At 47.5% G+C, this 72,089-nt stretch overlaps 2 protein-coding genes and 1 long non-coding RNA gene across 4 annotated transcripts in view; 1 reads left to right on the top strand and 2 right to left on the bottom strand.

Annotated features, from left to right (window-relative positions):
• The window catches only part of LOC125945193 (uncharacterized), a 16,442-nt gene extending 8,473 nt beyond the window's left edge, over positions 1–7,969 (bottom strand). The window contains exon 1 of the mRNA XM_049666807.1: positions 7,219–7,969. Within this exon, the coding sequence (XP_049522764.1) occupies positions 7,219–7,677 (459 nt within the window). The 5' untranslated portion in view covers positions 7,678–7,969. The remainder of the gene's footprint in view (positions 1–7,218) is intronic.
• Positions 7,970–12,471: 4,502 nt separating this feature from the next.
• Positions 12,472–44,349, bottom strand: LOC119450450 (zinc transporter 2). 2 transcript variants are annotated; one of them, XM_037713891.2, is made up of 8 exons: positions 44,290–44,349; positions 33,115–33,280; positions 25,387–25,504; positions 24,549–24,695; positions 21,714–21,867; positions 17,849–18,113; positions 15,813–16,053; positions 12,472–14,565 (listed from the first exon to the last, which is right to left on the bottom strand). In XM_037713891.2, the coding sequence occupies exons 1-8, from the start codon at positions 44,316–44,318 to the stop codon at positions 14,420–14,422; spliced, it is 1,266 nt and encodes a 421-aa protein (XP_037569819.1). In that variant the 5' UTR covers positions 44,319–44,349; the 3' UTR covers positions 12,472–14,419. The 2 variants fall into 2 exon arrangements, with proteins under 2 accessions (XP_037569819.1, XP_037569820.1); XM_037713892.2 differs by lacking the exons at positions 33,115–33,280; positions 44,290–44,349 and adding an exon at positions 31,632–31,953.
• Positions 44,350–63,206: 18,857 nt separating this feature from the next.
• The window catches only part of LOC119448213 (uncharacterized), an 11,123-nt gene continuing 2,240 nt past the window's right edge, over positions 63,207–72,089 (top strand). The window contains exons 1-2 of the long non-coding RNA XR_005190991.2: positions 63,207–63,305; positions 71,664–71,733. This is a non-coding gene — a long non-coding RNA (uncharacterized LOC119448213). The remainder of the gene's footprint in view (positions 63,306–71,663; positions 71,734–72,089) is intronic.

Here is a 72,089-nt window from a genome sequence, read left to right as displayed (position 1 = left end):
CTGGTTCAAGCGTATATAAAGATCGATGCGAAGACTTCAAGGTAAACCAATTACAGAAGAGTGCTTGTCCTGTTAACTTGTTACTATACCTCGATTCTCGCGTTAGAATTAGCGTTGTCACAATGCTATGCGTTTCGTGTTTACAGTTTTGATGCCCAATTAGTCATCGGGAATGAGGATGCCGTTTTTACGTACGCACGACAAACAAAAACATGTTCGCTCAAGGGCACAACCAAATACAAGGCACATAAAACAAACTAGCCTATGCTTTAACAGGATGGTTCAAAGACCACATACAACTCGTGACAGGACTGTCATCGTATAAGGGAACAAAGTGTGAGAAACAGTGCAGCACTTGCGGAGGTACCGAAGGCGGTGCTCGTCGCCCGTGTAGTTTCAAGTGGCATTGACGGTCGACACCGGTGTAGCGCCCCGGGCTGGATGCAGACAAGCAACGGCCGGACGCCCTTTCGGCGTTCGCCAGGCGGAGCTCGGGAAAGGCTCTGAACACTCTGGGACGACGAGGGTTGGAGGCCATTGCGACGTTCGCCAACCGCGGGCTCCGGGAAGGGGCTTGAGTTGACGTATGTGGCCAGGTGGGAGCCTGTAGCAACATTGAGCCAGGAACTGGGCAGGCCGCTACTCTCGCGTCCAGGACGACTCCATCTTCGCCCTGGCACGTCTGCCACGATCGCCGTCTCCTTTCGAATCCTTCCTCACGCACTTGCGAGAGAAATGCGTTATAAAGCAATACGTCGCACCTTTTTGAGGTCCCCGATCCATGACTTAAGCCGCATTCACCACAAAGCAAAGTATTGTTCGGGAGCTCACTCGACACACGCCCTGCCTCTTCGAGGTGCGAATTGAATCTGACGGTGGCCCGTAGCAGATCACCGGCAGTTGTACTATATATATATATATATATATATATATATATATATATAGAGAGAGAGAGAGAGAGAGAGAAAGGGTATGGTACACTTTGGCTTTTGCACGAGTCGTGCAAAATACAGCGCTTGTCGTACCCTTCTCTGAATTTGTACCTCCGGGGCCAGCATGAATCCTACACTGCACGACTATATATATATATATATATATATATATATATATATATATATATATATATATATATATATATATATATATATATATATATATATATATCCCATATCCCATAGAGTGTAAGAATAGGGTTCAAGATTATTATTCAGACGAGAAAGGTAATGCTCCGTAGCCTGGTAGGGGAACAAGAATTTATGGTCTCGAGTCAGCCTCTAGAGTCTGTGCAAGAGTCCGTTTATCCAGGTCAATTACTCACAGGGGACCTTGATCATGCGAAGAAAATTTACAGAAGAATAAAAATGAGTGCCAGTGCATACGGCAAGCATTACCAAATCCTGACTGCGAGCTTACCACTGTCGTTGAACAGAAAAGTGTACAATCATTGCATTATACCGGTGCTAACATATGGGGAAGGAACTTGGAGGTTAACAAAGAAACTCGAGAACAAATTAGGAACCACGAAAAGAGCGATGAAACAATTTGGTGTAACGTGAAGAGACAGGAAAAGAGCGGTGTGGATAAGAGACCGGATGAGGATAGCCGATATTCTAGTTGACATTAAGAGAAAAAAATGGAGCTGGGCAGGCCATGTAATGCGTAGGACGGATAACCGGTGGACCATTAGAGTTAAAGAATGGGTACCAAGAGAAGGGGAGCACAGTCGAGGACGGCAGAAAACTAGGTGGGACGATAAAGTTAGGAAATGTGCAGGCGCAAGTTGGAATCGGCTAGAGCAAGACGTGGGTAGCTGGAGATCGAAGGGAGAGGCCTTCGTCCTGCAGTGTACATAAATATAGGCTGACGATGACATATACGAATATCCACATACCCAAATACACGGTATTCTAAGCTATTTGTTGCCCCCTCTGCCTGTATACCACGTGACCGGCTTCCCACATTTCACACACATATATATATATATATTTAATGCAAAGTATTCTTAGGCGACTCACTCAGGAAATCTGTACGTTGGTATGTCGGTCCGTCCGTAACGCTTAGCATGATGCACTCCATTAAATAAAACAGAAGGAATTCGGAATGAATAAATTCACGCAGAAGCGCCTCTGGGAGTTGTCAGGCATGCGTAAGCATTGTGCCACTGCTCATCTCTACGTAGCCCGGAGTCATTATAAGCCCTTATCTGTCCTTATCAACCTTATCAGACATGAATCGACCCTTACGAACTCTGATCGGTCCTAAAGGACCGATAAGGGTTGATAAGGGTCTGATAGAGCACCAAAATGTTGATAGCGAGCGATAACGGTTGATAAGAGATTGTGCTGGTGGGTCAAGAGCCAAAAAAGATTACAAGGTCAATAAAGCATGCATTTAATGAACAGTCGCCTGCTTCGTCAATTGCGGTAAACAACATACTTCGCGTCGTATGCGTGGAGTTGAGCAAGTAGCATAATGCCTATACGTATATTCAGACAATTTCAGTGGCGTGCTTTTCCCAACTTACCACCCCCTCATGCTAACGCAATAATAGTATATATATATATATATATATATATATATATATATATATATATATATGTGTATGTATGTGTATGTATGTGTATGTATGTATGTATGTATGTATGTATGTATGTATGTGTGTGTGTGTGTGTGTGTGTGTGCGTGTGTGTGTGTGTGTGTGTGTGTGTGTGTGTGTGTGTGTGTGTGTGTGTGTGTGTGTGTGTGTGTGTGTGTGTGTGTGTGTGTGTGTGTGTGTGTGTGTGTGTGTGTGTGTGTGTGTGTGTGTGTGTGTGTGTGTGTGTGTGCGTGTGTGTGTGTGTGTGTGCGCGTGTGTGTGTGTGTGTGTGAGAGAGAGAGACTGGATTTTTCAATGGGCCAAACGTATTTAGCAGAATGAGAAAGCAGAACTCTGCGGTTATATTGAAAAAGGTTGGTCCATCGGACCTAAAGTGTTGGGCAAATAGACCGAAGATAACAGTGAAGCTGTGCTTCTCATCCTTGTATATATATATATATATATATATATATATATATATATATATATATATATATAGCAACGTTTTTCGAGCCATGCAATTAACACGCAACCAAACACTACTGTAGAGCGGAACAGGCGCGTGCCGTGATGCATGGAGCAAAGACGAAACTATCACGACCGCATGTAGCGCCACGCCATTTTTTCTTATCACTTATTTAATTTTGCTAAACTTGTACGTCCTCGCTTGAAACAGCTTAAAAAGGTGGCAAATGCTGTTTATGTACGTTTACGGTGTATTTCATTTTGCGTTTTATTAACAGCGATAAATCGCTCTGTGTTTGTGATCTCCGACGTCACGAACGAGTAGTGCGCTAAATTCGAAGGGGCGTCAGCACCCATCCTTCAGTTTTTCCCTATTTTCTCGCTTATTAAACATCTGTTCGCAGTAAGAATGGTATGTCTGTGATCGTGAAAAGATAATCTACCATTTAAGCTCAACTTCCGATTTCTCTTTAGTGTCCCTTTGAATGGTAGATTATCATCTACCATTTACAGGGACACTAAGGAGAAAAGGTAGATTATCATCTACGCCCCTTCGAATTTCCCGCACTACACGTTCGTGACGTTGGATATATATATATATATATATATATATATATATATATATATATATATATAATGCAACTCACAATGATTACTTTGCCAATGTGGTGACTCCAGTTTAAATCATAATCCGGGAACTCAAAAAGGTGCGACGTATTGCAATTTAACGCACTTCTCTCACATTCACCGCAAGATCTCCACAGAATTTTTTCCTCACTTCGACACTCCTAATGCTAACGAATTAAAAAAAGCACGCGGAAGTGCGCGAAGGGAGGATTCGGAACGAGACGGTGAGCGTGACAGACGTGGCGGGATCGAGAACATGGCGCCGTGGACGCCAGAGTAGCGGCCTGCCAACATTAAGGAAAGAAACAGTTAGGAGGAAGCATCGCGCAACGCTATTGAAGCCAAGCGTGTCAGCCCAACACGTGATAGTCATGTCTGAACGCGCGGTAAATTTTAGGGCTCCCGCTCTGCATGCAGCGCTGCTGCAGGACCCCCGAACAAGTGCGCATTGAGTAAAAAAAGTTGTCGCAGTTTCACCCGAAAGGCGAAGCATCAATTGCGATAGCAAATTTGTAGAGAGCTAGACGGAGTAATGATAGTAGCTTAATCAGCTGTATAAACTTGGGCATGCAGAAGCACCGGCAACACGCAGAACTGTTGTCGACGCCGTCGGCGTTTTGCCCGCGTTCGCACAAAACGCGCGCGGCGTTGGCGACTGTTGCCGGAGCCTCTGGGGGCGGCTCGGAGGTTTTCGACGAGATTAGAACGGGACACTCGTCGAGCAGCGTCGGAAGTCTTTACCACATTCTCGCCTCCCAACGTTTTTTATATAAATAAGCATTTTGTGCCGCAGTTAAACGTCGCTTCCCCCCCCCCCCCCCCCACGGCCTTTCGCGTGTCTGAAGAAGTCCTGTTTGCTCTACATATACGGTGATTGTAAAGGAGGAAAGCGACGCTTAATTCTGCAGCCCTTAAGGGAGCACGGTGCAGAACGCGCGTTTGTTGTTCGCCGTCGTTCACTCCCCGTGAAAGCGTGCGTCCCTCGCGCCCTCTCACTCGCACATACCGCGTTCGGCGCGCGGCGACAATTTCATCGCCTTTGACGTCATACGGAACCTCACGGCGACGGCGACGGCAGAAATCTGCTTTGGAGTGTCCATATAATTGCTATCGCAATAAAATCCACCAGGCACCAAACGTCTCGGCAAATCTCGATTCTTGCTCTGTGATCTCGACCCAGGAGATCACGTGTTGGGCCGGCACTGAACAAAGAGCTGGCGTCACAGGGCGTTCGCTTGGCAAGGCTGGCTGTGTGACGTCATGCTCTTTCCCAACTTTTATTGCGATAGCAATTATATGGACACTTGCACCGGATTTCTGCCGTCGGCGTCGTCGTCGCCGTCGGCGTCGCCGTGAGGTTCCCTATAGATAAAATCTTCGCCGCGCGCCGTATGCCCGAGAGGAAGCGTGCGGAGACGCGCGCTATCACGGAGAGCGAACGCACTCAATCTCCCACGCGCAAGCAAGGAAGCAGGAAGCCAGCGCCGGAGGGAGCAAGGGGGGGGGGGGGGGGGCGCACTTCTCTGCCAACAACCGCGCTCGTCGCTCGCTCGCACCGTCTCTTATCTCCACACGGCTCTGACCTTTAAGTGCATTCGCCGCTCAGTTTCCGTTGAAGCGATAGACCGCACGTACCTTCGCCCGCTGCGGCGTATGCTTGCTGCCAGCGTTTTGACAGTCGTTGTCTGCTGTCATTCAGTGTGATCTCTTCGTGTTTGTGCGCGCTCGCACCACGCTTGTTCATTCAGTTCGTAATAGTCGGGCCACATTTCCAACGCACGCTACACACGCAATGCTGCCCGGATCGGCAGTGCAGCGCTACAGGTGTGTCCCTTCGCACGCGCTGCCCACGGGAAGCGCTTCTCATCAACACCACCGTTTCACACGCGCCTTCTCGTGGTCATCGAGTCTCTCTTCATGTCGGTCTACTTATGCCGCAGCACACCTGCTTACTTAATCAGCTCATGTTTACTACAATTCATATTGCTACCAAAGCCGCTCACCTTACTTCGTATGACATTGCTGTGTTGCTATCGCATTCATTGCTTCGCCCTTAGGGCGAAACTGTGACATTTTTTCCTTCCTCCATGCCTGCCGAGTTCCTGGCTCAATGTTGCTACAGGCTCCCACCTGGCCACAGACGTCACGTGAAGCCCCTTCACGCAGCCCGCGGTTGGCGAACGTCGCAATTTCTTCCAACCCTGGTCGTCCCAGAGTCTCCACAGCCTTTCCGGAGCTCCGCCTGGCGTACGCCATAAGGGCAACCGGCCGTTGCTTGTCTGCATCCAGTCCGGGGCGCTACACCGGTGTCGACCGTCGATGTCGCTTGAAACTACACCAGCGTCGAGCAGCGCCCTTGGTACCTCCGCAAGCGCTGCATTGTTTCTGACAATTTGTTCCCTGATACGATGACTGTTCTGTCACCACTTGTATGTGGTCTTTGAACCGTCTTGTTAAAGCGTAGGCTAGATTGTTTGATGTGCCTCGTATTTGGTTGTGTCCTTGAGAGAACACATGTTGTTTGTCGTGCGTACGTACAAACGGCCTCCTCATTCCCGATGACTATCTGGTCATCAAAACTAAACAGGAAACGGATACCATCGGGACAACGCTAATTCGAATACGAGAATTGAGGTATAGTAACAAGTTAACAGAACAAGCACTCTTCTGTAATTGGATTACCTTGAAGTCCTCGCATCGACTTTTATAGACGCTTTAACTAGGGAGAAACTGTGTTCAGATTATGTGATCAGCAGTACTCGAGAAGCGAAATCAGATTTGTTCCGCTCTGTTGATAACTTCGTCTCCAGTTTCTACTAAACTATCTATCCTTTTTCTTCCTTTTTCTTCTTTTTTTTCGTTCAGATACAGCGATTAATATTTACGTTTCGTTTATACGGGAACATACTGTCGTGCGACTCCTGCAGTACTGTCCTCTCTTACCGAGACAATAAACTGCAATTTCACGGGCTGTTTTTCTCTTCTCCCTATAGAACCACAGGTCGCTGAAGTAAAAGCAGGCATTCGCAGTCATTGCAATGAGGTATGTACCATATTGGCCTTATCGTTTAGAGACGTTCCATATAACGGTGTTAATAGTTATACCTCAAGTTGCCGCAAATCGTCCGACTTCAGGAATCAAAACCTGTCACTTGCGTAACACACAAACATTAACTTCGGCATCTACGAATAATCACTAGTACATTCTGCACTGACCAATTGTGTCCTATTCTTTGCTATTGCACTCACACTCGTCTCATTCTTGGCTTTTCTGAGTTGCGAACCCGGCTCCAAGTACAGCTGTCTCCTTGGAATTTCTCGCGCACCTAGCGTAGCCGTAGCTTCGCTTCCAATGCTTTGGTGAACTCCCACGTTCTCCGCTCGATACAGCCACGCGTGAAGGCTAGACGAATGCAACAGAGCTGGGAACTCCTACCACTTCCCCCTCTCCCCCCATCGTGTGTACAGCTCCACTGTAAGACTGGCTAACGTCTTCTGGACATTACTTGGCGATTCTCTCTAAAAGTGCGCAAGAAAGGAAGACTGCTAACCTTTTGCTGCCTCCGTAGGCGGCTCCTGAGCAGCTCGCGCTCGCGGTACTCTGCGTCGGCTCTGAGTCGCCGCTGGCGTTGCGCGTTGCGCGCCCTCTCGGCGGCACGGTAGGACTCGTCCAGGCGTCGGATCCGCTGCCGTTGGGCTTTCAGCGACCTCCTCAACGCGGCCGCCGCCGCAGCCTCGCCCGCGCAGCACTGCTGCCGACACAGTCGTCTACGACGAGGCTGCTGCTGCAGCATCAGGAACGACGCCGGGACGTCGGGCAACGTTTCCACTTTTACCGAGGAATCAACGCGAGAAGCAGCAACGAAGCTATTGGTGAAATGAATGGTACAAGGGTTCCAGGGTAGCGGGTAGTAGTTACAGGCGGTGACCGCAGTCTCGAGACAGGCGTTGGTGTAGGCGCTGTCTCGGTGATCGCATCTAACGCCGCCACAAGAGCAGTTGGGCCACATCAGGAACGCAGCTACTTAGCAGGAAGTGTCCACGAACTTCACAATGATGGCGTAAGCAGACAATGCACCGAGGGTGGCCTGCTTGCTTTGCCGCTGCAGATGCCCCAGGAGTTCTTTTATGGAAGCCGGACGATCGGGGGTAACCGGGCTATTGGGACAAGTAGCGCAGATAGTAGGCGTACCGCTTCTTGGATCTAGAGCCGACCGTCGTGGATGCGATCTTGCGGACCAACTCAGGCAGCTCGCGGTGATTTGACGATGGCCTTTGAGCACAGGACGCTGCCAGCCGCAGAGAGCTGGGAGGCTGGGCAGATTCAAGAGCCTGTAGACCTGGCTGCTGCCGTTCGAACTGCGTGCGCGCGCGTGCGCACGCAGTGACTGACAGCATTCACCTTTCGCGCCTTGCAGTGGGTAAGACGGGCGCAAACCTGTCGGTTCCTTCCTGACGCGCAGACATCATATAGTAACAGCACGCACATTGGAAGGTGTCTATAACATAGAATAAACTTTAATAAGAAAAGCTGGCGAGCGAAGCGAACATGAGCCGCTCCTGCGCTCTGCAGTGGGGGGTCCCCTCACTCCAGGAGTCATGTTTCTGGACACAGACCCGTTTTTTGACTACAGGTTAGTTTTAAAGTTTCTTGAAGATGCCGGTACATTGCGAGTCGTCATCCCCCTACATTCGTAGCACATCCTCTCTTCAGAGGCTGCTGCTGCGACAGCAATATTGTAGAGCACGTGCCTCTCAGGCCTCGCGTTCAAGGGTCCTGTTGAGGCACCGGTGCTACTTTCACGTACACGTTTTATGACATCACTTCAGAGCAAACCATCCATGGTCATTTCCCACATCTCTAGTCACTGTCATCATTTTAATAGTTATATATTTTACGCAAGTTACAGCGACTGATTTTAGGCCTATTTACAGCCACTCAACATCTACCATTCACAGTACATTCCTCTATTTCATAAACAATTGCTTGGAAACTCATTACCTTGTGTATGGCGCTCTTTGGCCGCGCCATTAAACCCCACTAAACATCACTAATCATCAAGCGGCCTTAGCTGCCTTTCTCGCTCGGTCGACCAGTTCGAGCCATGGTCCGCCGTGTCAAAGCTGGACAGGGCTGCCTCCCGTTGCCGTATGGTGAAATGTGTTATGATTGTGAGATCGGGTATGCTTGCGCATGTCCAACAATGTGGTAGAGTGTCGCGCATTCGTCGCAGTATGGGCATTTATTTATTTCGACTATAGCGCAAGGTTTATAACGTGGTAGAGATTCAAATGTGGATACGTGTTTGTTATTTCCGTCATACTACGGCTTCGACTTGCGCGAGATCGTGATACATCGGCGGTAGTATTCATCGGGAGAGGCCGCATACCGGGTGTTGGAGCGAACACTTAAAAAAAAATTAAGGTTTCCTGTAGCCGATAGCAGAATTGTAGTTCATGAGCTGGTCTACTCGAAGAGGTGGACATTACTTGCACAAAAAATTGAAATTCATAATAAACTAATTAACAAAATTCACTAATGAAGTTTCTTACTAATCTCCCTATGGCCAATATTGCAATTTACAAATTCTAGCCGTGGAATTCCCAAGGCGGATTCACTTGGAACGAATTCTCAGGATGACACCAGTTTCTATATATTAATTCCCGAACTTCGCGGAGAAATGCATTGGCGTTCCAGTAACTTTTTTAACAAAACGTCGTTTTGTGCATTGAAGCACAAAACGACGTTTCGTGCTTCAATGCACAAAATTGCACAAATGCACATTCCAGTTAGTTTTGTGCATTGAAGCAGAATACTAACTGGAATGCCTCTGTTGGTAAAGGTAATCGTACTGAACACGGAGACAAGAAGAATGACAAGTCCAACATAAACGTGGTGTACATAAACATGTTTACACTGATGCCTTCATTCTGAATGCTGAAGGCAATGTGCTTTAATGATCAGCCTCTTTGGTAGCCGCTGCACATCGCAGCAGCCCTGTGTAGCAGCGTGTGTTTTCGCGCTGCATTCTAGAAACGCAGCGAATTAACCCAGCTGATTCAATGAGCGATATATGTAAAAACAAAGTGACAAGACACGCTTTCACTTCGCATCTGGCGACCTTGTGAGGCGCGCCTGGATTGCGGCGGTGCCGTTGGTAAAAAGGGAGCCGTGAAAGCCAATGACATAGCGAGAGGCATAGACAGCGACGACCAGCCCCTCTGGCAATAAAAGCTACGACTAATTTTGTCTCGAACCAGTGGCCTGAGCTTGAGTGACTTGGTGGCGCAAACGCACTTCTGAGCGAACCACGTCCCCATTGTAGCCTCTCGAAAACCGAAGATAGCTCAGGGACATGATCGCTTGCTGTCTATCGACCAAAAAAGTTTACGGACCACGGGATCTCGGAAAACGCCAAATATCCGAGCAGCCTTTAAAAGTAGCCAGCAACACCGTACATCGCAATGTTCGCATATACCAGTAAAGGCTTGAAATGGTAATACCAGGCTGCGTTTTGAGGCTGCGGAGATATTCAGCTTTCTGTAAGATCCCTTGAACCGTAAACTTTTATTGCGAGAGCAATTATATGGACACTTCAACCGGATTTCTGCCGTAGCCGTCGCCGTGAGGTTCCGTATAGATTGCAAGGGCGATAAAATCGTCGCCGCGCGCCGTACGCGCGAGTGAAAGCGCGCGGGGGACGCGCGCTATTCGTCCTTATAAGTGCGTTCTACGCCCCCGATTCTTGGCCTATCCCCTCTGTAGTTATGTGCAACATATTGAAGTCTCATGACGATCATCATTATCATCACTCCCCCTATTGCTGCGCCGAGAGCTTGCGGTATTGTTAGCGTTGAGAGCACACGTGCCACAGGCGCCGCGCAGCGCGGTTACTGCTAGGGTTAGTAATAATTCAGTTTCAACATCAGCCCCATGTGCTGCTCGACGAAGCTTGACTCGGCAGGACATTAGTGGGACTGCCTTATCAGGAGAGGAGCGTTCGCACCTGAGCCAGCACAATGAACGGAGGCAGAGCAGGCTGGCACCGCGGCATCTGACGGAGAGCTTCATACAAACTTCGGCACACTTCAGAGACCACTGTGAAGACTTGAGCATTAGATAAACAATTCCCGCTGAACCCATCTCATGATGAATTTTGACGTAAATGTGATTAGCATTTAAGCAATGCCGCGAAACACCGTATTGCCATCGCAGCGACACGAAGTGGCAATCTCGCAGCCAGTCGCAATGCCGATTGAAAGCACGACACAGTATACCGTGTTGTTATCGCTACCACCCCAGTTAAAACTCCGCAGCAACAGCTACTATCCCCAATAACCTGGCTGCAGCTTCGTTGCAATGGCTCTCCAGCAAGCGGCCGCGCTCGACGTGGAGGTGCCTGCTGAAGATTGGGCGCTAACGCTTTAATATATTGAAGGCTACATGTACCCCTTGCGTCGCATTAGCACACCCATTCCGAGGGAGTGACCAAGAATGGGTGCGTGCCAATATCATATACGCTGTGCCGAAGTTTTCTATTAGGGCACATACCCATGTCGTCTGAACAGCACGAAATCAGCCAACACACACCCAGTGGCCCAAGCAAGTAGACAACTTGGGTCTCTGCAGGGGTTTGTGAAAGAGGTTATAGACACAAACACACCGCGAAGTGGCTAAAGTCGCTGAATAATGCTAATCAAATTAGAAGAACGTCTGGAAATTCTTGCAAGCCTTGCTTTTTTCTAGTGTACACGCTGTTGTGTTTAATTACCAGAATTGTGGCGCATCAATGGACGAGGGAATACAGGAGCAACAAAGACAGGCGCACTGTAGTGCATCGTTTTCTACCGTACCTCGTCATTTGCTGCGCCTGTATTGTAATAATTAGTCCTGTACCAACAAGCCCACCAACGTGTTTTATTGAACTGCAGATGTGTTTCTTTCAGCTAGCAAAAAAAAAATAAAGGCAACTGCTCGCTAGCTGGTAGTAAAGTGTTATGTTACGAGGGGAGAAGTTTAGCATTACGATACCTCAGGTACTCGCACGTTAGAATTTTGAACACGTGCTACGTGTCCACCTTCCGCATCGTGCCCCTATTGCGCTGTAAGCAAAAATATATATATGGCTGAGGTTTAACTGTTGTAAACCTAGTTATCACGAGCGAAGGATATGTTTGACTTCGTTTTGCAAAGACTATGCACACAGTGTTCCATTAAAGTTAAGCGTTATTGCAAATCTGATAGAGCGTCTGTTTCTTGAATGGTGACGAAGACGGTCTTATGGTCCGTGTAGTTAGCAATGGTGGCAACTTTGGCTACACACATTGTGGAATCAAGTGGTGCTCGCTGGAAGACCAAGTCTAAGGCTGCCGTCTAGCTATATCTACTGGATGATTGGATTCATCCTGTCGCTTGTGCCGAAGCGCACGCACAGACAGCCCTGCCGGCGCGCCATCCATGGCGAAATTGAGCGACCAAGCACCGACGAAGCAGCCGTTAAACCCTCGCCTAGTCACGTGGTCAGGCAGCGGCGAGGCTCCGAGTGAGCGCAGCTGCGACGCCTTTCCGCAGCGGATCACGTGGTGTGACGTCACACCTGCCATGCACACTTGCGCTTCCGCGGCTCAAGGTCATTGCGACGCGATGAATGACCTCGCGAAACATGGTGTAGTAGAGCTTTCGCTCTGAAACAAATGTCAACCAGCTTGCTCAACTTTCCAACTTATATGGAAGGACCATTTCAGTGCTGCAGTTATGTTTGAACAGGACTGAATGATGCCAGTTCATAACAATGATGCAGACAATGATAAAAAAGAACCTTTATATCAAGTTATGTACAAAGATACATAATGTAAACACGGCGAATATGTACAGGAGGATGCATGCCCTTGCAACACAGGGACGCAATGCATTCTTACATTGATGCAACATAGTTTGCAGTGCAGTAACAAGTGAACAATAAACTTTGGGGCATAATCACAGTTCACAGCCTAAGCGATCACAACCGTTCGTCGTACGCGAACCGGCGCTGTTAAACCGATAGGAACGCGCAACACATTCGTGGGCACATTGAAGCGTTCGTTTTTGTTGCTTTCCTGTGGCTTTTACGGCGAGAAATAGAATTTTAGGTTGAAGCAACATCGCTCTAAGTAGTCACGGCAAATATGAAGCTAAGAAATAATAAAACTCACAGCTACATTTCAAAGCCAGCACGAAAACACTAAATGAGTTGTGATAAGGATCGTCTCGATTCTTCACGAGAGCTACAAGGCTGCAGTCGGACGGAGTACAATGCAAGCTAGGCCGCGGGAGGTGTGGATTGGAATTTTAAGCACGGGAAATGACAAGCAAGCTATATTACCTTGACCGTAGCAACTATGCTGGAAAGACTTAACGCACTGCGTCAGTCTTAAATCAGATCCTCAGTGTACCACGACTGGAACAGTGACTTTCTGACACTGGTGACGGCGTTATGGCTTAAGCTAGGCATGTATTGTCAATCAGCGAAATAATCAAAACTTGTTGTATTTCCAAAATAGAAAGCGAATTACAGCAGTGTTCAAGTTTTACTAGGTTAAGCATCGCGTGCGGGTGACAAAAAAATAATGATTGCTGATCTGGTTATGTTACCCGAACTGCCGTCTCATCTTCAGCAGTATGGCACAGCAGCCCATAGCTTATGACTGAGAAATACAGGGAAAACTTCTACTTGTAGAATATATCACAAACAGCGCATAGCTATACAAGAAACAAAAGAGAAGCCAGACGAAATTTCCGGATTTTTTTTCACTACGCTTTTTATTCTGTTCCCTAAACATAGGAGCAGACTTGCCATTAGTAGGTAGATTATGTTTCGTCAAGCTAAGCGAAGTGTCTGCAGCAAATCGCGTTGGTCTATAACTCTTCTAGATACACCGTGATTTTATTTTTGTAACGAGTAAGTTCAAGCCGCAGCATCTATCACATTGAGACGCAGCTTAGTTTTATCATACGCTAACGTGATCAAGATGACCTGCGCACACAGTGACCAGGCTACACAAATTCCTCGCACGACGTGAATAACTTTTGATAGCGTTGAAGTACTAGTAACTGGTGCAAAGCAGTGTTCGAAACGAATTAGTAAAGCACAGTCATCTCCGACCCCCCCCCCCCTCCCCCAATCCCGCCCACGTCTCCCCCCTTAGCATTCTGACGTCACTGGCCTGAAGAGCCCAGGAAAACACATTTCAACTAAGCTAAATTTAGAGGGAGCACATGAGACAAATCTATATGCTGTGTCCTGTGAAACTAGCTTCGCAGAACAACGCTAGATACACAAGATGCGCACGAAACACTACGTCCAGCATTGCGTCCCGTTTCCTTTTCGTTCCGGTTCCGCGCTTTCACCCTTAGTTATATACTCTGTCCCAATCCTGAAACCAACCGGTCCAACTTATTCGCTAGCTATGCCACCCGCGGCAGTATCGAGACCAGGTTTCGCGAAACTCGAACAGAACATCAGCGATGAATCATCCAACAACGTTGCGACAAAGAAGAAAGAAAAAAAAGGTAGATAAAACTCCTAAACACTGCGCAATCCACACTGAACGTTCCTCTGGTCCACACTTTTTTTTTTCCATCCGAGCTCGAAGATGGCACTTAAAAGCGGCGCACTACGTCCCGTCCAGCGTCGCCGGCGCGTCTCTTTGATCGCTGCCCGCAAAAGATGCATTGGCCAAGAACAGCCCAGATTTCGGGCGAGAGTATACGCTTCAGTTTCTGAGGTCGTTGCACTTGGCGCAATCGTCCATGACCTCGTGGTACTCCTCGATCTGCAGTGTCAGCTCGAAGATGTCGTAATTGGAGCGGATCATGCGAGAGCACGACTTGAGTACCTGCATGGCGTCTTCGTTCGGCCCTGCACAGGTGGGAACGAAAAGAGGTGCAACAGAGCCAACGCAGCGTGCTTTCTGAGGAAACAACTACACTAATCTGAAGAATAATGCAGAATTGACAGGCTTGTTTTACTTATTTATGAAATGGTGGATGTGTTGCAGGTAAAGCGGGGAGGAACAGCAAAATGAAAGTAAATACAAATACAGACGCAGTCAGCCAGGACGAATATACCACAATGAAATCTTATTTCGTGACAGACTGCAGTGGATGCCGAAAAGAGCTAATTCATGGGTGACGTCGGTGCATATGTGCGCAATGCGGTGTCTCTGCCTTATGACAACTGGGTTTTACGTTAGAATGTAGTGATAAGTTTATAGTTTTGTAACATTTAATAACAAAACAAGCTCTGATAACTACATATAATTGAACACAATTGTTCAACTATATGTGGCTTACAGAGCTTTTATTTTAATCATGACTGATTGATCGATGACATTTAACATCCAAAAGCAGCATAACCGTGAGAGACGCCGAAGAGGAGGGCTCTAAATTAGCTTCCATCAGCTGTGGTTTTCTTAAAGTACACAGAAAACTTTGGCACGTGGGTGTTGTGAATTCCGCCTCCATCGGAATGCAGCCTCCATGGCCGGCAGTCGATCCGGCGATCACGTATCCACACTAGACGAATGTCGTATAGACGCTGAGCCCCCGCGACAGGTTATATATCTTGATTAAAAGGCGTATCCCTTGTTTAACCCCCCGTCTTTTATGTATAACCTGCAGGCGGAAGGAGTACTAAACTACTAAACACGACACGCATCATTTTTAGGGAAGTGCTTTTGCTGCCCTCCGCTCGACTACTCGTATGCACAGTTGCAGGCAACGTTAATAAGGTATGCATCCGTTATATCTACAGTACATAGCGAGCGCTATCGGCATCGTGACTTCGCGACGCGCGAATCGAGGATAGGATGGTGATTGCAGCGATGTCCTTACGACATCGCGGCCATCATTCAGTTCATCTATATTCACGGAAGTGTCAGCGGTTCTCTCACCTTAACTAATAATGCTTTAACTATTGTTGTAATACCATCGCTTATGTAATACCCCTGTGCGGGGACGTTAAATAAGTAAATAAATAAATAAACAATCACGCAAACAAGCAAAGAAAGAAAGAAAGAAAGAAAGAAAGAAAGAAAGAAAGAAAGAAAGAAAGAAAGAAAGAAAGAAAGAAAGAAAGAAAGAAAGAAAGAAAGAAAGGATACTCACGGATGACGATGTGAGCGGAGAGCGCGATTTTGTCCATGGACAGGGCCCATATGCGCAGGTTGTGCACCATGTGCACGCCGGGCTGCTGCGCGAGCAGCGTGAGCACCTGGCGGAAGTCGATGCCGCTCGGCTTGCCCTCCATGAGCACGGTCAAGGCCTCGCGTAGGATCGCCATCGTCGACAACAACACCAGCACCGAGAACAGGAACGTGCACAGCGGGTCCGCGATGCGGTAGTCGGGCTGCGCAAACACGTTTACCATAGTTGGTATAATGTGATAGCCAAGGTAAAATGGTAAACACAACTGCACCAAAACCATTCCGAATTGGAAATTTGCTTGGCAGCTTAGTGGTTATCTTTGCTGGTATACGACCAGATGCACGACGAATCGAGTCATTTCGACGTACCACGCGGTCCACTGTTAAAGGGAACACACATGCCGAGTTCTGCCTCTGGCAAATGGCCGATGGCCATGGCTTTGCAGCAGGTGACTTATGGTTGGAGGAACTGGCACCTTTCTCCGCCTCTGTGCAGTGCACTGACATAAACTTCAGCCAGTGCTTGCAGATATATGTAGAGCACAAACGAAATGAGGGCCGCATAAGAGTGTTCCCTTTAACAGTGGATGGCACTGTACGTGTGCTTTTCCGAGGCACAGCAACGATGCATAGACCGAGTACAGGAGATAGAGGACCACACACTACGCCTAGCGCGTGTTTTGTTTGCGTCTCTGTTCTGGATGCTTTGGTTTTCCAGTGTTCACCGCTACGAGCTCATTCGCCGTATTATAACTTTCACGTTGATTCATACTGCAAATAACACAGGTACCGAACTGAGACCCAAATGCTCAACGAAATGAAATAGTGCGACTTCTCTATGCAAACAAACATGGATTAAAAAACAGCATTTCATGTTTGTTGTCAGAACATGAAAACGACAGGTAGACTAATAGCAAAGCGCACCGGGACCGGTATTTTGTAGCGATGCCTTTCCGGTGCTAACGCCTTTTCGCGCTTATCGCGCTTTGTCAGTGGTCAGAGCTACGGTCCGCTCGCGTTATCAATGGGATCAGTCGGCCGTGAGCGGTGGATGATAAGACTAGTATAGAATAAGTCATAAGGCATCGCTACAAAATACCCGCCCAGAAACGGATAGCTTGGCGGCCGATAAAAACCTCGCGTATAGGGATGGTCTCAAGGTCTCAGTAAATTTTAGTGTTGAGAGCATTTCTTTGGTTCCATGCCTCATCATGCGTCAATTTCCGAGTTGTATATCACATGCATTTATTAATCTGTCATTCTCCAAGCCGACACGTTTATCATACCATCCCTGACTATGTACAGTGTCTAGCGTCATCAATCGTGCAGCATGCAGGAATTAAAGATAAGAAAGGTTGCTACCTGCGGAGTACTTATTCTTGGCAAATATTTTGAGCATCTTGCAATAGATGGTGGAGCGAAAAGATAAAAATGCCCTGCTCTGATTTGATAACTGCAGTTCATCATCAGGGATAAGTGCTGGAAAACATCGTTCATCCAACAATATTGCGATGAGTTATAGAACATCAAGGCAAAACTCGGCGCGAGATAAGCTCAGAAACAGGTAAGATAGAATATAATGCACAACGCGCGCAACATTCTTTCGCTTTATTTCACCTCGCTTCGATCACGCGTTTTCAGTGAAAGAAGCGCCTCTGTCCTCGGCATTACACTGCCATTCATAGAACACTCAGGGTGGGCATATTCGGTCTGTTCGTTTGGTATACTAATAGACGTAACATTTGATGATCTCGAATTTCCCTGCAACCTATACATACGCTGACAAAATACCATCTTGACCCAAATCAACCGAACAACCACACGTTCTGTTCCGTGAAACCGAAACACATCTTTCTGACGTTATAACGGAACATGCATAGGTGCATAAGTCAACACTGTGTGTGCGTGCACTTTCCCGCATGCACCGGCGTGCCTTTCCACTTGCTCAAGCATGCCTATAACTGGCCCACACGTAACTGGCCCACGTGGTGCACTCACCCTGAAGAAGATGATGAGCGCGGCCACGAAGACGCCCAGGCTCTGCAGGAAGTCGCCGATGACGTGGATGAGCGCCGCGCGCACGTTGATGTTGCCCGAGCCGCGCGCCGTGTTGCCGACCGAGCTGGGCCCCGAGCCGCCGTTCTCGATGACGGCGACGCCGTTGGCACGGTCCTTCAGGTGAACGTCGTCGTCGTCGCCCGAGTGGTGCGAGCCGTGCGAGTGGCCGTGCGGCACGCCGCCAACTTGAAGCGCCACGCCCATGCTGCGTGGAGAAGGCGCCGAAAGATTAGCCCATATATACAAGGGGAGGCTGTAACCACACGGAGCGTATTTACAGCGTACTTTCGGCGTTCCTATAGCGTGTAGGCGCGTCCAGTTCAGGCCGTGCGACGTCCGCGGTGTTATGGCCAAAATGCATAGCTGTACAGTGTGCACGCATTAAACGGTAACCAAACGGGTTAACGCATTTCGGCCTGGATACACAACGCGGTTGCTTAAAGTACAGATAATCCACGCACCGACACAAGGTGATGCCACCGCGCCGAAAGTGTGTCGCGAATACGTTCCATCGTGGTTTGCCGCTTAATGAGGTCACTGGCGCGCTTTAAAACGTATAGGTAAGGCATCGTGCGATCACAAAGCGTCTGGGTCATGTAGTTAACGATGTATTACGGTGACGGGGGAAGCGAAAAAAATTGGCCCCCATCCCACCCTGCGAACGTGAATGTCCAGCGAAGCTGTATTAAACACCATACATGGTCGAGCATTGTATTCACGCTGTTCTTCTGGTGTCCTTATTTCTGTGGTCTACCCATGGTAGCAGTGGCGCACCGACAGGGGGGGGGGGGGGGGGGGTGCGGGTGTTGTAACTCCCCCCCCCTGCAAACCAAGTTACCTCTAACCTCCCCCCCCCCCCCCCTCGCCTCCGGCCCCACCCGTCCAACGTGTACCTTCAGTGCTCTGTTCACATTGTTATTACATTTCAGGAGGTGGCGTGAAGGTCGAATTTTCCTAATTAACAAAAACACTCAATCACTGACTTGTTCATTCATTCACTCCAAAATCATTTTGAGTAAAACGCTGAAGAAATAAACATCGTCATCATCCTGGGTGTCATTATTATTATAATATTAGGCATTTTATTTGCTTTTGGATTCCTCCAGCTAAAGAAAAGAAATTGCATACACTGCAAAGTGCTTGCTCCCCCCCCCCCCCCCCCTACAACAAAATTGAACCCCCCCCCCCCTCCTCCTGGCAGAGAACCTGGGTGCGCTACTGCATGGTAGTCTTAGAATGAACTGAGTGAGTTGCTAGACGGGTCTTCCTTTTATATATGAATGCGTGGTGACGCGTCCCTAAGTGTATATATATATATATATATATATATATATATATATATATATATATATATGCCCGATTGCAAAGAAAGATATGCCATCTGCCTCCAATTGTTAACCTGGCGTATTGTGTTTACGCCACGAAATTTTCTGACCAATGAGAGGTATACAGCTTCGCTGTAAAAATTATGCGTGGCTCTGCTACCGCAAAACACCAGAGAACAGCGGAGCTGGAGAAAGCCTAGTAACGTAGTGGCAAACCACGTGTTTTCATATCGCTCAGGATTTCTTCGCTCTGCATAGTATCGCGATGAATTCAACCGGCCACGTTCACAAAACCTCCGCATCTTCATTTCTTCGCCTAAGCGAACTCTCGGCTTCCATCAATCTAAACTCAGGATGTTCTCTTATGCGACGATTGGTTACAACTTCCCTATATATATATATATATATATATATATATATATATATATATATATATATATATATATAGTCGCTTCCGAAAGACTGAAGCGAGAGCTAGGGAAGTTGTAACCAAAAGATAACTTGTATGCGTGTGTGATTTTCTTTTCTTTCCTTCCTTTTTTTATTCTTTATTTTTACTTACTTTTCTCTCCCTCGCCTTTCGCATCCCTTTACCCCTCCCCCGGTACAGGGTAGCCAACCGGAGATAACTTCTGGTTAACCTCCCTGTCTTTCCTTTACCTTTTCTCTCTCTCTCTCTAGTTATCTCGCTAGAAAAGAGGTCAGCATACTTTTGATTACATGTACTGCAGGTCACATCGGTTACATTGCAGGGTTGAAACACGTTGCAGAAACCTTCTGCAGAAGGCTCCACTGCTATATATCCTGCCTAATGGTTTCAAGCAGGCGCTCAAGACGCCCAGTAAAGCTACAATTGGAAGGGACTGCAGACTAGAATTTCACTCTCGCACCCGCGTTTAGAGCAAACGCACTTAATCTCGACTCCATGCAGTCATCATCTGACCTCGCGACCGGCGCAGGGACTGCAGGTTTGATGATGGCGCAGCCTACGACAAGGAAGTGAACGCTGGCGGCAAAAACGCGAGAGGAACAGGTTGAGCGCTACCTCGGCCGTTCTTTCCACCATTTGCCGCAGTACCCGAAAAAATATGGCTGCCACCTAAAAGTGCCGCGACCTCGTGCTCTGCAGCGCTGCGTCATAACGTCTGAACCAACACGGCGGATATACACACGAGATGCCGCCGCGGTCGCCTCCGATTATGGCGCAACGCGAGCGGCTGCAGAGAATATACGCTCCGGCGGGCGAAAACAAACTGCTGAGCGAAGCAAGGAGCAGAGAACAAATACCGTGCATTCTTACAGCCTCACGTGCGACGAACCGTGACTCGCAGGCGACGCAGGCTGCGCCGTCGTCCACACTCTCGAGACTGTTTGCATTTCATTTGTCCTCTGAGTCTGTCAGGCTGCATGCCTGTGCATTTTTCTGTGTTTTCGCGTTGTTAAGAGGAGCACGGCCTTGGAGTTGCTGAAATGATCAGTGGTAGCCGGCACACTCGGCTACTTCCGGGCAGCCGACTTCGCCAAGCGATCTTGTTCGTTCTTTTTTTGGTTTTAGAGAAAGCCACGAGTCCTCACTCACATTCAATCAATCGTCTTTTGAAGTAACCGACCTTGTGACTATGCTTCGAATGTGATTATATACAGGAAATTGTTGCACAGCTATGCATCACTGAAGCGAAAATAGAGATATTACATTAAAAAATAATTTTCAACAAAACTGTATCTTTTTTAAATCGTCTTCGTAATACGCAAATTCTATTCTGTGGGCTTTTCTCCGACACTTGTCAGTTTTCATCCTGCAAGTAGGTCAAATTCTTAGAGTAAGGCGTGCCTTACATGGCGCCGTTACTCTTATTTTTTTTTTCGCTGAGTGACAAGTGGTATACTTACAACCTCATCAACACCGTTTACAGAGTACTTCCAACTCGTCAGTACATGTGTATTACTACGTACACCTTCGGCATATGGCCAAGACATGCACAAAGGAATCGGGTCACCCGACGCACATCTAACAATTTTTTGTTCAAGACAAGGCCATATACACGGCGAAACGGGCTCGGAAATACAATTAAATTTGATACTACGGAACGAAAAAAGAAAGAAGAAAATTGACTGACTGCGCGGGAAGCCCTAACGTGCTTTAATGTCCACTGAGCGCATTTAGGCGCTGACTAAAGAAACAATGTGCGTGTCAAGGCAACGTTCCTTTTGCACCCTTGGCATCCATTTCACGTGTAGATATATTCATAACGTGCTTATGCATAACGTGCCGATAGTAATCTGCACTTTATGTATCCTGCCTTTATGATGGTTTGGATTGTCGGCGAGAGGCCGTTGTCTTATTTCGTACCTTGACAGACTATTTAGGCATATGCTGCTCACAGAAATAGTTGGAATTGCGGTTCGCGGTCATAACGGGGCATTATAGCTGAGCTTCGTTACGCGCTTTCGACACGAGAACATGCTTCCTCGCGACTCACATGATGTTGACGAGTATTCCGATGCCGGCAGTGATGAGCATGATGGTGGCGTTGATCTCGTACTCCTCCAGGATTATCCGCTGCACGGCCATGTAGACGAGGATGCCGGTCACCACCCAGATAAGGAGCACTGACGTCACCGCACCGATCACCTCTGCGCGCAGCGAAGGCGGCAAGAAATGAAGGTTGTCACGGTCGCCCTCGTGCTCTAGCTCACCTCAGACCTCTGAGCGCTACAAGCAGCTATTGCAAAGGAGAAACTGAAAAAGCTCTCACTAGCCGCTAATACCTCATCAAAAACGTGGACCATGTATGTATGGATTAAAGAAAAAATTAAAGAACGCAAGGACAGTGCCTTGTCCATGGTTTATTTTTTGTCACAATAATTGGAGGACGCTTAAGCTTCGCCTTTAAGAGTGGAACGCGATAGCGTTACCGGGCTGCGTTCTTCCTAATTGATATTCTTCCTCTTAATATCAATTAGAATATCGGCTATCCCCGTTCGCTCTCTGATCCACACCGCTCTCTTCCTGTCCCTTAACGTTAGGCCTAACATCTTTCGTTCCATCGCTCTTTGTGCGGTCCTTAACTTGTTCTCGAGCTTCTTTGTTAACTTCCAAGTTTCTGCCCCATATGTTAGCGCCGGTAGAATGCAATGATTGTACACTTTTCTTTTCAACGACAGTGGTAAGCTCCCAGTCACGGTTTGGTAATGCCAGCCGTATATGCACTCCAGCCCAACTTTATTCTTCTATAAATTTCTGTCTAGTGATCAGGGTCTCTTGTGAGTAATTGACCTAGATAAACGTGCTCCTTTACAGACTCTAGAGGCTGACTGGCTATCCTGAATTCTTGTTCCCTTGCCAGGCTATTGAACATTATTTTTGTCTTCTGCATATTAATCCTCAACCCCACTCTTACACTTTCTCGGTTAAGGTCCTCAATCATTTGTTGTAATTCGTCCCCATTGTTGCTGAATAGGACACTGTCAAGGAGATTGTATCTCCTTGACTGACCCCTTTCTTGATAGGTAACTTTCTACTTTTATTGTGGAGAACCAAGGTAGCTGTGGAATCTTTGCTGAAATTTGCCAAGATATTCACGTATGCCTCCTGTACTCCTTGATTACGCAATGCCTCTATGACTGCTAGTATCTCTACTGAATAAAATGTCAGAAGCCGTATAGAGAGGTTGACTGTACTCCGCAGATTTCTCGATTACCTGATTGATGACATGGATATGATCCATTGTAGAATATCCCTTCCTGAAGCCAGCCTGTTCTCTTGGTTGGCTGAAGTCAAGTGTTGCCCTGATTCTATTTGAAGTTACCTTAGGAAATATTTTATACAATACTGAAAGCAAGCTAATGGGTCTATAATTCTTCAATTCTTTAATGTCTCCCTTCTTATAGATTGCGTATATATTGGCACAACTGTTGCCCCACCTAATGCCACGCAGTCACTGGTCGTCAGTTACCAAGTCGGATCCTGAGATCACTGTTGGCATGAAGCTGTGAACGTGTGTGAATGAATCACTCCAACAGAAATAAATGAGCACGGCTCATACCGGCGTACAGTACTTTGCACTTGCTGAAGGTGAACGTTAACAGACCTTGAGGTCCACTGTACATCTCTGCAGATGATGAATATGGTAAATTTTGGCATCCTTTATCATTGTCTGTAGCCATATTTTCATGGAAGCACGGTCTATGATGCGACGGGTAGCACTGAGAACGAAAAAGAAGACGACTTCTGTATAGGTTGTGCAAAGGCTTTGAATTTATGTATGCGCCGTTAGTTATATAGAGGCTTAATATTGCACTATAGCGTGCTGCGTTAGAACTGTTGAGGAGATCCAAAGTCTTTGTTTGATAATTTATTGCGCTTTAAAGTTCCACAAGTCAAATTATGAGAGACGCCACGTTGCATTGGTCATGATTGCTGCCAAGTGTATGATCATTGCTCGATAGTAGAAGCAATGAGGACACGGCCAACTGCCTTTTTGATTTATAGTTCCACCATGCATGCTTGGCGGAACCCCGAATATTTATTGTTAGGCTCTCCAGTAATAATGTTTTAGGGTGCTGTAAGTTGCTCAGGCGCGTCACGCAAGCGCGCAAACTGCCAAGACGTTGTCTTTTGCATGTCTTTCGTGCATTTCGTGCTGTGCGTTACACGATTCTTGATCCAAAACGATGCCACTGAGAGCTTTGGTGTTGAGCTGCTAGGCACTAGGTCGCGGGATCGAATTCCAGCCACGGCCGCCGCATTTCGATGGGGGCGAAATGCCATAGCGCCCGCGAACTGCGCATTCATTGGGTGCACGTTAAAGAACCCCAGGTGGTCGAAATTATTCCGGAGTCCCCCACTACGGCGTGTCTCATAATCAATGATCGTTTGAACACAATCAATGAACACAATTGTCTTCGAGCCTAAAGTAGCATATTGCTACATCAAGTACTGTAGTATATATAGCGTGAACCTATTTTTATTTTCATAAAGTTTTCATTAATTTCGCGGATCTCCGCAGTGCAGACCTGTTATAGTGCGTTTGCGCTTCCATCTGTCGATTGATCTGATCGCCGGCTGTTATCTTCCAGCCTGCTAGTTAGTTCAGATGGTAGCGGGGGTACGATCACCTGTCCGAGAAACCCGTCCGCCCATGGGATTCATTTGTATAGCTTCCGGCAACTGAATGGTGCTTTACTTTCTTTTTTTTCTTTCGTGAACACTAAATGTTAAAACAGCATGCGGAATGCCACCAGCCTCGTTGAAGGTCACACTATCGCAAACACAAAGATTTACAAACAAACAAAATTTTCGCGAAAATACGCACCCGCTCGGTACCAGCCGAAGCTCATGCGCTTGGTGGGCGGCCGGTGCGCCAGCCAGATGGAGAACAGGCTGATCATGAAGCTGGCGAAGTCTGTGAGCAGATGAGCCGCGTCAGTAGCCACGGCCAAGCTGTTGGCAAGAAGGCCGCCTGCGGCAAGCACACGAGAGATGGCGAAACGGGGACGGTGATTCTCGAGCAGAAGTTGCCGCTTAAGATGTTTGAACAGTTAGCCGGAGCGAGGAGTACGAGTGTTTGCCTACAGGCAAGTATTCGCAAGCAATACAGTTTCCCCTGCATGCTGAAGCAGTGAAATTACGAAAAGTTATTCTCAACTTCATGTAAATTTCGCAGAGGAGCGTGCTTTACTGTGCGTTCAACGCACACGACGTCACTTCTCGTTAAGTTATTATGAATAAACAACGCGGGACATGACTTAAGCGCTGATATCCACAGTTTCTCATGCGTTGTAAAAACGTAATTTATAAAATTATGATCAGCTGCAAAATGTTCTGGATATCTGCAGGTTTATGCGTTGGTGTATTACTGTAATTTGCCACTGTTCATTTTGCATGCACAACTTAGCAGGCTATTTCAGTGGACACTATTTGCAAACGGCGAACGGTTTTACAACTGAGTTTAATTTCCGATGCAGCCTTGCTATAGTGTAAGGCCAACCCCATCAGAGATATAGTTCCACACTTGTGGGCCTTTGACTGAGCGGTGCCGAATCGTGGCGGTGCCATATCGTTACTGTAAAACCTCGTTTACTGACTCACTCTCTCGTCTCACTTCCCTCACAGTCCAGCATTCCCTCCTTCAACCGACCGCGTCTGCTCACCGACGATTTCGAGGATCATGAAGACTAGGCAGAGGATGCTGGCGAAGATGAGCTTCTTTCGCGCCAGGTGGTCGACCTCGACGCCATCTGGGCTGTGACAGTGTTCCTCCTGGTTCGCCTGCGAAGCAAACGGAAATCTAAATGCCTGACAAGGAAACTATCGCGGACAGAGTGCGAATTGGCACATCGCAGGCGTGAGGCACTGTCACAGCAGACGCCACACCTGCCCAGTAAAGCTTCAATATTATACTTGAAGAAAGAACAGCGCAGAAGAGACGAGTACGAAAGGAAGACAGGTACAACGGTCGGGCGCTGACTCCCAACTAAGTTTTCGTGCATATAAACCTTGTTTCTTCAAGTAAAATTTAGTTGGAAGTGAGCGTCCGTCCGTTGTATCTGTCTTTTCGGCCTCGTCTCTTTTGCGCTGTTTTTCCTTCAATATGTTACACCAACTCACCCACATCAAACTCCTGCTGCTTCAGCTTTAATATTATAATATGCTATACGATGGGCGTATCAAGACAACGTCTGACCAAATGAAGCAAAAATAGCACGATGAAGCACTCCGGAGCAATATCGGTCATTTTGGTTCTATTGCGATAACAATTATATGGACAACCTAAGCGCATTTCCGCCGCCGTAGTCGCCGTCGCCGTGATGTTCCGCATAGAGTCCAAGTGATGTGGCCGCGCGCCCTATGCTGTAGGTGCGAGTAAAAGCGTGCGAGGGTGAGCCGATTATGGTGGCTTGATCTCGCGAGCCCAGGGGAGGTAGACGGGAAGGAAGCACGCCGTCTTCCACCGCGCGCAAGACGCCGAAAGGGGGGGGGGGGGGGCAGCTTGCGTTCTACTCCGGCGGCGGCTACGTATGACGTGGCTGAGCGCGGCCGCGCGGACCCTATCTTGAAAGCGATATGCGATGAGTACAGAGTCTATAGGTGCGCGGAGGGCTTATAGCTTCGCTGGCCCCGTGTTCTCGCCGCTTAGTTCACGTTGAGGCGATAAGCAGCACGAAGGTCAATTCGCTCGCTGCTGCTGCCACTCTTCCTCACGCCAGCGTTTTGACAGCGAGTGTCCGCGCTCACGTATTTATGTGTTTCAGATGTGTTTCTGTCTGCCTGTGCGCGCGTCACACCATGCTTGTTAATTTAGTTAGTAAGCGAATGTTTACGAGTTGGTACGGCCCACAAAATTGCTATCCCTACTTCGTACAGCTGTCTACTAATTTGCTATCGCAAGTGATACTTCGCCTTTAATAAGGCGGAACTGTGACATTTCTGCTTAAAGGTGCGCCGAAAACTCGGCCGCCATGACGATGCAACTGCCGCATTCGGGAGTACAACCTGCGGTCGAGTCCTCTGTAGCCGAACTGTTGAGCCACTTTAGCGAACAGAATGCCGGGCCTAATTATGCGGGCAGACTTCCTTAAAATCATAGACGTGCGGGCTCTCAGAAATGGTCTCTCCTTTAGGTCGGTGGATGCACATTGAAAAGAAAGGTTTCCAATGAAAACACTTACATGGGACAGCAAGCAAGAACAGATACGACACACCGCTGGTGTTAGTCTAATATTCGTTTCGACGCACAATGTAGCCAAAAACGGCCAATGCTGTGGCATTTTTGCTTGTAACGCTGATAGTCTGTTTCTTAACCTGACTGGCTGGTTTGAACAGGTGTACCTTTTTTTTCTGTCAGTATAGAATTGATAGTGCACCGATGCATGATCGCCCGGTCCCGTCAATGTCCACAGGTTCTCTAATTTCACGCGTCAGCTTGTCTATGCTCTAAAACGTTGATGTCTTGAAATCGCGCAGTGCAACGGAAATGGCGTTGATGAAAAGCGAGATGCCCGGCAGGAGGGCCATGTAAAGAAGCTGCGAGTTCGCTGGTCCTATTGTTTAGACACCTGCCTGTTTATCCTGTGTATCGCCGGCAACATGATGAAGGTGCTACATCGTAAATTACCCCTTCCTTGTAGGTATTTCTTGTAATTTTCTCTACATTGGTCGCTTTTATTGGCATTACTGAGCCGTGCACGCTTTGAATAATCTTTGTTTGGTGCCGATGCGGTTGCTGCTGGCGTAGCGTGCTTGAACATAAAAAAAAAAAGTATCACTGCCTCGCATGTAGCGTTTAATCCGTATTCGAGCTCTAGCTAGTGTGAACGCAAACAGCCTGCGACTAATTCAGGAGGCGCTATAATTAGAGCGACAGAAAAGCGCAGCGAGTTCGTAAAGTTTGAAAGAGGCAGGCGTAGAAAGTGAAAACACGCGGAACCATATGGAAACTGTCATGAGGCGAGCTGTTAACTGTCGACAGTACACGTGTTTCCGTAGCTGATGAGTTGGCAGCCTTGTCTTCCGCCAGAGCATGCAGGCAGTCTTCCTTTTGTGGTTTCGTTCCTCCGAAGCCTTTCTGTGCGCGTGGTTCGCACTTGTGTCTGTTCACGGACGGAACCGAGATGTCGCAGAAAACGAGGCGTAAACACAGCACCTGTTTTGTCCCATATTGTACAACTGGATAGCGCTCAAACAACGAGCAAGTCTCATTATTCAGCGCCTGTTGACTGGCCAGAACGTTTTGGCGAGTGGGAGAAGAATATAAGAGGGCTGATCGAAGGCTAACTCTGGCGGCTGTCGTTGTGAGAAACACTTTAATAATTGCTACATTGAGCGCTCCTTCAAGATTAGTCGACGGCGTGTCGCCCATGAAAATGTGCCCTGTTTAATTACCGTCATTTATGGTAATTAATTTAATTTATGGTAATTAGATACAACTTGGTGCGAATTTAGCATTTGTGGACATGTCTCGCATATAATAGTTTACTGTGGAAAAAATTTACGCTTCGGAAACCACGTATTTATTTATTGGTATTTTTCGCAGAAACACCCCGTATCGTGTAGCGTTATAATGATAACTGTGCCTACGATCGTTTGTAAGTGCAACGAAATCATATTCTTTCGATTACGCTTTGCACCTCAACCAACGCTCCGCAGAACGAAACGGGCTGGGACAGCCCATTGGCGTCTGTCGCACACGCGCGCGTTGGCTAGAGACGCCGCTCGGCATAGCACGGTCCGTACGGCTATCGCCGTCTGGTGGCCGCCGGCGGAAGGCATCATTCTCCGTGCCACCGGAAAGCCCGCGGTCGGCACACTAGTATGTATATTCTAGGCACTATAGTCGTAGTGCTGAGACCAACGAAGCGTTCACTGTCGGTGCGCGTTAGTGTCATAATGCAGTACTTCTCTTTTCTGCTCGTAGGCGGCGGCACCTCCCCGAGCAAGAGCGCGGGTACACTGGCCTTCAGCGTGTTAGATATATAAGGCGCGTCTGTGTAGCTCTCTGCAAATGCGTTTGTGGCGCAATGGGTTAAACGCTCGGCGATCTATCGTCGCGGACCGAGAGGTCGTGGGTTCGATTTCCAAATTTCGCATGTTTGTGGAACTTTTTCTTCTGTGTAGCGTTTAATCCGTATTCGAGCTCTAGCTATAGTTGAACGCAAACAGCCGGCGACTAATAAGATGCCGCTTATTAGAGCGACAGAAAGCTCAGCGAGTTCGTAAAGTTTGAAAGAGCAGGCGTAGAAAATATGAAAACACGCGGAACCATATGGAAACTGTCATGAGCGAGCTGTTAACTGTCGACAGTACACGTGTTTCCGTGACTGATGAGTTGGCAGCCTTGCCTTCGCCAGAGCATGCATGCAGTCTTCCTTCTTTTGTGGTTTCGTTCGCTCCCGAAGCCTTTCTGCGACCTTCCACGTTGATAGACGGTGTTTACGTTATTCTTTTGTCGCCTGTTTTCTACACGTGGCTTTTTAAAAGCGATCCAGCTATGCCCCTTCCAGTCGCGGTGCGCACATTTGCGTAAGCTATTTGTTGTTGTGCAGTTCCGTTCAGTCTTAGCAGCGGAAAAAAAAAAAAAAGAAAAGAACAGCGGACATTACGCTGTGGGTAAGCTGAAACATCTTCCCAAATTCCACTTTTAATTAAACTTTGTGCGTAAACTCCTTTACCAATATTACTATACCGACTGGCGCGAAGTTAATCATTAGCTGGCGCAGTGGCTGCGAACATATAGTTCTATTCTTTTTTATGAAAAAAAAAAGATTGCGCACTAGATCAAGATTTAATTGTGTAATTACGAAGACTAACTATAAACAACACAAAAAAATAATCCTACCACCTTGACTATCTTTCAGCGTATTCTGCAGCACCTTGGGATAAAATAACGTAACTTTGAGACATTTCCTTGACAGTCCTTCAGAATTCGTGACTAAAAAGATGCATGAAAATCCGACGCCAATCGCCTCAAGTTTCGCCTAACGCAATTTGTTTAAGTGCAAAAGGTAATACGTGCAAAACCCGATGTACCCGCTTTGCGCGTGTACTGCGTATATATGCGCACAGCAACGCGACTCCACCTTCGTTTGAAACACGATCAAGGTATACACAAGGGCCTCGTGCGTGAGTGACGGGTGTTTTATATACAGTTTCTCAACACATCCCGAGCCCCAGCGTTTAAGATTTCACGCGTGTATAGAAAGGGGCTGCTGACATGCAGATATTACTGCGCTAAAGCGCGTCGACTGTTAGCAGGTACACGCGAAAACAGGCCCTGAGCGATCCTGCGCCATTTTGCGCAGGAAATTTGAACGATCCCCCCCCGCCCCACGGTGGCGAGACACGGCATAAGCAAATGCGCAGGTTTCGCTGCACGAAGTGCGACGCGCAGACTGCGCAGACGCGCGGAATGAACAGTTTTTATAGTGTCACCTTGTACAGTACATTGTCCCTGCACGCGTGATCCTGCGAATCAACTAGCTAAATGCGATCCGCGGACCGTGCTACACGTGACTGCGCGTCATCATTACGGGGTTTCCAGAGCTCATCCCCGGACAGCGCGGACGGATGAGGTATTGGTGCATTCTTGCAGTGAAGCACTATGATATCGGTAAAAAAAAAAGAAAGAAAGAAAGAAAAGAAAACGAGGCATCGTGTTTCTTTTTCGCGGAAGGCGCGTGCATACTGTTATCTATTTACAAGCGCGTGAGTTGGCGCACGAAGGGGATAAGCCTTGCAATCTCCCCGGCTACATTTTGTAAGTTGCAGTATGTGTTGTACATTAATTAATTAGCAGGTTAATTAGTATTCTTTAAATCCTTTATTCATGCATTTCGATTTCTCGTGTAAGTAATGTCGGCCTCGTTGAGTAATCCAGCTGAATAACTAGAATTGGGCTATCTGCCGCAGGAATCTCTAAAATTGTGTATCGTTTAAAACAGAAACCCACCACTTTTTTTAATAAACTTAGTTGTTGCAAATCAACGCTTTTGTCGTCTTTTTCTGTCCGGTATTTAACTATGTCACTGAGTATTAATTTCGCAATAAATTATAGGCCTCGTTCAGCAAAATATTCTGTAGACCGAGTGACTCCGGTCTTTGCATATGTAGATAGTGCTATTGGCGACGACGAGAGACCGCGATTTGGCCAACCTCAGCTCTACGTCAGAAAGCATGCCGGAGTGGTGCAGCCAATCAGGAGCTGTCTCGTTTGAGGAGAAGTAACCTTTCGAGAAAAATGAAGGAGAACACGCAAACAGCTTCCAAGATGCCGTGATGACTAAACGCACACGCCTCGGATAAAAAGTGTTTATCGAGACTTAAAAAAATGTTCAGTGGGAAAGGCCACTTGCTACGTATTTGTAAGTCACATTAGAATCCACACATCACGGGTAATCGTTCGTTAACCCCGCAGCGCCCAACGTATAATTTTTATACGCGGAGCTTGCTGCCTTTAAAATGCTGCTTTAAGCGCAGGAAGCTTTACGTAATACCCATATATAGTTCGCCAACGAAGCAATTTGGGCGTGTTGGTATACCATGGTAAAGCATTTTGAATAGAGATCCGTCTTTCCTTGTATTCTTCTCGAGTACTTGCGCTATTCGATGTCCTTTACCAAATAGTAGCATTTCCGACACACTGAAACAAAGTTTCACTTGGGGATAGTGCAGGAATCCAATCATTGCCGAACTAATTACTATATTAATTAAGTTTTGACTTAAACAAAACTTCATGATTTTGGTACCAAAACAAGGCGAAGAAGTTGAGTTTTCTTTCGTGTGGAATGGTGTGTTGGGTTTCGGGGGCTCAAATAAATTCGGTGTTCCCGTCTTACACTGCCAACGACTTTACACAGCTTGGTAGCAGAAAAAGAAAAAGAAATAAGTAGAGGGGACTCACGGCAGTCATGGTCGTGGGGGCAGCACCCGGCTATACCGACGGACCGGCTTGCGGATCGAAGACAAATCGCAGTTGTTTCCGCGAGACAAAGGTAAAAAAAAATTGCTCGCGCAGCAGTCAGGTATGTAGTAGAGAAAAGCACAGTCTCACAAAACTACGGACTTTCTGTCTAAGTCGGCGGAAGCAGCTACACAAAACTACGGCGCGGCAGCGGCCTCCAGACCACTTCCTCACACCTTCGGTCTGGAAGCGTCTATAACGCCGGAGTCGCGCACATACGACGCCGTTCTCCGGTCCACGTCCGTCGCCCGAGTGACGCACGGCAACACGATCTCTCTTGTGTGCGGACGCTATGCGCAGCCGAGCATGTGAAGAGACCCGCTCCGGCGTAACGGGATACGCCGTCATTGTGTGTGCGCGGGCACGCGTACACTGTTACGCGACACCGCCCTCTCTCTCTGTCACCTTGCAGGTGGAGTTTCCTATTAAGCTCACTGGAGGAAACTAGAGGGCGCTGCGATTGGTCATGCTAATAATCTCTTTGAAGCTAGAAGAGCGAAATTCAGCCTAATATATATATACTAATCAATCCCTTGCTAGCTCAACAGCCATACTTGCAGCTCATATAGAAACAAGTGTCAGAGTCCCTTCTAGTAATTCTTGGTGGACAATGTATGCATATAAGGGGGCCTTCTCAGCCGTCTTACCTGGTCGGGCACATAATCGCGGTCCAGACACGCACTAAGGAGCACCGGACCGTAATGAAACGCACCTTGTATTTCACCTCTGACCTCTGTTCTCGTTCAGGTTTTCTTTGAGTTTGCATGTACGTATAAGATTGGGGAAGACATGAAATTTCACTATGACACGATGGGTGGGGGGGGGGGGGGGGGGGCACTTCCGCCGAGATCTATAGCTGTCGCAAGTTGGGTGGATCGGTACAACTGTATGCTTACCTACATAGCGGGAACAGATCATACGGAACACGAGGGAGAGACGACGAGCGCGCCTTCACGTTCCGATTTGCTCGCGCTGTATAGGTAAACGTGGTATATACATAAACATAGAGTCTGCATTGCGGCTTACGACTGGGGTGATTGACGCGCACAAAGACCCACGAGAAGTGCTTTTGGGTGCGTGCGTGCGTGCGTGCGTGCGTGCGTGCGTGCGTGCGTGCAGGTGTCTGCTTTTGTCTTGAGTGGAGCGCTATGCGTCGCCAAGATGCTCCACGGTTTCTCGCCCAAGCGTCAACATTACGAAGTTGGGAATCAAAGGAAAACCGCAGCCCGTGTACGCGCGTCATGCCAACCCTGCGCATGCATTCACGCACGCACCACACTCTTAGTACCGTTCCACGTAGGTTCAACCAATTAAGCGAGACATTGCGCTGATGTGTTCCATTCGCTTAGTGGAACATATATATGTGGATCGAGACCAAAGCTGCCACAGAGAAAGAGAGGCACATGTTGCGCGAGCATCTGACCTGCGAGCCGGAGTTGACGGGCAAGTGTATGGACGGCTGTCCCGCGCCAGGCTCATCGGGGTCGCCACGGGCCGAGCAGTAGATGATGGACGAACCGGCGTTGACGATGGACTCGTAGTGTCGCTGCGCTCCAGCGGTACCCAGGGCGGCGGTCTGCTGGTGCTTCCTGCGCGACGGCAAAGGCGCGTAACCGGCTGAGGACGAGGACACGGAGCTACGCCCGCGGCTCGAAGTGCAAGGAGACCCTGCGCCCCCGGCGACTGCGGCCGCCAAGTCGCGCCCCAGCCATCGCACGCACAACTCGACCCACGACCCGGACGACATTGCCAAACCGCCGTCGACGAGCCGTGGGACGACTTCGTGCGGCGCGGGCGGCTGCGCTGTGGCGGCGGCCGCGGTGACCGTAAAGCGCGCCGCACCGTCAACGACCCCGCGGCCCTCGTAGGGGCCCGGGCCCCCTTTTGTGTGATGACGCTGATTTTGATTATGATGATAATGACCCCGAATACAATGGCGCATACCCACTAAGGGGGGCGTTGATGTGTCCCAACGCGTTCGGCGCTGTCTCCTCTATTGTATAGATATCAGAACAACAATAAAAAAAATTCTAGGCCAGTGCTCCCAAACAAACTTCGCGCAGAAGGTTTAAATCACGCTACATCTGAGTCTCGAGGTCTACGGGCCTTCATGATAGACTCCGCCCGCTGCCGCTCTATAGTTAACACGGTCTCATCTCTCTCTCTCTCTCCTTCCGCTCTGTCTTTTTATCTCCCCTACCCCTTTTCCTGGGGCAGGGTAGCCGACCGGAGCTACCTCCGCTGGTTAACCTCCCTGCCGGCGATGTCCACAGCGGACTTTCTCGTGTTCTCCTAATCTATCCCTCCCCTTTTCCCTTGCCCCAGTGTAGAGTAGCCGACCGGACACAGTCCTGGTTAACCTCCCTGCCTTTCATTTATAATTTTCTCTCTCTTTCTCCTTTATTTCTCTCCTCTCTCTCTGTTCTTTATTGTCCTTTCATTTTTTTCTATTTTTAGAATTCTGTTTCTCTACTATATATAATGTTTAGTCATTCACTTCATATCTGTATTACTAAAGTTTTATTTCACAATTTTTCTATTCGACTTTTTGTTTAAATTTGGCTTTCTCAACATCTTCATTTCCTTGGACCATCGTACTACCAGATTCATGACCGACTTTCCAGGGTGGGTTGCGCCAATTCATTGCGGAATAGCCAACCAACCAACCACCAGAAGGACGAGCAATGCTGCCCATGTGACCATATATATAGGGTTTCAAAATTAAGGTGATGTAATGAAAATCTGACGCTGCGGCCGCTAAATCTCCAAGGACATCATTAACAGCATATAGGTTTCTGCATTATCTGGCTCGGTTATGTACTGAGAAAACATCGCGGCTTCCTTCGTTCTTCCTTTTCGTTCAGTTCTGTTGAATGTCAATCTTGCAGCATTTTCCTAGAACGAGCAAGTGTGACATTCCAGCTGGCTAATTCATTTCTTTGTGTAGTTTAAGAAAAAGTACATGAAGAGAACCACATCATCATCATCATCATCATCATCATCATCATCATCATCATCGGGAACCAGCCATGGCACCCCATAAAAGATATTCTATACTTACGCAGGGTAAGCGAGCAAAAGGCGATGAAAGAAATACGCAAGACTATAGCATGACGGACCTACGTGTCGTTCGTTATTACAGACCTCAAGCTCTTCGTACTCGGTCTACTCAGTTTGCGAGTTTTATTCCCTAATTTCCCCTAATGATGCTGCAAACATTGCTCACATTTCTTCCGTATTACAAAAAAAAGGAGATATTAGTTGTCTCAGGGTGAGCAACACCAGTCTTCCAGAACGTGACTAAACTAGACGCGCTTATCGACCCCGCCGGTTAGAAAACCTTCATAAACACCGTCCACGTGCAAAGGGTTTCTACATCCTGGGGTGTAGAGAAGCGTTGTACCTAAAGTGATGTAATGGCGATTGAATAAACTTCCTCGAAGATTTATGAGGCAAAACGTTGTAACCGAATACTTTCAACGGTGTACTCGAAGGCGCTGCATTCCAGAGATGTTTATCATGCATTCTCTCCTCGCTGAAATCGCCGGCCGACGAGCGTTATTGAAGCGCAGTGACTGTAGGCTTCTTGCAGCGAATAGAGGGCGCTACAACCTTTTCAGTTATCACCCCAGCGTCGCGGACACCGGCCGCCAAGGACGCGAAAACTGAGACGCCATTCCTATAGCGACAACGACCCACGCTTCGTAGCTCATCTGATTATCACGCACCGAGTTTCGCCGAAGTCAGGCTCCTGATCTGAATCGATTATACCGAATCATAGATTATACAGGGACACATACTGTCACATAATGAGCATGCACATTTCGACATTCACATTTAGGGCCCACTATAGCCTCGGGATAAATTATCGGAGGTGTCACGGCGAACGTTAACTGCGTGCCACCAATTCTGCTTCCAAGTTCCAGCGCTCTCTATAAGCGACGTGTTCTGCCGCTGTGTTGAACGTTGGAAAGATTAATCGCAAGGTGCTCATACTCGAGCCGTGAGGTGGAATCTAACAATATCTTATAGAGCCGAGGAACAATTGTCAACACGGGGGGCAACCCTTCTTTTGTCCTTCGGTTTAACAAAGAAAGTGAAAAATTGATCGCGCGTGAACAGTAGCATCACTGACGTTAGTAGCACACAAAGACAATGAGCAGATAAAGAAATGTGTACACACCGCTGTTCTCTTTCTGTTCCCCATCTTCTCTACGTTTCTCAAGGTGCAAGTATTACCAACTAGTACAAATATCGATTCAGCCCAATATCGTGGTTCACACGCCACTCCTGTATCTATAAAATCACAAATAGCAACTAAGCACAATTATTATATCCTATATAAAGAAACGAAGTGCCTGTCTATATACGATATATATGTGCTTACTTCGCTTTACACTGTTAGAGATCGGGATAGTTGGTATTCCATGATGTAACTTCATGACGCGGTAACAAAGGACGAGACAGAAATGAAACGGCATACACAAGCGACTTGCTCTGCTTGCACGAGAATAACTAAGCATGTAGTGGGCTCTTATCACGTTGTTTTTTTTTTTTTTTTGGGGGGGGGGGGGGGTGACCTCGTTTATAGGCGATAGCCCGTGTATGGATCAAGACCCACTGGTCAGAGGGTTGCCCGATCCAGTATCTGCCTCCACAGTCACTCATGCAGAGCTGGCGTTCGTCTTGTATACAGCAGAAAGAGCCGCATTCTTCCAAGCGCATTGCTGTGGCCTTCTGCTACAGCTCCGACATATCGGATAAACAGGAGAATTCCCAGGTGGTGGTGGTGGTGATTTGAAACGGGCTGTGACAAATAGTCACCTAGCCTGCTTGATTGAATCAGGTATGCTTTACATGTTTTTTTTTTATCTATAGTGTTCTGGTATCCATCTCCTTAATGATTTTTCCTCTTCAAAATCTATATTGTACCGCTATCTATGACTAACAGATCCGGTCATATCAATCTCTTCCCTGCTTATTTTTTTCACCAATACTCTAAACGTCTCTTGCTTATCTCGACTGCTGACCGGCGGTTGATGCTTCCGTCCACTTCAAACCCAAGCGGTTCTGGAACGTGTACGCTACCTACTGTTCTCGCTGGGTGAATCTCTTCGCATTCCATTAGAATGTGCTGGGTGGTTTCCGGATTTTTGCTGCAGCTTACACATGCCTCGTCTAGTTCCGAATATTTGCTCCGGTATGTTTTTGTTCTTCGGCAACCCGCTCGAGCCTCAAATAGCAAGGACACTGCCCTTTGTGTTATCGTACAGATTTTCGCTTCTAATTTCTTTCTTCTCATTCCGTAAATCTCCATGATCATTTTTGTTTCCATTCTTTGCATCCAATACTGATGATGATGATGATGATTTAATGGCATCCCCTTTGAAACGGGGCGGTGACAAATAGTCACCTAACCTGCTTGATTTGATCAGGAATGCTATACATGTTTCTTTTTTTAACATTTTTGTATACATTTAATTAATCATTTTTTCCCCTCACTATCTACCTTGTACCGCTACCTATGACTGTAAGAGATCAAATCAGGTCCTATCAATCTCTTCCCTGCTTTTTTTCCACCAATACTCTAAATGCCTCATGCTTATCTCGACTGCTGACAGGTTGATGCTTCCGTCCACTTTAAACCCAGCGCTTCTGGAAAGTGTACGTTACTTACAGGTCTTATAGGGCGGACAGCTACGGCGCACTCTGGCGACTGTTCAGTGCGAACGCTTTTGACTTTGTGGCGCCGTTCGCCACGCGTACACGTGTTCACTTTTCCCTCTCTCGTCGCCTTATTCATTCCTGATTTAACCCTGCTGCGGAAGGCAGCCAAACAGGGCTCTCCAGGGCTTAAGATGCCTGTCTTTTCTGAGTAGGAAAGTCGTAAACAGCAAGGAGCAGTGGAAGGCGCAACTCGCCAGCTCGGACCCGGAGGTGCTAGTGACACTTCTGGGTCACGAACTTGGGGCCCCACCCATAACGCTCCGTTCCCTCTTTCCCCTTTTCGACTTTTTTAACACTAACACAGGAGCGCGTGGCTTCAGTACTAACTGCCCCGCAGAATCGTTGTGAGCATGTGCGGCGAGAGTAGATTTCCTCTGCGCTCATTACTTCATCAGAGCGCTCGCGCATGTCGTCTGCAAGTCGGCTTTTTATTTCAATCATGACATGCTTTCAGCTCCCGTTGTCGGCGACCTTCAAGTGACCTTGAGCCAAAAGCTAGAGCCGTTATTCGGGCACTCAAACGAGAGCATGCGGGCACCGCTGCGAGAACAAAACAAACCCTTTGTACAGTACCGCATATTACATACGCTATAGTTACTGCCCAAACAAGTTACAAAAAAAAAATGTGGTTGATCCCTCTTATATAGGAATCGGTATAGAACACGAAAGTGAAACGTGTCTTCACAGAAGTAGTGTAATGTTTATTGCACATTGATATATAATGTCTATTGGTGTTTTGTGGCTAAAGCGCCCTTAGGCGTTGATGCACCCACGCTGACGCCTGGTGGCACGTCTCCTCCATCACGACTACCAACGTCGATGACCATGAGCAACCGTCGTGCATATGGAAGCTGCACTACGCTGCACACGCTAGCACAACGCGAAAGACGAAGCACGTAACTGACACACTAATACAACGCGCAAGACAAAGCACGTAACTGAATCGTCACCGAGTCAAATCAGCGCGTACAGCGCGTCGTAATTGCAGCCTCCGCGATCAACTTCAGAAACATTTTCAGAGCTAATTTCGGAGGCCACGCTCCGCTGTGCTGAGTACGGTGAACGCCACTACCAACGCCACCTAGGTGGCGTTGGTAGTGCTTCTTGATGCCAGCGTCCCTTCGAATGCTGGCATCGAGGCGTCGTAGTGGTGAGACCACCGAAGCGTTCACTGTCGGTGCGCGTTAGTGTCTTAATGCAGTACTTCTCTTTTCTGCTCGTAGGCGGCGGCACCGCCCCGAACAAGAGCGCGGGTACACGGAGGAGTGTTAGATATATAAGGCGCGTCTGTGTACCTCTCTGCAAATGCGTTTGTGGCGCAATGGGTTAAACGCTCGGCGATCTATCGTCGCGGACCGAGAGGTCGTGGGTTCGATTCCCAAATTTTGCATGTTTGTGGAACTTTTTCTTCTGGTTTCTTTCTTTGTATTATGTTCTATGACGTATTTCCGTGACGGAAATACGTCAGTGAAGTCTTGGTGGACCCCGGCATAAAACACTTTCGTGTTAAAATATTGCTTCCGAGTTCTTCCTAATGTTTGTTCACAATATCACTCAAGCTGTAACTTCTATAGGCTGATGTTTTATTTGTCATTTCCAATAGCGACGCTCAAAAGGCAGATACAGGGCCCAGTACACTTGATTGTCAACCCTGGCGCTGCGACAGGGTTGCGTGTGCTCTTTTGAACGCCAGCGGTACGCGAGTTCCGCGGCGTGGGTTCTGTGTCGTCTCGAGAGATGGCGCCACGCAGCGTGGCGCCTCCTTCAGGCACTTTTCTTCTAGCTGGGTAGCGCGCTCTGTCTCCCTGGCGTCTTTTGCTGCCTGTTGTGCCGCCTTCAGCCGGTTTTGTTCTTCTAGATGGGCAGCGTCCATATGGACCAGTGCACAGTATGACGTGCTGCGGTGTGGTGTGCCATTGCGAACATGCACTACACCCATTTTAAGATTGTGGCTAGTATCATGTCCAACCAATCTGCTTTGCCGGTAGCCATTTCGTGCTTACATCTACTCTCTCTCTCTCTCTCTCTCTCTCTCTCACACACACACACACACACACACACAAACACACACAAACACACACAAACACAGCGTTTGATCTTGCTGCTACAAGATCAAATGGTGTGTTCCTTGCCCTTCGTATCTGGGCTAAATACCTTGGACTCACTTTTCGCTTTCATCTTTGCCTGATATTGTATTTATAACATAATTAAAGGACAAGCAGCGTCAAGGAAATGGCGGAACATTTTGTTCACGCTAGACCAAATATTTGAGGCGCCGTCATAAGACCTGAATAACTCCTAGCTGCGATTAACCGCTGCTAAAATTGCAATGAATACTCGGTCATACATGCTTGTGCCGTAGCCACTGTTACCATTCTAGACGGTAGTTAAGTGCAGAAATTGGGCGCAAAGTTTACGCCTGCTGTTGGATTTCTCCGCTCTTTGCAAACAGACGATCATAGCTCGTATGCATGCAGCGGCAGTGTAGGTTCACCTTTCACCCTGGCTACATTCATACGCCCCCGTACAATCTGCAGATCTATGTTGTCTGAACAGTATCCATATGTGAATATTTTCCCAGTTTGGCCGGCCATGACAGCGCGCCGTATACAAATAGCAGACGATGCGCGCGATGAAAAAAAAATGTCATGCGCGCGAAGTGAGTTCGTTACACTGCAGGCACTGACGGTGCGCATAACTTCTCGACGCCAGATTTAAATTGCACTAATGTACCGAATGTCACGCGCTCCTGCGTTCATGTTCGAAAATGTGACACGATCGCCTTTGGAACAGTAAGCATAAAAATTCACCGACGATTACGATACTCCCTAATGCGAAATTTGATCGCGGCTCTATAGGTGTTTTCATTTCGCGATATATTGACTGGCGCGGACAACCTGTATCGTACGGCACGTTGCAAACGGAGCGAAGTGTGGCGCGACTGCCTCCCTAAGCAGGAAATCGCGAAAGGCATCGGTGCTGCAACAACAATGAAATCAGTTGCCAGGCTGGATATTTTATGTATGAAAGGCTAGCGACGTTACACCCCACGACGCAAGCTGCCGTCGCCGCGGCAGCTTGTGCAACCGTAAGCTTTACCGGGAAACGCATGCGCGGACAGCGCCTCCTCTAAAGGAGGCGTTGGCGCGGAGTGCAACGTACTTACCATTGTTATCGGGAGCGCACTATCATCAATGATGTGGCTTGGATGCTTGTTCTTTGTTAAAAAGAACGCAGTGCTGCATGTTGTATGCGTGATTCCAGAGAATGTATACCCTGTTCACTTCAGTCATTGAAGGTGTTTTCTTCGGTGAGAACGCCACCGCGAAAATTCCCGGCCAACTATATAGAGGCTAACAGCTTCGCTGTAATACGTATTCATGTTGACATTTCAGCGTCGAAAATAAACGCGAACGTAATGGTTACTACACAACAAAGCTATCTATCTACCTAGCCGCCAAGTAGCAAATGTTCGCCAAGAAATGTTTCGCATTTAAAAACGTCGACGTCTGCAATCTATCTTCTGAATAGAGCCATATGATAGAATGCTCATAAGCAACAGCTTGGGTTAGTCGCAGTGCTTATGCTTGCAAAGTTCGAGGAACGCCTTGTGCAACTAGCAGACAAGTATAAAAGCATTCAAGAAAGGTTGTTGCGGTTCTGCAATATATACTGTCTGCTATACGATTATTCACAGTAATGATTGATGAGACTCTAAATGCGTACTTCGTTGATGGGGTCAAACATCCCGAATCGACAGTTGGGCTGCGACACGCGCTGTTGTAGATAAGTGAATCAATTTCAATCGTCTGGGAGTTTATTTAGCGGACAGTGACATTTCGGCGTATGGGTGCTTTTGCATTCCACAGTCATCAGCTTGCAAGAAAGTCACAGTTTCGATTGCGATAGCAAATTAGTAGACAGATATACGAAGTAAGGATGGTAGTTTTATCGTCCTTATAAACTTGTAAACATTCGCTGTCTAACTAAATTAACAAGCATGACGTCACGCGCGCACAAGCAAACAAGAACACATCTTAGCCGAGGACCGCGTAAACTCTCAGTCAAATTAAACGCTGGGGTGAGGAAGCGCGGCTGCGAGCGAATTGAGTTATTGGTGAGCGAGCGTGCTGCAGCCTCTCGCTTCAACGCCAACTAAGCGGCGCAAACACAGCGCACAGCGCTTTCAAGATAGGGCCCGTGCGGTCGAGCCATACGCAGCAGCCGCCGATGTAGAGCGCCTCCCCCTCCCTTACTTTCCCCGGTGCCTTGCGCGCGACGGAAGACGGCGCGCTTCCTCACCGCTTTCCGCCCTTGCGCGGGCGAGATTGAGCCGCTATCGTCGACTCACCCTCGCAAGCTTTCACTCGCACATACAGCATAGCATACGGCGCGCGCCGACGATGTTATCGGCCGTGGACTTTATACGGAACATCACGGTGACGGTGATGACAGAAATGAGCCTGGAGTGCCCATATAATTGCTATCGCAATGAAACTTGCGTTTTGTTGTGCACAAACGTAACTTGCGCTCTGTCTCACGCACGAAACGCGTTCTGTCGCGCGAACGAAAAATACCGGCTGGTTGCCGATATCTGCTTATATATTCGCGGGGAACTGCACTTGGATAACTGTTTCTAATTCACGGACGGCTTAGAGGCTTTGGCTTGTTCGTGTCGTCAGAACTCTGTACGGACGCGAAGGAGAGGAAGCCTGCAGCTACAGATTAGCACTAGTATATATATATATATATATATATATATATATATATATATATATATGAAAGGAAAAATTACGATAATTGGAAGGAAAACACCTTGCTGTTCGACAATGTCTGCCGTTATCTCTACACGAATGTTTTTTTTTCTATTGATTTTTTAAATGCAAGTTTTTCGCTTACTCTACTTACAGCCCAGTCATATTAACGACGAATTTCCGCGTCAAGTTTGTGTTGCTGCTTGCTGGCGGAATTTAAAAAGAAATGACCCGTCATCTTGTAAGACTGGGTATGGGGAAGGTGGCATGGCGCAGCGCAGTTTTCTGTGCCTCTATAGTTGGTCGCGGAGCACCAAAAGAATTAAGGCAACGAAGCTTAATCGCTTCGTATATACGGTGAACTTTTTGCAACGCTTTCGCGCATTATACCTTAACCCAGATTATTGGATAGTTTTGCGCTGAATTCCACGCAGCCCTAAGTTTCACGGCGTCTGAGTGCCAGTAAAGAAGGTGAAAACAACGCGTATCTCGTCTCCTTCAGTGTGGCTTCTGAGATTGGGTGGTCTGAACCGGACGCGCCGCCCAATCTCTGAGGCTCAGGCTTCCAAGAACAGTCTTCTCATTTTTCGTTAATCAAAAGTATTTTATAAAAATCTCTATATTCGCGGTGGACGAATGAGATCTCTAATTATCCTTGTCTTGCGCTAGCCGATTCCAAGGTGTGCCTGCAATTTTCTTAATTTCATCACCCCACGTAATTCTCTGCCGTCCTCGACTGCGCTTCCCTTCTCTTGGCACCCATTCTGTAAATCTAATGGACAACTGGTTATCAACGTATTACAAGACCTGCCTAGCTCCATTTTTTCCTCTTGATGTTAACAAGAATATCGGCTATTCCCGTTTTCTCTCTGATCCACACCGCTCTCTTCCCGTCTCTTAACGTTAGGCCTAACATTTCTCGTCCCATCGCTCTTTGTGCGGCCCTTAACTTGTTCTCGAGCTTCTCTGTTAACCTTTAATTTTCTTCCCCATCTGTTAGCACCGGTAGAATGCAATGATTGTACACTTCTTTAAGGATAGCAGTGAGCTGCCGTTCATGACTTGGTAATGCATGCCGTATGCGTTACCGCCCATTTTTTTTTTTTCCTTCTAAATTTCCTCCTCACGATCACAGCCTCCTGCGAGTCATTACTCGCGGTCGACTTGGACTAAGAATCGTTAAGAAATAAAGATCCCGGCAGAGCCAACATTGGATTATTTTTTTATTTTTCATGTGAGCGACAGCTTGCGCATTACACCAAGTCGTTTTTGCAGAAAGCGCATGAAAATAATGCTGTTATATCAGCACTGCCGGCACGAATGACATGATTCAGGCGGGGCAGAATGCGCCATAAAAGAAGCTCTATTAAGGGTTGTATTCGCAATAAAAGGTAGGATACTTTGTCAGCACCAGCAGAGCTTTCTTTTTTTTTTTCTTTGGGGGGGGGGGGGGGGGGGGAGAGAATCAGGAAGAAGAAATTCCAGAAAACTCGCTGCAGTTTTTTTTTTTTTTTGTGTTCTGTGGTGAAGCTCAAACAATTATCACTTTTCGGCCGTATCGAAGTTTGTGTTACAAAAAAAATTAATAAAGACTTCGCTCCGCTATCTCTGTGCGGATTCATTTGTGCCTGTAAGCCTGACCTTGGGCAGCCCCCCCCCCCCTTTTTTTTTTTTGCTTCAGCCGCATAAATATTAGCCCCGTAGTCCTGAATTGTCTTGCTGAATCTGAATTGATTGCCTTGCTAACTTGTTTCTCCCTATTCTCGTACTTTTTATTGTGTCAACTTGCTTTTTGTGTGCGTGTGCGTGTGTGTCTTTTCCCGCACCCATAGGATTTTTATCTTTATGTGACAACTTCCAAGCCGTTAATCAACTTGGACTTCGTTTCTCATATCCACCCGATTCTTTGAGAATTCCCCACTGTGTTTACACGCGTCACGGGCATTCGAGATAACAACTTCCCGGCGTGGACTTAGTTGCGTAGAAAGGTGACAAGTGACATTTAAAGTAATTTTTAAGTTCGCCATGTTTCTACCCACCTTGCACCAAAAGGGTGCGCGTTTTGTTGCACAGCCAATGCGCAAGCCAGCTTGAAGAGCGAAAAACCAACTACTCACAGCAGCATCTTTTCTTCGTCCGCAACCATGGCAACGTGTGGAGGGTTCGGCGCGCTCCTGCAAAAGCGAAGAAAAACGGCGAACACGAAAGTTGGCTCATGAGTCCGCACAGCCCCTCACGACGAAAATATTACAACTACAGATTAAATTGACACAAAAAGTAGCAGTTTCGCCCGAGAGGCAAAGCATCGTTTGCGATAGAAAAATAGATAGCGATACGAAGTAAGGATAGCAGTTTTATAGGCCGTATAAACTTGTAAACATAGGCATACTAACTAAATTAACAAGTATGGTGTCACGCGCGCACAAGCAAACATGAACACATCTCACTCGATGACCGCGGGAACTCGCTGTCAAAATGCTGGAATGAGGAAGCGCGGCGGCAGCAGCGCGAGAATTGACCTTCGCACTGCGGCTCGCATCAACTAAGCCGCGATAACACAACGCACGGCGGACTGTGATCCGACGCAGATGGTTTTCAAGATACAGCCACACCCGGGCGGGCGGGCGGGCGGGCGAGCGGGCGCGGCCGCCGGAGCCGCCCGGAGTAGGACGCAACCTCTCCCTATCCCTACCCCAGGCGCAGGCCGCCCGGAGTAGCCCCCCCCCCCCCCCCCCCCCTTTCTTCCCGGAGCGTTGCGCGTGACGGAAGAAGGCGGGCTTCCGCGCTTCCTTCCCTCTTCCCTCCCTTGCGTGCCCGAGAGTCGCGATCGCCGGCTCACTCTCCCAAGCTTTCACTCGCACATAGAGCATACAGCGCGCGGCGACGATTTTATCGCCCTTGGACTCTATACGAAACCTCACGGCGACGGCAGAAATGCGGCTGGAGTGTCCATATAATCGCTATCGCAATGAAAGCAACAGACTTCGGTTCCCAGAACGTTGTTTGGAGACCGACTTCTGGGGATTTGAACGCTTATAGACTTAAATGAACGTAAAATAGTGGAGCAGCGCTGTCAGGTAGCTATGATATCCTTGCTATTTTTTTTTTTTTTTGCAGGCGGTGGATAGCCCGCTTTGTGAACATCGGTTTCGAATTAGTCACGTCCTTTAAAGCCAAGGCTTGTCCACGGTAACAAGTCCCGCTGGGGGAAGACCACTTTTGTATTTGCTTTGGTTTTACAGCCGATAACCATAATATTGACAGAATTTATTAACGCGATAGCGTTAGGGGCCCCGTGTCGCAGAAAATCCGGCGTCAGCTTCGGCGTTAAGCATCGGCGTCTGGCGGAAATAAATCATGCCGAACCACATCATCCCGAACAACCCCGACCACGCGAGGCGTTAGTGAAAAAAAAATGAATTCCTGAAAGTAATGAATTCCTCCAAGAGGCAATTGATCTGATAGAACAGTATCTATCAAGATGCGATCTCCAGTGCGCCCCCGAAAAATCAGAGCTACTTATACTCAAGGCAAGGACCCGGGGAAGACCACCAGCCTACGTCGACCCAGATCCCAACGTCACACTCAATGGAATAGATATACCTCAAGTTGACTCCCTCCGCGTCCTTGGCCTCACACTACATAAAGATGGTTCTGGCGCAGCTGCACTTCCGAAGCTTCAGAAGACCCTAACACAAGTAACTCATCTCATTAGGCGTATAACCACTCAAAGAAGAGGACTTAAAGAGCAAGAAACCGTCCAAATTATCCAAGCACTCCTTATAAGCCGGATAACATATGGCACCCCGTATCTACTCCTCAAGAAAGCTGAAATTGAAAAACTCAACATCATCATCAGAAAGGCAATCAAGAGCGCACTAGGACTTCCCAGTACGACCTCAACCACGACATTACTCAAACTTGGCCTCCATAACACCTGGGAAGAAATGAGTGAAGCGCACAGGGCCAGCCAGCTCGAACGCCTCAAGCTGACTCAAACAGGAAGAGCAGTACTTCGCAAACTCGCATACAGCGAAAACTTTATAGCAGACTCAGACGTGAAAGCCCGATTGCCGCCACTTCTCCGTGACTACCTCAGTCGCTCCAATACCTCGAAACATGCATGCAACACACCACAAAGACAGAAGACAAGCAAGAGTTCGAGCGCTAAGCAAGAAATACTCAAGGAACCCCAACACGAGATATACAGTTGCGGCAAAATACCCAGGTAGAAGAGCCTACGCAATTACCGTGACCAACAACAAAGGGAATGAGCTAGTCGCTGCCACCATACCGGCCAGAAATCCAGAAACGGCGGAGGAAGTGGCCATCATCCTCGGCATCGCCACATGCAAGGACACCGCAATCATCTTGAGCGACTCGCAAACGGCATGTAGAAACTTACAAAAAGGCCGAATCTCTGCCGCAGCCGTGAAAATTCTAAAAGAGCTATCAAGACGCCAAGAACTACCCGAAACCTACGTCGTATGGACCCCAGGCCACGAACGAAGGCAGGAAACGAAGCAGCACATGCTGTCTCCCGAGAGCATACCAGCCAGGATCTCCTGCCGCACGGGATCCGGAAATCGACGAGGGTGGAGGACCTTCCCATCAACTACGCCGTAATACTGCAGCATTACCGACTCGAAAGAAGAGAATATCCTTTACCACATCCAAAATTAAGCAAGGAAGAAGCCACCGCCCTCCGCAGACTACAAACAAATACATATGTCCATGGAATTATCATGTACCGGATGAACCCCACTAAATTCTCATACCTATGCCGATATTGTGATGTACCAGACACCCTACAACACATGGTGTTGGTGTGCCCACACCGCGAGAAAAACAATCAAGACGATGCCTCAGAAACGATACAAGCCACCGAAGAAACGTGGGAGGCAATGTTAACGGCACAGAGCCTGGAGGATCAGCGAAGTCTGGTGGACCAGGCCCGGGCTGCGGCATTAGCCAACGGCTTTCTGGACTGAGAGAGCCGCCCACCTAGGGCGAAGAAAAAACACTTTCTCGCTGTTTCTAGCAATAAACGTTCATTCCTCCTCGTCCTCCTCCTGAAAGTAAAATTCGTCAGAAAAATCGTTAAGTACGACTTAACCACAACCTACAGGCGTGTTAGCGTCGGATTGTAATTTGAACATACGAGAAAAAAGCCTGACAAGCAGCCAGGGATCTGTGAATGCTATCACGTTCCACTCTTAAAGGCGAAGCTTAAGCGTCCTCCAATTCTGATGGTGTTTCGCTGTACTTCGGTTCTAGGCAACATTGAGGGGAATGTTGAAAACCTTTTATACATTTTAATATAAGACGGCTTAAATTGCTCCTGTAAAAATTCCCGGCAATGCATTTGTGTTTAAAAGCTGCGATGTAGCTGCGATGGTGTTACGATGACGACAGTGAATGCTATCGTAAATTTAAAAAAAATAAGTACGCGTGTGTCGGTCGAAGTGAAGATTCTGGACTTCGATACTGGCGGTCCACCGAGTGCACCACATTAGAGGCGTGTCCCACTGCGGTGACGAAAACGGGACCACACCGCAAAGCGCAGCCATTTTTTTCTTCTCCGGTACTTTTCAACTGAACTGTATACCATCCAACTTTCATGCTCTCCAGCAATGTATTTGAGTCAGTTTATTATCATTCAGTAATGACATAAAAAAGGCAGAATTAAAATTACGCTGGCGATTGCTGGGAGCGAAATAGTCTTTTTTTTTTCTTTCTCTTTCTCTCTTTGTCTCTATTCTTTTTTTTTTCCTGATGGCGAGGAACATAGCCAGTTGACAGTGGTATCTCAATTGTTCCACTTATTCAACCGTCCAAGCATCGTATATAGCTAAATGAAACCGTGCTGTGTTTACAACCTCCGCACCTTGAAGACAATAAAGATTGACGCCGTCTATCTCTGTTGCCAACGTGTATAGCTACTTATGTGTGCGGGTAATCCAGCATGTCAGTGTTAATCATTCATTTGTGATCTCAAACCTAATTCACTTGTAATGGGACAGGCAAACGTAGTAATGACCACAGAACGTCGGCTTGCATAACGGGTACGTATATCTTCTCGGTCCAGCTCAGGCTACGTGAGCGTCATGAGTGTCAGAAACCGTGAACAAGGCCTGAGAATGCCTGCGACGGATTCCGCAAAAGCGCTTCACAGTTGGCTACGAGGCTATATGGTATAATATGCCATTACTGTCAGAGCTGTGCTCCTCCGCATTGTACTTACTCTCGATATTGTCATACTTCAGGATGCAGTCAGTCGTAAAAAAAAAAAAAAAAGGTATACAAGCAGGAGAGGCGATCCATGTCCTTGATCCAACGGAACTGCACCACGTTAGAGCGCGTCACGCATGTTTCTCATGGAGCGGAGTAAGGGGATGTTTTCGAGATGCAAATGATGCCTTTAGGAGAGGGGCGGGGAGAGACTTCCTCCACCCGAGAAAGATTGTGGGGAAGGGAGCAGCTACACGCGGGTGGATTTACGGGCAATGAAAACAGAGCGGGGGTCAGATGGAAGGGAAAGGGAAGTTACGCGGGTGTCGAGAAAGAGTGAGCAATACGATCCACAAGGTCATTGTTGTGGTCATGACCATGTGCCTGCACCCAGTGGACAGTAACGCTCACACGTGTAGAATTGTGAATTTTGTGTAACTGCTCACGAATAGGCAATGTTTTCGTTACTTGTTTGAGATGCTTAACTTCGCCGATGCTGTCAGTATAGATGTGGGCTTCGTTGATGTTAGGAAAGTTGGCAAGCTATACTTGCTTCAGATGACGCACGATTAAGCTAATGAAAAGCTATATCTACCTCTCGCATCCAGAAGCTGCGCAGACTTTGTGGGCCGCTGCTAACACGGGCTTATGCAATTATAATGTATGCAGTTGACGTAATGTTGACGGTGTACATCATTTACATTTTTTTCCGAAAGGCTACGTCAATCGATGTGTTCGTTTATACATATAGCTCACGGACCTGGTCGGATCGTCGAGAAAGTTCACATCAAACCTATCATCTTTAGAAACCTTTAACGGAAACAATGTTTTGCGGTTTCTAAATGCTAACGTTGAGCTCACTTGTGATATTCATCAGCGTGACGATAGGTTCGACGTTCCCGAAAGAAACGACGGTGAGAGACAGCTTGCGAGAAATGCCGAAGCAGCTTTCGTTCAAGAAACACCGCACTGTCTGCGGGTGGCAAATTTCGGGATGTGCATACAAAAAAGAATTATATTGAGCATGTCCATTGACAATGGCAACAACGTACTTAAAGGCACCCTGAAATGATTTTGACGATTGTGTGCAAACGTACTGAGTCAATAGCGTAGGTCTTATCACAGAGACAGATTTAAGCGCTCCGCGTAAAGCATGTAATTTATTATAAGGTTTATTATAAGGCATAGCTACCTATCGCCGCGGCGCCTCTTCCCTGAGTTGTCCCCATCTCATCCTACGCGGCGTGGGTGAGTGATGTCACTCGGGCGAGCGATTCGATTGGCTAGCCATGCAACGTCATCCGCAATGCTAAGAACAAGCCGCTTTATTAATCTTATTTTTAATACTGTACGCGAGTAAAGTTTGCTCTTTCTCCTTGGAGTTGATCAAGTCTCTTCAAGGTGTTAATCGGAATCGGTGAAGCAGAAGGCAGGTTGGAGGTAACAAACTTGTAGATATATTGCGGCAAAAATAGTTTCACAGTCAAATGAAGAGCTTGCAGAATAACGCTGATTATAAACACAGAAGTAAACAGCGCCTTACGCTTCTACTCTTCCTCAGTTAGAGCCTAGGACAACCGTCCCTACATACGACCAATTCAGTGTCACTGTCCGACCACCAAGTGGTTACGGCACAGGCTAGCGTACGGAGTATTCTTGTGTACGGAGTGTCGTGTATTCTTGTGTTTCTCCACTTTGTCCTGGTCAATGCGCTGCTTCACCAATACGGTACGATGATTAATCAACTCGCCCAACTGTCCACATTACTTATCTATCAGTTTAGCGACTACAACCTAGATTGAAAGGAATGGCTTCCGTAGATCTTTTAAATGCATTTCAGTAAACAAATAAAACGGTTAAGTGACAACTGCTGGCGCGCCTGGACATTCCCCTAGCCAATGAGGTTACAAGTGAATCTAAGCCACCACCTACTGGGTTGTTAGACTTCAGGCAAGCATCCGGTACTCTTTCTCCATCAGGGTTCTCTCTCTCTCTCTCTCCTATTCCTACTCTCTTACCGATTCATCGCTGCAAGGGTGCCTCTAGTTGCTGTCATCATGTTTCTACGTAATTTGTCCGCAGGCCCGCTCTCATAAAGTGAGACGCGCACCAGCAATTTAGAAGCACACCGTCAAAGTAACGTTTTTGTCGAATCATACGCTGTCACTACGCTGGCCTCTATGAGCTTTCGACGACTGGGCTGTTCTTCAATTGGGGATTTCTTGGCACCGTCCCCGCGCAGGTCATGGACCACGTAAAAGGTGCTTGCCATTGTGCGTCCTTTGCCGTAGGCATTTAGACCTGACGAAAGGGCATGCGAAATCATCGCCCATCACCTTTGCTGACGGTGTCAACACTCCCATCTTTATGGGTACGGATCAATTAACTTCCGCCTGAGTGCTTCGATCGTCTGCTACAGCTCTGGCAATGGCACAGCCGATGCGGCGCGGAGGGTTCTTGCATGCATATAGGAGAAGCGATGTCTTCTTTGGCGGCAGGAACATGAATTGTCCGGCGCTTTACTACGCTCGTCTTGGACTGCAGGTGTGTGCAGGGAGTCAACTGCGGCGACTACACGCTGCAGAAGACGCGAACGCTGCACGTCAATATCAACACCAACCTATTTTGGTCAACAAACGATTGCCCACAGTTTTGAATAGAACGGAGCTCTTAAGCGGCAACCGCAGGTTCCGCATTTGTCAGAGAGCCAAGTTTTGTGTATAATGGTAGCAGAAAAATAGTCTAACAAGCCGAGATCTTACAACGTGAGAAAACGTCTGTCAGAAAGCCGCCATCTTGAGTTTTACTTTAGTGGTAAGGTCTCTGCCTACCATAAGGTATCATTTTACCATAAGGGAAACTGTATAAATAGACCATTTTACCACATTCACACGTTATAACAGCTGCTCCAGCCCAGCTGTGGCAGCGGGTTTTTTTTTTTTTTTTTTTTTTTACCGTTGATGGCTACAAGGAAATCTTGCGAGCGTAATATAAAGGGAATGGTAAACGTACGTGTTTAGTATTTACATGTTATTAGGCTATTATAAAACCGAAACGCCGCAAACAGTTACCTTGTAGTTTGCGCATTGCATATACGCTAGTAGCGATGCGGCGAATGCCCGTGGAAACGTCTCCGTCTCTTTTCGCTTCACGTAGCACAAGCCATCAATCATTGCACGCCGTACCGCCACGTCTCCTTTCGCAGTGTGAAGTTCATCTTTAAAGTTCTCCCCATGTAGCCCATGCTTAAACAGAAAAGCTGCGTAGGAAACATAGTCGGCTCAAGTCAACTAGAAGTAGACGATAAGTGCGTCACCGCACGAAAGAGGCGAAAGAGGCAGGTTGTAAAAGTTGAGGGGGAACGCTGCGGCTTGAGTGGAGTGAAATGTTTAACCACACGTAACTGTGTTAATATAGCACGCTGAAACGAAATTCTTGAGAAAACGTTCTTTGAGATATACCCTCGGTGTCTAGGCGGACGGCAAAGACAAACTTCTACGCCACTATGTGACGTTTACTGTTTGAGCACCGGGTAAGTCAATAAAGCAATGAAATGAATTAATACAGTGCTTGTTAACACAGAGCAGGCTGCATGGCCTAAGTAAGCAGTGTATTTCTGATAAGCAAATCTACCAGAAGGCTTCCTTTCTCTTCCGTGTGCAACCCTCGAAGAGCTCTTGCCCCATTGTGCGCTCTATTCATGGCCCTAACCAAAAAGGAAGCCGACTAGACAAAAAAAGAAAAAAAGAAATCTGAATTACGCAGAATTACTTTCACAATTACGAAGGGTCTCGCGGTGCCTTCCGCGTAGATGTGAGGTCTGTTTGCGACAGAGTTTCAACATCCTGGCCACGTTTTCTGTATTGAAGTGCGCACAGATTACTTCGGTCTACTGCTTCCGTACATTTGCATAACAGCTACGCTGTCGTGCTCTGCGCAATGTACCAAGAATATCACGCATATACGCTAAAAAAATGCGCTGTGCGCTGCTTCGCTACAGAACTGAAAGCGGAGACAGCATGAGCACCGCGTGATGTCGACATTTGCAGCTACGTTCAACTGTTCAACTTTAGTTCTACGGCGAGAAGAAAAATATTGCTCTTGTGTTACATGACTTCAACAACAGCGAGGACTGGGAGAAGGCCATCACGAGCAACAAACAGGAAGACCAGTACAAGGCTGTCCAGAGGGCCCGTGAGAGAGCGGAGAGGCATGGCCTCTCGGCTCCAACATGGGATTAGCCAACAGCTAGCCAGGGGTCCTCTCTGGCGCTCCAATGGCTGGCTCCTCAGGACCTTAATAAAGTTCCTTGTCTGTCTGTCTGTTGCGTACATATGCGAAGAAGCGACAAAGATAGTTATAGCACACATGTTAGATGCAGTAAACCTTGCTGTACTTTGCGCAGTATCAGTTACAGAAAACATCGGCAGCGCCACGTAAATCCTCTCTTGATGATGGAGTTGCGGCTACGTATTTGATTACTTGATCAACAACAATAATCTTCGGAGAACTACCCCCCGGTTTAGTTTTCGTCTCTTCTCCCATCCTGCTTCTCACTTCTTTCCGTAGGCTTCGTTTGACGTATGTAATGGTTCGCAATGCTTGTTAATTATACTACAGATGTAGAAGAGAGGCCGATTCGTTTGTCCGGCGTATTACTTGATGGACCGAAATCCGTTTTCCGGCACAGGCATGTCCCCTTGGTCAGCGTCTACGCCTCCACAGGGGATCCCTTTCAGGTATCCTTGCCGAGTGACCAGCCTCTCATTCCAATTGCTGAAAGGTTCAACGTGCTACGCCAGCTTCGTGACAGCGATTCTTCCTCCTCACTTAGCTTCCGCAAAAGCACGTTTCAAGGTTCAAGCGGGCACTTCGATGAGCACCTCTGAAATAGAGAGATTTTTCAAAAGCAGGAGGGGGGTGGGACAGCGCTTAAGACGGGGACAAATGAAAGAACGACAACACATGCGACAGCACATAGGGATGTTGTCGTTTATTGCCGAACATCGCATGGTCTCGACAAAAGGAGTTCCAATAGAGAGTCGTTGTCTCGTTTGCCGGGACAACTTGCGAAAATCGGCTGTCAGCGAAGACCTTCTCCCATAGAGATGTACCCCATGGCTGTGCGTCCAATTTTTTTCCTATGTTGTTCTTTAGAAAAGCTCGTTTTAACGCGATAGCGTTAAGGGCCTCATGTCGCAGAAAATACAGCGTCGGTCTCTTCGTTGCTGTCGGCGTCAAGCATCGGCGTCTGGTGGAAATAATCATGCCGTACCACATCATCCGGAACTACCCCGACCGGGCGGGCCCTTCGCGTGGCGCAAGGCGTTAGTGAACTAAAATTGAATTTCTCAAAATAAAATCCGTCAGAAAAATTGTAAAGTACGTCTTAACCACAACGTACACACGTGATAGTGTCGGGTTGTAATTTGAATATACGCGAAAAAAGCCTGATAAGCAGCCAGTGATTTTGAATGCTATCGCGTTCACTCTTAAAGGCGAAGCTTAAGCGTCCTCCAATTCTGATGGCGTTCCGCTGTACTTTGGTTCTAGGCAAAATTGAGGGGAATGTTGAAAACCGATCCTATCTAAATTTTGGACACGCGCGCGCCTCGGGGCAACAGCAAACAATTAATAAAATAATAAAAAAGGTCCTATGGCCTTCACATTTTGATATAAGACGGCTTATATTGCCCCTATAAAATGTCTTCCAGTCATGCATTTGTGTTTAAAAGTGAAGCCGACTTTAAAGGGATTGGTGTAAGCTTGGTTTTTGTAAGCTGGCTTTCCCACGTAACGGTTGCAGTGAAGCCTACTCAAAGAAAATGTGACGCGAACGGGTCGCGATAACGCTATCGCGTTCCACTCTTAAAGTCGAAGCTTAAGCGTCCTCTTAATCTTGGGCTAGTTGAGAGGGAGAAAAGAACAGAAGAAGCGAAAGGCAGGGAGGTTAACCAGACGGCGTGTCCGGTTTGCTCCCTTGCACTGGGAAAATGGGATATATAGACGAAAGGAGAAGGAGGGGGAGAAAAAGAGCACTGCAGTCTTGTGAACACTTGAAGGTGCGCAATGAGTGTACACACAACGAAGGTCATGGGGGCCGTCGAAGGTTGCAGAGAACTGAACCAAATGAATACCAGAGTAACGCTGTTCCTTATTGCGCCAACGATGCGCCCGGCTAGGGTCGAAGGATCGTTTCCACAATTGATCTTGCGTCCAGGCTAGTTGAAACACAGTCAATAAATGTAGGCCGCGTGAATGAACTGGGTAAGGAAGAAATATAAGAAAAATACAACGCCGATTTTGACGTTCGATTAGGCGCTCGACGAAAATTCTTTGTTCGGCAAAACACGCCCGCTCGCATGCGCGAAAGACGCTGCGAATACGCCTGTTTGGAAATGTTGCGAACCGCGTTTTGTTCTTGGAATCCCAGTTCTGTTGCGAATTCGTATTCTGGTGTTAATATAGTTACGCGAACGAAGAATTAAGTACAGGAGACTATTTACAAGTATATTTACAAAAGATAGCTGCAGCGCTGGCCAGATCAGCCGATAGCTCGAGAGCCCAGAGCAGTTCGTCTTACTTCGTCTAGGCGCCCGCGCGCCTCGTTCAAACAACCAAATACCACATGCGCTGTCGGATAATTCAGTTGTTGGAAGCTTCCAAGCTTTTCCGCCTGGTCAAAAACGCTGCTACATCTCAGATAATGTTTCCCGGTGTTTACTTAATACGTGGAGTGTTCCTAACCTTTCAGTTATATTTTCGCACCACGCTAACAGCATAGGGCATTTTGGTGCAGTTGATATTTCCCGCTCTAAATGCTAAATATTTAACCGGTTAGCACTTTGACTACTGCAAGATAACGTTTTTCTTTTCTTCTTTCTTTTTTTGCTTTGATGATCCCGTTGATGCCAGCGGCAATTCGCAGAAAGAGGGAACAGTCAGCATTGGCTGGCTCACACTCTCGTGGCTAGATCAGGTACACATAAATACCCAAGTTAGTGGATGGATTGATGGCCGTCGTCGTAATACAATTGGTAGTGCAACGCACGCATTAAAAACAATTTCTCCATTTCCTATTTACTTACTTAGGAACTCCTGAGAAGCTAAAACTTCTGATAAGATTACTGTGCGCGACGGATTTCATTGAATGGCCGCCGAAGGATTAGATGCACTTAGTGAGCCGACCTTGCCTTCGCAACATTAGTGTGGTTTGGGCTGGTTATGGTACACGCTTTGCCGAGGAGCAATAGCATGGAAGACGAGTTGACAAAGATGATGTAGACATGCTTGTGGTGCACGTTGCGTGCGTCTCGAACAGTCCATCTGCTTTCCTGTCTGTTAATTTTCTCGCATTGCATCTAACATTTTTTTTTTTCTGTGTCGGAGGTGTGCTGTCGGTTCTCGTTCCGGAATGGCTGGTGCGACGCACAACTTACACTGTGCGCTGCCTTGAATTGATGAACTCTATATCACACCACTGTCCCTTTTCTGCAATAAAAGACACGTTTTTCGGAAAGAACTGCTGATCGCCGCCACAGTCAGCAAACTTCCGGAGGATCCACATGTCAAAATGAGACGATTATGACGATGATAGCGTGCACGCACGCACGGGCCAAACTGCATACACCTTCTGTTATTTCTGGTCGAGCCACTTCAATTCGTGGCCGTAATAATCTGAGGCTTAGCCAGTTTGCCTAAACACCCCTAACTAACTCGCCCGCGGGCAAGTTGGAACGTTTCTTTCAGTATACCAAGATCGTGCAGCGCAAAATAAACAGGGGTGGCTTGCACGAACATTTAATAACGAAAATAATAATTAATTTAAGAACGCGTTCTAGTACGGACTATGAGTTGTCTAGGGAGCATTTAAGAACGCGTTCTTAAATACGTTATTATTTTCGTTATTGAATGTTCGTGCAAGCTGCCGCAAGACATAAAGGAACACAAAGCAACGCCTGTTTACGTCGCTTTGTGCTCTTTCATGTCTTGTTTGTATTGCGTTGCGCGAACTTAGTATAGAAAGAAATGCCTACATACGAGAATAAAGGCAACGGTAGGCACGTCATAGCCAGGAAGGAGGTCTAGTATAGGAAAAATAAAAAAAACACCAAATATTTGTGGCAAAATGAGCCTGAGTGCATGCAGCCATCACTGACACGAAATTTAGAATAAAGGCAGCGGAGTCAATTTATATCACGAAGATCCTTTCGAAGTTCATAAAAAAAGCTCCCATGCTAAAGTTTGGCAATATATCAACCCCAAGAAACATAAAACAGCCCAAGCTACGCATGAAGAAAGTGCGAGTTCCAGCGAATACGTTAAATAACTATACTTTCAGTCTGTTTTTACTGCAGATTACGGAAATCAGCCAAACGTCGAAAACAGGGTGCAAAAGTGGATCAAACCGCTCGCAGAGGCTGGAGTGCTTTACGTACGTTTGAACTTCGGTGTTAATAAAAGCCCCGGATCGGACAACATACCTAACGCGTTATTGAAGGAATATACACAACTGATGTTTAAATACTTGCGCTTATATACATATATGCATAGCGGCCCTTAAAGAAGCGAAAATTTTGACGTACCAGCCATAAACCGGACTGTATATATATATATATATATATATATATATATATAGAGAGAGAGAGAGAGAGAGAGAGAGATTACTGTATAGTAATAAGTGAAAGAGCCCGGAAGTGCGTCTGTCGGTTATTTTTATATTTAATATACACCATAGTGGAGGTGTTGCCGACTCGCAAGAATCAACAGAGCCTATACCTGGTCAACCTCTACAGCCCACCGCGAGAGCAGCTACTTCCACTACGACCACTTCGTCCGGGCAGCTTCGCAAGAGCGTTAACGGTAACCGGCTTGTTGTAGTGGGGGACTTTAACGCCCCACACGCGGCCTGGGGCTACCCCAATACCACCAAGAAAGGGGCACGGGTTCACGACGCCGCACAACAGCACGGCCTTACGCTATGGAATGACCTGCTCCAACCAACACGAGTGGGCAACAGCGTGTCGAGGGACACCAATCCTGATCTCACGTTCACCCGAGACGTGCGAAAGGCCACGTGGACCCGACTCCCAGATACGCTAGGGGCGATCACCACATAATTCAAATCGAGGTTGAACAATCTCACCGCGCGCCCAAGACAGGAAAGGCGCGACTCACTGACTGGAACGCGTATAGGAATGAGCTTGAACGACGTTTCGGACATTGAAGACATTGAAGCTTGGCTAAACGGTATCGTGGGTGCGGCTGACGGCCACACTAGGACGATTCATCTAGACTAGGACAATCCAGCGGTCGATAATCACCTACTGCACTTATGGGAGGCTCGGCGATCGCTTCTCAACGATGGTGACGGCAAAAGCTCAACCGCAAGCTCCAGCGCCGAATTGCCCTATTAAGCACGCAGGCACAGGAGTACGCTGAACGGCTAGCGAGCCAGAACTGGCGATCCTTCTGCGACCAACTTCAAGGGACGCTCAGCACAAAGAAAACTTGGCATATACTTCGAGCACTGGTCGACGACACCCACACCAAAACCCAACAAAGACATACAATTCACCGGCTAATCCACAACTATGGCGGCACAGAGGATCAGCTTCTCCAAGAACTTCAGACGAAGCTACACGGCTCAGCTAACCCGCACACCACTGCCACCAACCTTTCCACCACCAGGGAGTACGAAGGAGCGTCCAACGAAGAGCTAGATCGGCCTTTCACACAGGCAGAGTTACAGGCGGCCCTCTCTAGATTAACACGCAATACGAGCCCGGGCAAAGACAGAGTCACCAACAAGCACCTTCGGCAGCTACCCCCTCGGGCGTTGGCGGCTCTCCTTCGGTACTATAACGACTGCTGGATTAAGGGCGAGCTACCAACAGCCTGGAAACACTCGGAGGTAACAATGGTACCCAAGCCGAACAAACCCATCTCCATCGCGAATCTCCGCCCCATCGCCCTTACGTCCTGCGCCGGAAAACTATTTGAGCACATGGTCAACGAGCGGCTCACCACACATCTCGAGGACAACGATCGCTATCTATACACCATGTTCGGCTTACGCCAGATGCTCTCCACGCAGGACGTCCTCTTCCAGCTAAAGGAAGATACTCTTGACCATTTGAGCAAACACAGCAAGTCATCCATTCTAGCTCTAGACGTAAAGGGCGCCTTCGATAACGTGAGCCATGAAGCCATTATCCGTAACCTAGAAGATATCGGCTGCGGTGCCAAAACATACGCCTACATACGCGCTTTCCTCACCAACCGTACAGCCACGGTGGGAATTGCCAATCTCCGGAGCAAGACATTTCACCTACCTAACAGGGGTACGCCGCAGGGTTCGGTAATCTCGCCACTCCTCTTCAACGTGGCCCTCCTCAAACTTCCCCGCCTCTTAGACACAATCCCAGGGATATTTCATGCTCTATATGCAGATGATATCACACTGTGGACGAGAGGCGCGAGCACGGGTGAACAGGAGGACCGTCTTCAGGAGGCGGTAAACATCATCGAACGGTACCTGAACACCTGCGGCCTCCACTGTGCCCCGGATAAATCCGAGCTATTAGTACTCGCGGCACGCACCCGGGGCCGGCCCCCAAGCCACGACGCACCGGACCCACAAGTCCTTCTTCAGGGAGTCCCGATACCGAAGGTCGACTCACTTCGAATCCTCGGACTCCATATACACAAGGACGGGTCCGGCTCCGCCACACTCCCTGGACTACAGAACACTGTGGCACAGCTGACTCAACTGATACGACGCGTGGCAAATCGCCGCAATGGCCTCAAAGAGCACGACACCTTGCCAATGGTACAAGCCCTCCTGTACAGCCGCATTACATACGGAACTCCTTACCTCAACCTGAAGACAGCCGAGAAACAAAAGCTAAACCTCCTAATACGAAAGGCCACGAAGCTCGCCCTAGGACTGCCAAGAACCGCCACCACTGACCGATTGCTTCGCATGGGAGTTCACAACTCCTGGGAAGAACTTGCGGAAGCGCACCTCATCAACCAGATCGAGAGACTCAAGCTCACAACCACAGGCCGAGCAGTCCTCCGACGCACAGGATACGCAACCAACCTAGAACTTGATGGCGAACGTAAGGAAAAGATCATGTCGAAGCTCCGAGATTGCCTACAAGTTCATCAGATCCCTCGGAACATGCATCCAGAACACCATCGAGGCAGACGGCTCGCCAGGGTAAACGCCATGAGACACAAGCACCGTAACGACCCGCAGGCGCGCTACGTGGACGCAGACAAGTATCCGGGCCCGAAACGCTTTCGCCATCAGCGTCACAGACTACAGGGGAACGACACTGGCGTTGGCTACGATTCTCGCCAAACACGCGGACACAGCAGAGGAGGCCGCTATAGCACTCGCCACCCATACAAGCGACGATGCCATAGTGGTCTTCACCGACTCTCAAACAGCGGCACGCAACTCCATGAAGGGCAGGATCTCCGTCAAAGCGATAAACATAATGAAACGTGGCGACACTCCTCCCCCTTACACCTGCATCATGTGGGTTCCGGGACATGAGGGACTCGAGGGGAATGAAGCGGCACACACCGCGGCCCGCGCAAGCGTCAACCGGGCCTCCACGCACGAGATTTTCGACATGTCCCACCCACCCAAATCAGCGGAGGAAACGGAAACAATACCGCTAACTTATCAAGCGCTACTGCAGCACTATCGGCTTGGACGCAGGGTATACCCCCACCACATCCAAAACTAACGAGAAACGAAGGCACCGACTACAGGCGACTCCAGAGCAATACCTTCACCCACGGAAGCTTACTGCATCATTTCCACCCGACGATATACAGCTACACCTGTCCACACTGCAACGTGCCAGACACCTTGGCACACCTCCTACTGCAATGCAAGCACACCCGAGCACGCATTACAACGACACAACCAATAGCAGCAGACGCAGACCCAACCCTCCTCGCAGAGGCGTGGGAGGCTGCGATCTCCAAGCCGGACCTGGTCGACCAGCGCGAACTCGTCGCCCGGGCCCGGAGGGCGATCCAAGCCAGAGGGTTCCTGGAATAAGGGACCCTCCCACCTCGACTGCCAACTAACTCACTGTTTCAAATAAAGGTTTATTCGGTCATTATCAATAAATGACATTTTTCAGCGCTCACCGTAAGGGCGCCCCCGATAGCGGCGGGCGTTGACGCCGCTATCACTTACAATGCAATACAGCTCTTGAAGTTGATAGAAAGGCGCGCTCGTAAAGTTTACGCCCCCCTCACATGTTGTGTTGCTTTGCTTGTCGACGTTTGACTGAGTTTGGTGGCACGGGTAGTTTCATTGTTTCTTAACCTGTTCAGTCAAAAGTAGTGAGTTGCGACCGCCAGATAATTGTTTACTTTAGTTGTTTTCGTGGGAGAGCGCTGGCTGACGGGCTTGGCGTCCGACGAAAGGACGACACTACTCCTAAAGCGTTCGTCGGCCTCCAAAGAAAGTATGTTCCATGCAGCCGTACAGGTTTCGCCAGCCGTACGGCTGAACTTTTCCTGCGTCGCTTTCCGCGCTGAAATCTCGAAACGCCCATCAAGTTGAATGGCGGGGCATTTGAATATACAGCTCTAATGGCAGGCCTTCGGAAACAAATTTCGCGCATTTGAGAACAGAATGACGTCACTTCTGTTTTTAACGGATATGACGTAAAATTATTTTTTCTTCCGCCGGAAGTGTTCTCTCCTCACACAGATGGCGCTAAGCCCCATGAACCGCAGATGAACCGCCATGTTTTGAACGTATGGGCTTCTATGGAAGCTTCGCTACCAGGTATATTTACCTTGTTGTGCGCATTTGTGCTCTTACAGTTCTGCATTCTTCACGTGCAATAAACCTGCAGCAGCTTCATTGAAGACAAGTTTCACTTTCGTGTTTTACATATTCCTATGAAAGAGGGATTAACCCTAATTTTTATATTAGCTAACTGGTCACGGAATTTGTAATCTGGTTAAAGGAAGGACGGAAGTAAACAATGTTTCGTTCCCAAAGTGGCTTGTTGTGCGTTTCAACGAAACTCAGTCGGTGAAAGATAGTTCGGTATCCTTCACGTGCTATTAGTCAAATTTGCAGTAAAACATCTTTTTAATTCCTGTACCTGAAACAGTATAGGAACGCATGCTTACACGGGAGATGTTCTCGGTGTATTAGTATGGCCGCAGGCACAGTCCACTGAGATTACAGGGGCAAAAACGTTTTGGATAGTCATCTCTTTGTGCTACTGACTGAACATTAACGGACGCGAAATCTTCGTTGAGAAACACGACAGTGCAGTGGCACCGAAAATTTATGAGAGCATATTTTGTTCCTGGCCCATTCACACTCATAACTATTCAAATTGCATACATATCCGAGACAAACATCTTTTTTGAAGCTGATTAACCTAATCTGTAAAAATACCGATTCAACTTGCATAGGCAATGCTTTCTTATCAAAAGGTACTGGCTGTCGCAACACGCAAACTTGCATTTCTCCTTATAAACCTTTTTATCGGAGTATATATTTGGCTCTAGATGAAAGAAATGGCGCTTTCAGTAGGGCGCGGCTGGCTGCCTCAAGCGAAAGTGCAAGAATGCGAAACCATTAACTATTCTACTCCATTGCTACGCAATCATCTGTCGCAAATGCAAGTGGCTGGTCGCTAAGGAAGTGTACTCCATTCATACTGCAAAAATATTCAGCGGTATGGGGAAGACGTGAGCAGTAGTTGGCTGTAAAAATCGTTTCTGGCATATTGAATGGAATGAATCTGTGTGGTCAAGTTCACAAACTGCTGCTACACAGGGACTGCCTGTTTTTCCGGCCCTTCCAATGCGCGGCTTTCCTCGAGGATAAAAAAGCTCACTCATAGATAAGCATGATATTGTTACCTTCCCAAAAAAAAAAGCACTTCAAGGTAAAATCTTCGCCAAGAGGGAGTACCGCTAGGTCCACAGTGACAAAGGGAGTAGCGCCGCTACCTGGCATTAGTACGTTTCTCGTACCTTACCTGACAAATCCACCCCACTGAATCATAGGTCCACTATTTCGCCCACGTATCAAGAATAAGTGAATGCGTGCACTCTTGAATCGATGCGCTGAAGCACGGATGACGAAATACACTGACAGCACACGAATGCTTGAAGATGAACGTTTCGTGATGGTCAACAGAGCAAGCGACCGACTAACTTATAATACGTCTTTGTCGCAAGCTATTACAAAGTACAGAACATTTGCGTTCCAAGCCTTGTGCGCATCGAGAATCACTGGGAATAACCGGCAACGTTTGTCATGATATTATCGTCACACCGTCCTCATCGCGCTGCCGTTGCCGTCGCCACGTTGTCATGTCATATATACCGAAACATACCGATTATAATTTGTGGCGCAATCATCAAACACATTTTATTCTAGTTAGTAGTAAGTCGTATACTTCGAAAGTATTTATAGGGAGTGCATTTGGATTCGGCTGTACTCATAAGCTATTTGCTTACTTTGGCAAACATCTTCTATGGAAACCAAAACCAAATTTTTAAGTAACGGTGATATTATTATAAACCTACTCAAAGTCGACCACTCGCTCTTTCGTGGGTTCCTGACTTAACTGCGCCTTACTAGCAGCAGCTTTTGTCGGCATCACTTCCCAGGAGAAGTACAATTTTAAGTCACTGTATTTCCAGTCTCTTCTAGCTCAAGACAATGCCTGCCGCAGCGTGGGAGGCTGACGTCACCAGCGCTGTATAAAAGCACCTGTATTTCATCCCAAGGTATTGTTGTGGCACAGAGAAGTTCCATTATTTCAAAGTTTAGGATGTCTGCACTTAAGGTTCTCAACTTCGTACTACTTGCTGTAGCCCTTATGTTGGCATACGAGTAAGTACACCATCAAATTTCCCAGCCCTGGTAATACAATAACCGCATTTCCTCTGGTGATGTCTATTCCGTGCTTCTATTTTGAATTTTTGCTGTAATAGTGTGGTGGCCCACGCGCTTCTTCAATTTGCAAATTTGGTTTGCTGAATTTGGCGTTACCACATTGTACCACAACTTCTGAAACCGTCATTCAGGTCAGATTACGCCATTTATACGCAATTACTACCTGCATTCACTTTAAATATACACTTCTGTGATAAAAGCAATGAGATAAATCAATAGCCTCATTAAGGTGTGCTCCTTTAGTAACTTCAGTTCGAAAAAGCTTTCCTTTGTTGGAACTGTTACTGAACAGCTGTTTTCACTAATGTCTAAAACCATCCACCCTTCGCGAATTGCTCTAGCGTACAGATTTCTTTCTGAATTTGGCTCTTAGCAAAATTTACAAAGTAATTGTTATTTTTTGAAAAGTTATCTTTCAAATGCACACTTCTTAATCCGAAGCACCCTTTTAAAATCAAGTAAGTTATAGGGATTGATAAGAGAAGCCAGTTTTACGTGTTAGAAAAGAAATCACCTTTGAATAGCTAAGTCGTGCTGCTCAGGATACGCATATGGAGTTACATACTACAAAGGCGGAGAAAAAGAAACACGCTTTATCGCGGAATCCCAGGTTCGTATACTTTTGATAATGGGAGCGCACGCACAAAGATTTTCTTTAAAAACTAAGGTAATATATCACATTCAAGGGACGTAACAAGTTCGTGCCTAGAAGTTTTGTGCTGAACGTCGAACGACACCCGCCGTGGTGGCGTAGTGCCTGCGGCATTGCGCCGCCAAGCCCGAGGGGACGGGATGAAATTCCGGCTTCGGTGGCCGCATGCCCATAGCGGCGAAATCCTAAAGCGCCCGTGTAGCATGCATCGGGTGCACGTTTCGTGCCGGTCCGCAGAGTAAGCGCTGGTGGCGAAACTTATTCCGCTATGGCGTGCCCCATCACTATATTGTGGTTTTGCAACGTACAACCGCAGAATTTATTTTATTGCGATAGAAAATACACGGACATTAGCGGCGCATTTCGGCCGTCGGCGTGGCCGTGAGCTTCGTCTAAGGGCGAGCATACGGCGCAGCACGCGCCGTATTCTGTATGTGCGAGTGAAATCATGCGAGGGTGAACCGGCGATCACGATTCAATCTCCCGCACGCAAGGAAGGAAAGCGGGAAGGAAGCGCGCCCTCTGTCGGCGCGCGCAACGCTCCGGGGTAATGTTGGGAAGGGGGGGGGGGTGTTCTAATCCGCACCGCTATATCTTGAAAGCCATCTGCGTCGGGGACATAGTTCGCCGTGTGCTGTATTTTCGCTGCTTAGTTCGCGCTGATGCGAGAGGCAGCACAATGGTCAATTCGCTCCTGGCTGCTGCCATGCTTCCTCACTGCAGCACTTTTACAGCGAGTTTCGCGGTCATCGAGGGAGCTGTGTTCGTGTTTGCTTGTGCGCGTGTGACAACCATGCTTGTCCATTTAGTTAGTATGCCGATGTTTACAAGCTTATACGGCCGATAAAACTATTATCCTTACTTCGCATAGCTCTCCACTAACTTTCCCTTGGAAGCGATGCTTCGCCTTTCGGGTGAAACTTTCACTTTTTTCTAATGCCGGACAACCATGAAACGAGCGTCCCTATCAAGCTTCTGAATTGTTCGCTTCGCTTCGCATACACAGTCAGGTCACTCACAGACGTCCTGCTAAAGTGCTATTCAGTAATTCACTTAGAGCGTTTAGAGTTATAGTTAGTTAGTTAGTTATAGATTATTAAGTTAGAGTATTTTGGGTGAAGTTTGCCGCAATTGATTATGCTACTGTAGTTAGTTGTTACAGCATGTAACTTGTCTAGAACCAGTTGTAAAGTGCTCAAGTCACGAGCTTCAATGCTTGGACGGTGACCAATTGTCCGCCTCTCTTTCGGTTGAAAAATTTATAGTTTTATTGGTATATATTCTTGTCTCATTACTCCCTGTATTCATTTTAAATATACACTTTAATGGCGATACAAATGCTTTATGAGCACAGTTTCCTGCTTTCTCATCTCATCTATCGAAACACCCTGCCCAAAGATTATAGAACTCACCGATAAAAATTGTGAGTTAATAAGTGACGAAATACGAGCGTAAAAATCAATCAACCTTGAAATTAATTGCTCAGAAATCTTGGAGGGAAGAGGAATAAGAAGACAGTATTTGAACGAACATATATTAGGCAACCCATACATATTTTATACTACGATAGCAGTGTAAAACAACATACGTTACTGAGAATCGATATAGGTACAAAGGTGAAGCATAAAGTGAATGCGAAATGTACAGACGGTAAACCTAATTTGGCACTGTGTGACCTCATAATCCTAAGCTTATAATGTCTTAACACAGGCAGAGTCCTTTAAAAACTTTTCCTAAGTGGCTCTGCTAGAGGTTTGACGACTGAAACGAAATTACGCCGTTTCAAGTTCAGTAGTACGAATATCAAAATTGTACTAGATGACAAAATAGTACATGGGCGTAATTATGGAGTCCATTTGGAAGAAAATTATCTTGATTTGAAAAACACACAAGTATTTATTGAACCATGAGACACCATGAGATGCAATGGCGCAAAGAAGTCGAGCGAATTAAGCAGTAAAAAGCTAAATGGTTGCTTTAGTAGAAACTGCTGACTAATTCCAGATAGGGAAGAGGAGGGGCAAAATTGCGGCACCCATCGCCTGATGACTGTCGATTTTAATGCTATTGGCATTCCAGCAATGTCGCCACACACGGTATTGCTGAAACTTTTATTTAAATATGTAATCGTAATTCAAAGAGTGTCATAGCATCGGCTTTGTGTGCCAAACAGCCTCCAGATCGGCCGACTTTGCTATGAAACTCGTTCGCCAGGTCGACCATAACGATGATGGCATAACGACGACTGTATGACGACCGCACAGTGATGACGATGAAACGACGAGTAAGGAATGACGTCTAAGAAACGAAGGATGCTTTATCACGATGGCGCTAACGACAATACGATGCTCTTTCTGAAATGATGATCGTATATGACGATATCGTGACCCCGACGACATGGGAACGAGGTGACGATGATTGTAGCAAGAGAATAACTTGGAGACAGCGTGACGACGACAGTGTGACGAGAATCGCATGACGAAGCTGGGACGCCAACGATGGATTCACCACGACGGCTTCACGACGACCGTGTGTGTTACGAATTTATCACTCCGGCAGTATGATGACGCAATAGCGAAGATGGCGTGACAACGATGGCATAATGTAAACTGAATGAAGACGACATGATTACAATGGAACGGCGGAAAAGCAATGACGTCGATGGAACGACGAACGTGATGTGAAGACGGCGGCATGATGACATTTGCACGACGCTTCTGAAATGACGATAGTGCCATGGCAGCCTGAGGACGACGAAGGAATGAAGATAATAGGATGACAATGACTGTATAAATATCACGGCGTGGTGACAATGGCGTGACGACGACGACGGTATGACGAGAATCGGATGACAAAAGTAGAATCGGGACGACGTAACAGCTGCGACATGGTGATGACGGTATTTCAGCAAATGCTTGACGACGCCTGTATGAATGCGTTGTAACGACAGCGACGGAATAAGCACGATTGAATGACATCGGCATTAAACGATGAAATCATGACGAAGGAATGACGTAGACGGAACGACGAAGACGGAATGACGAATTCGCCATGACGACAACTGGATGACGTTTCTGAAGTGATGACAATGATACGACGACAGCGTGGCAATCACGACATCACCACAATTCCATGACGCTGACGGTTCAGCGACAATGGCGTGACGGCAACAAGCATGACAAGAGTCAGGTGAGGAAGCTCGAAGGGCGATGGAACGACCACAACATCACGCCCATGAGCACATACCTAATGGCCGAAGCTATTGGAAACTTGGGTCACTGGGCTAGATAGATAGAATATATGAAGTAGGCAAACAAGGCTAATTGCATTAGTAAAATGATCAATATAAAAGTACGGCGACGGAGCAGGAAATGTACGGGAGAGCAATCTCCCCGCCCGCAACAAACGTGCTCGGTGGCGCGATAGTGTTACGCCAGGAGATTGTCTTACGCCAAACGTGATATTTCTCCCTGGCGGCTTAACGAAAATTGGGAGGACGCTTAAGCTTTGCTTTTAAGAGTGGAACGCGATAGCATTCAAAGATCCCCGACTTCTTCTCACGCTTCCCGACAACTGCAGCTTAAGGAACCGTAAGAAACGCGGCATCTTGCGTGGGGCGATCCCAGAGATATTGCACAGCCGCGCCAAAAAAAATTCATAATTTTTCAGGTTTCCGTTTTTGTTTCCTACTTTTAATATTTCAGTCTGAGAGAGAGAGAGAGACAAAACTTTATTTTGATGAGGCACGGAGAAGCGTCGATCTCCGTGGTGGGTGGAGCCTTCAGTCCAGGGCCCCAGCGGCGGTGGCCGCTGGGGCCCTGAGAAGATTTAACATAAAAGGCATGCGCTGTGGGTGTTTTGTTTCATGACATTTGTTTGTGGATTGTCATTATCAAAATTCCGAGGAATAGCTTTGCCAAGAATGTAAGACAAGGTATAAGCAACTTTAATGATAGAATGCTGTGGCATACAAATATATTTCGAGGGCCTGTGTGGTTTTCTTGGCCGTGGGCGCCAACGCCGACACCGACAGCAACGCCGGATTTTTTGCGACACGGGGCCCTTAACGCTATCGCATTAAAACGTTTGTAGCCAAGGCTCATAGTCAAGCAGACTCCATGACCACCATCCCACCTTGTCAAACAAAAATTATAGAATGGACGCCCGCCCTCTCTTGCCAGAATGAACGGTTTTCCGAGCGCGAGGTTAAGCTCTACAAAAAAATGTGGGGTAGCTTGCACTAGTGGCGCAAGGCTAAAGACACAGCGGAGCTGATCGGTTTTTAGCTGGTTGTGGCTGTACGAAGTGATGCTAAGTTATAGGAATTAATGCTAAGTGAGGCTAAGTTCTCCGAAGTGTATAAGCATTTCCTCGTGGCCCGTGGCATCGGGGAACGCCTGGCGGGGCACTTGCAGTCCGACCACACGTAGAGTAAGTGGGGCGAAAGCCATGCCCAGTGTACGGGCGGCGCGCACCAGACGACTCGTCGGGATGACCTCACGGCGCATGCGCAGTAGCGCGCAGCTGGCAGGAGCTCGGCGGAGCCGTGTCTGTGGCGGGCGAAACGAGCACGCATCTGCGCCGATGGTTACTATAGGCAACGAGAGTTGACGTCATCACTACTGCTTCGGCGCAGGCGCGGCTACGCGATGTTGGGCCAGGTGGTGCACAGCTGTGGCTTGGTTGTTGCTCGGCAAGGGCGCGTAGTTTTCTGCGGACTTCGGACGTTTCTCCTCCAACATTAACAGCTTCGCTGTTAAAAATATCGCCAAAGCATGCTTGGGGATATTCAAGTTACTCAATCAAGTTACCGGGTTAAGAAGGTTAATAGTCCTTTTACCCACATATTGTATGCATCCATGAATGCGCGCATACATACATACATACATACATACATACATACATACATACATACATACATACATACATACATACATACATACATACATACATACATACATACATACATACATACCGTGAGCATTATACTACCCCTTAATCTTCTTCCTCTGTATATATTCATCATCATGGCCAGCGCATGCTCTTCAGCGCGCGGCCTGCTAAATAAACCGTCGAAATTTAACAGCTGTCTCACAATACATACATACATACATACATACATACATACATACATACATACATACATACATACATACATACATACATACATACATACATACATACATACATACATACATACATACATACGTGGACGAGTATATTTCGCCTAAAGTGGTCGAAAAAAGATTCTCTGCTTACGGCTGCACTATTCTTGCTCAAATGCCGCAGAAAGATCGCATTTTGGAGTCTACGTCGTTCCTTGTAACACTTGGCTAAGTCGATTGTGTAGATTTTAAGAAAAAAGTACAAAGTTACCTTCGTTTACGGTGATGTAACCTGCTGCAACGATGGCACAAACAAACTTGTTTCGCTGCCTGCTGATAGTTACAGAAAGCAGCAAATCAAGGAGGGTTGCCGCGTGTTCCAGGTTGCCGCGTGTAGCCTGCTCCTCTGGAACACGCGGCAGGCCTCCCTGATATGCTGCTTTCTGCAGCCGCCGGCAGGCGACGATGCAACTTTATGCTTGTTCCGTCCCGGCAGCAGCACGGATCCCCATAAACGATGGCAATTTTGCACTTATTTAAAACCATGCAATTCATTGTGTTAAGTGTTACATTGAAAGTTGTGTAGATGGCGAAATGCGATCCATATGCAAACTTTGAGGAATAACCTCAAAAGTTTTAGGCACACGATTAAGCACGCTATAAGGGTCGTCATATGGGCGTTGCGGTGGTTTCTACACAGTGTCGGCGAATGAAGACGTGAGTCGACGTATCCAAGTCTAGCGTAATGTGAGAGGGACTGTGGTTGTAAAGAGGAAGAGGAGCTATTTGTGAGGCCAACTGAGTTCTTGCCTGGGAGGCGAAGGTGATCGAAGGCTCGACGAAATCTTCACAGTTGGATGGCATAGTCCGCTGGGTCTGGGGTTGGGGGTGTGGAGGCCAAATCGAAAAACTGGTCAGGTAGGTGAAGAGGCCAACCAAAAGCCAGTCTTCGGGCGTGCACCGAATATCTGGCTTCAGCGTCGCCCGGAGACTGAGCAAGACCAGTGGCAGGGACGCGACCCCGTGCATGATGCCTGGTTGAGCCTTGAGAGAAGCATTCAGGGAGCGGTGCAAATGCTCCACCATGCCGTTAGTTATATGGTGGTGCGCCGTAGGGCAAGTGCATCATGTGCCAAAGACCATAGTGAGGCTGGGAAAAAGCGACGACTTGGACTGACGACCCCGATCGGTTGGAGACGGTAGAAGGGACGCCATGCCCATACAACCAGTCTGCAACGACAGCACGAGCGATGGTCTCACTTCGGCAGTGATGTAGTAGGAGCGCTTGGGGCTATCGTATATGACGGTCGATGCAGGTTAACATGTCAAAACTTCCATTTCACAAGAACCACAATTCCAGCATGTTCACGTGAATCTTGGCGAAATGCTGGCTTGGCTGAGAAAATGGTCAGTAAGGTGATGCAATATAGCGGTTAATTTTCGAGGAAATGCTTGAAGTGGCGTACGGACGAATAGATGTCCAGGAGCTCACCCCCGAAAGTCCTGCATCGACTCTCGACCGGTGAAGGCTTGCAAGAGAAGAAGGCGAAGGCCACTATACCTCAGGTAGCGGTGCTGAGGGCCGCTACCTGCGCCGCAATGTTGCTGATTTCTTGACGAAACTCGTCATGGATACTCTGCACACCGGATGGAACTAGGAGAGATGATGGGTCAGTGAGTAGTGAAGCGGATGTTCGGGCAAGCGACTTCGGTGACGGAGTCGGTGAGTTGGACGAGCTGACTGAGTAACAAGCCGGTAGCGGACACAAGCACCAGGCGATCTAGGTTGGCAGTGAAACGTTACCAGACAAGGAAATTGAACCAAGCATTCCAAGAATGCGATTCGCAGTATAAATGTCCTTTAAGATTTATCCGGTGTTGAGCGGAATTTAACTAGCGTCATATATATCCAGATAATCTTGTCTAAGTATATATTTACTCACGCGCCTCACGCGGACTCCGCCGTGACGCAGCTGCTCAGTGGCGCAGCTGTCCACAGTGAAGTATGAGATAGGAGACACGCCGCAATACACGCCTCACACATGACGCATTTCGGCTGGTGGAAATACGATTTATCATGACGTCGCACTCATGCAAAACGCATCAGCGTCGACAGTAGTGATCCTGAAATGATTTCTGCCGTAATTGTTTGTCTATGTTCGCACTAAAACAAGAACGTAAATTGGTGAAAACATATTAAGCAATGCACAGACAAGCATAATTACAATATGAGATTTACCGCATAGAAAAGAGTATTTGCGCTCTACAGAAATAGGAAGTCACGATATTCTGATATCTTTATGTTCAAGCCTAATGTATCCATCAAGTTTCGTTTCAATATAAAATTTTCCTTTGAATGTGCGCTCCTCCATTTTCTAACGTACACTTTGTGCCCTGTCTCTATGCATCTCGTTTCAAAGTTAACTTGGTACTTTTGATATGGAATGTCCTAATTAAAACACCCTCAGGCTAATAATTACGCTTGTATATACACGCTGTGACAAACTAAGCAACCATACACACCTTCGTTTTTTTCAGAACACACATATCCAGTGCTCATCCTCATCCTCACTACTACAGCCTGCCAGTATATTGCGATAGGAACAGGGTAAGATTTAACGCACCAGGCCTCCGACTATTTATACCCGATTCAGTCAATTATCCCGATGTGTCATAGAACGATGACTTCTGAATTTTGTTCTGGACTTGTGCACAAAATTTTCAATTTATCTTGTTTGCAATTATTTGTGAAATATTTTGCATATGCAAGCTACATGAGAGCGTCAAGCTACTCATAGTCTTAAACAAAAAGCAGGGCATTCGAGGAATACATGTGAAATGTATGTAATACACAGTGTTTCATCTGTGAAAAAATATTACATCAGTCTTTGAAACCCTTCTCTAAACTCCCAATGCTTCGCATTGAGAGGAACCTTCAGCTTGGGGCCAACTGCGTTTTCCCTA

The sequence above is a fragment of the Dermacentor silvarum genome, chromosome 4 (assembly GCF_013339745.2).
Source record: "Dermacentor silvarum isolate Dsil-2018 chromosome 4, BIME_Dsil_1.4, whole genome shotgun sequence".
Lineage (NCBI taxonomy): Eukaryota > Metazoa > Arthropoda > Arachnida > Ixodida > Ixodidae > Dermacentor > Dermacentor silvarum.
This window is presented reverse-complemented; position numbering and strand designations above follow the sequence as displayed.

Coding starts and splice junctions, on each gene's coding strand:
- LOC119450450 (XM_037713891.2), bottom strand. CDS start 44,318: ATGGTTGCGGACGAAGAAAAGATGCTGCT. Junction 33,281..44,289: donor GACGAAGAAAAGATGCTGCT/GTGAGTAGTTGG, acceptor GCCGTCGCGCAG/GAAGCACCAGCAGACCGCCG. Junction 21,868..24,548: donor CTTCGGCTGGTACCGAGCGG/GTGCGTATTTTC, acceptor CGCTGCGCGCAG/AGGTGATCGGTGCGGTGACG.